Source organism: Hemicordylus capensis, chromosome 7 (genome assembly GCF_027244095.1).
Source record: "Hemicordylus capensis ecotype Gifberg chromosome 7, rHemCap1.1.pri, whole genome shotgun sequence".
In the NCBI taxonomy this organism is placed as follows: domain Eukaryota; kingdom Metazoa; phylum Chordata; class Lepidosauria; order Squamata; family Cordylidae; genus Hemicordylus; species Hemicordylus capensis.
The window spans coordinates 604,528-674,914 of record NC_069663.1 but is presented as its reverse complement, the minus strand read 5'-3'; the positions used below and the strand labels follow the sequence as shown (position 1 = coordinate 674,914).

Genomic DNA, 70,387 nt, shown 5'->3' with positions numbered 1-70,387 from the left:
CCATCAATGGTACCTTATCAGTTGTTTGATTGTTCAGAGAGCGCTTCAGCTGTGTACTTCACACCATGATTGCAAAGTAATGCATGAAGCAGTGCTTAACATGTTGTTGGGAGTGTGTGTGTGTGTGTGTGTGTGTGTGTGTGTGTGAGAGAGAGAGAGAGAGAGAGAGAGAGAGAGAGAGAGAGTCGGGGTGCAACTGTGGGGAGTCCAGCGAGATTTAATTATTGAACAGAGAGGTGATAAAGCAGGTCAAGCCTTTCTGGAAGTCCTGTTGGAGACGGGACCATAGCTTAGCACAGAGAACATAGCTGCCTTTTGAGGGGAAGGAGGTGTGAAGGATCCAGAGGTTTGAGAGAGAGCATCTGCTTTGTATGCAGACAGTCCCAAGTTCCATCCCTGGCAGCATCTCCAGGTAGGGCTGGGAGAGACTCTTGCCTGCAACCTCAAAGAGCCACCGCCAGTCAGTGTTGACAGAACTGAGCTAGATGGACCAAGGGTCTGACTCAGGATAAAGCAGCTTTCTATGTTCCATGGTCTGCCCCTAGGTGCATGGGGCATTCTGCCCCAAAGCATGCCTTTTATACTACTACTACTACTACTAGTAGTAGTAGTAGTAGTAGTAGTAATATGCTCCAGGACAGAGCTTTTACAATTAAAACAGTTTCTTGGCTCACATTAAATCCTTTACCCTGTGTAGGACACTCTCTTCTGCATCCCCTATGCCCCTTCCTCTCACAAAACCAAAAACCAGACGCGCACTCTTGCAATGTCCTTCTGCATGGCGCTTTCCAAACTAGCTGCTCATCAGCAGCAAAATGCCTCCGTTCAGGCAAGTTGCATTGGGAATGTAAACAGCAGGGGGAGCAGTCTCGCGGAAGCTAACCACCCGAAAAAAGCAGCAACCGTTTGACGCCATATAAAGGTGAAACTCGGAAAATTAGAATATCGTGTAAAAGTCCATTAATTTCAGTAATGCAAATTAAAAGGTGAAACTGATATATGAGACAGACGCATTACATGCAAAGCCTTAATTTGTTATAATTGTGATGATCATGGCGTACAGCTCATGAAAACCCCAAATCCACAATCCCAGAAAATTAGAATATTACATGGAACCAAGACGACAAGGATTGTAGAATAGAACAATATCGGACCTCCGAAAAGTATACAGTGTACTGTGCTTGATTGGCCAGCAAACTCGCCTGACCTGACCCCATAGAGAATCTATGGGGCATTGCCAAGAGAAGGATGAGATGGATAGATAGATAGATAGATAGATAGATAGATAGATAGATAGATAGATAGATAGAAAGAACAAGGTTGCATAATCAACCAGAAACAAATCTGGAACTTCACCATTAGTTCCCTGAGATCATAGTTCTGGCAGTGAACTATATAACTATATAAATTTAGTTATATTTGTAACTATATATAGTTATAGATATAAATATAACTATATAGTAATAGATATAAATATAACTTTATAAATATTCACCATATTCATATTATTATTTATTTGATTTCTATACCGCCCTTCCAAAATGGCTCAGGGCGGTTAGGGGATGTGATACATATTGGGGATATGAGTGTGAGTTCACTATATATTGTGAAATGTGTCAACCAACCAATCAATCAGCGAGGGGCCCATTGTAAAACCTCATCTCTGGGCCCACTCCAACCTTGTTATGCTCCTGCTTTTGCAGTGGCCACTTTGACGGAGCTGCTCCATTCCTTCCCATCCTGCCACCTGCGTTCTCACCAGAGTAGCTGCTTTCACTCCGTAGAAGGGAAAATATTATTATTATTATTATTATTATTATTATTATTATTATTATTATTATTATTATTATTTCTTGTTTACACAGTCATACAGGTGTTATTGACTGGTTTGTTTTATCCAGACATCGAGTCCTTCCCAAGGACCTGGGATGCCAGAATTTTATTGTCAATCGTTATAGATATCATCGCAGAATATAGGCTGTTCCCAGTAAAGCTGCTTTTTGTAATTGGCTGATGGTGATTTCTGTGGCCCCTATGGTGTTGAGGTGCTCTTCAAGGTCTTTTGGAACTGCACCCAGGGCGCCAATTACCTCTGGGATTATTTTGGTCTTTTTCTGCCACAGCCTTTCAATTTCAGTTTGTAGATCTTTCTATTTTATTATTTTATTTTTTCTATTTCTTTTTCTTCTATTCTGCTATCCCCTGGTATTGCTATGTCGATTATTTTCACTTGTTTTTCTTTCTTCTCGACTACAGTGATATCTGGTGTATTGTGTGGCAGATGTTTGTCTGTTTGTAGTCGGAAGTCCCATAATATTTTTACATCTTCATTTTCTTCAACTTTTTCAATTTGATGGTCCCACCAATCTTTGGCTACAGGTAGCTTGTATTTTTTGCAGATGTTCCAGTGTATCATCCCTGCTACCTTGTCATGCCTTTGTTTGTAGTCAGTCTGTGCGATCTTCTTACAACAGCTGATCAGGTGGTCCACTGTTTCATCTGCTTCTTTACAAAGGCGGCACTTGCTCTTTGTTGTGGATTTTTCGACTTTGGCTCTTATTGCATTTGTTCTTAGTGCCTGTTCTTGTGCAGCCAGTATTAAACCCTCTGTTTCTTTCTTCAAGTTGCCATTCTTAAGCCATTGCCAGGTCTTGGTGATGTCTGATTTTCCACTTATATTGTGTAAATATTGACCATGCAGGGGCTTATTTTTCCATTTTTCTGCTTGGTTCTTGACTTGTTCTTTCTTGTAGGCCTGTTTTGTTTCATTGGTGTTGAATAGTTGTGCGTTCTTGACCATTTGAAGTGCATCTTCTTCACTGTCCCTTATATATTCTTCAAGGTCTCTTTTCTCCTCCTCTACTGTTTGATGGACTTGCAGCATTCCTCTTCCACCTGAGCTGCGAGGGAGGTAGAGCCTATCTACATCACTGTGGGGGTGCAGAGCACGATTGATGGTCATGATTTTCCTGGTCTTATGATCTAGCGTCTCCAGCTCTGCCTGGGTCCAGTCTATTATTCCTGCAGTGTATCTCATAACAGGTATAGCCCAGGTGTTTATGGCTTGTATGATGTTCCCGCCATTGAGTTTGGACCTGAGGATTTTTCTGACTCTCCTGATGTATTCACTTCCCATTTTTCTTTTAACTTCAGTGTGTGCGATGTTATCAGGCTGGAGAATGCCCAAGTATTTGTAAGATTCTTTCTCTTCCAGGTTCTTGATCTTGCTTCTATTGGGCAGTTCTATTCCTTCTGTTTTTCTTATTTTCCCTCTGTTCATTATTAATGCAGCACACTTGTCTAGTCCAAACTCCATTGCTATATCGCTACTGAATATACGGACAGTGTTTAGCAGTGATTCGATTTCTGACTGGGACTTTCCATACAGCTTCAGATCGTCCATGTAAAGCAGATGGTTGATTTTACTGGATGTTTTAGATGTTTGGTATCTGAGGCTTGTTTTGTTTAGTATTTGTGAAAGTGGGGTCATGGCGATTACAAACAATAGAGGGGATAGTGAGTCCCCTTGGAAAATGCCTCTTCTAATGCTAACCTGTCCAAGTGCCTCGCCGTTGATTGTTAACTGTGTACTCCACATGCTCATTGCTTTTTAAATAAATATCTGAATGTTTTTGCTGACACCAGTTGTTTCTAAACATTTTAGTATCCATGTGTGAGGCAATGAATCGAAGGCTTTCTTGTAGTCAATCCATGCAACACTTAGATTGGTTTTTCTTCTCTTGCAGTTTTCTAAGATCATTTTGTCAATCAGCAGCTGGTCTTTTGTGCCTCTGGTGTCCGGGCAATTTCCTTTCTGTTCAACTGGAAGCTGTTTGTTAGTTAATAAGTGTTGCATCACTTCATCTGCTATTATTCCAGTTAATAATTTGAACATGGTTGGCAGGCAGGTTATCGGTCTATAATTACTTGGAACTGCACCTTTTGCTGGGTCTTTCATGATGAGATGAGTTTTCCCAGTTGTTAGCCATTGTTCAATATCACCTCCTTGCAAAATGTGATTGAACTGTTTTGATAGTTGTTTATGAAGGCTTGTTAGGTGTTTAAGCCAGAAGCCATGCAGTTCATCGTCGCCTGGCGCAGTCCAATTTTTAATTTTCTTTGCTCTTTCACTGATTAATTCTGGTGTTATTATTAGATCTTGCATTTGTTGGTTACATTTTTTGACTTCTTTCATCCAGCCTGCTTTTTTATTATAATCTATTGGATTGTCCCATAATTTCCGCCAGAATTGCACTGTTTCTTCTTTATTTGGCGTTTCTACGTTTCTTGCAGTTTCTCCTTCTATGCTTTGGTAGAAACGTCTCTGATTCGACTGGAATTGGAGATTCTGCCTGTGTTGTGTAATTCTGGCTTCATATCTGCTAATCTTCTTTGACACTGCTGTTATTTGCTGCTTTATTATTTCCAGGACTTCTCTCATTTTCCTTGAATCTAGGTGGTATTTTTGGATCAGATACTGTTTAGTGTTTTCATTCTTCAGCTTCTTGTCTGTCATATCTTTCAATTTACTAGCATCTGATCTAAGCCTGGAGATTGTATTTTCTAATCAAATCTTCCATTTAGGTGATGTACTGCTTTCTTTTTTGACAGGTCCACTGATCTTCTATCCGAGCTCTTGTGTTGTTATTGTTGCTGCACTGTACATGAGTTGGTTTGTTTCTTGCAAATTATTGGTTGTTATTTCTGCAAGTGCAGCATTGACATCTTTTAATGCCTGAGCAAGTTGTTTTTTGGCAACTGTTTTTTGAGCGGGAAGTAGAACCCTGGTGGTTGTTTGCTTCATGTGCTCAGTTATTTTTTGTTTTAGTTCTTGTTGCTTTCCTGTTAAACGGCATTTGGGTTTTTGAGGTGAAGGCAAAGGGGAGGTTGCCTGGTTTTAATTTTAAAACAGTTCAGCAACGGTGATATCCTCTATTTCCAACACCTCCTCCATCTGCGCCTGAGCAACTGCTTCCGTTGGTGGTAATTCTTCTTCCATATCTTGAGCCTGTGTTGCTCTTTGCAGTTCTTCCAGCTCAACTCCTGTGAATACTTTATTTCTTATTCTGAATCTTCTCTGGTCTGCTAGCCTTTGTTCTGTTATTTCTGTATCTGGATGCTTCTCTTTCCAAATTTGGTACATTCTTTTTAAATCACCTCTTCTAGTTGGACTAGACTTGTAATAGCAGATCATTATTTCCTTGTTGGCATTTTTTGTATATTTTTTTCGGTTAAGCGACGTTTCTTCCAGTAGCTTTGCTGTCTCCAGCCCTGGTTGCTCAACTGAAGATCCTGAGTCCTGTAGCCCACTTGCCACCAGATGTCCAGGGACTATAGCACCTGGCGCGGTCCTTGTTGACCCGGGCAATGACCAATCTGGTATAGATTTATTAAAGTTACGTCTCACCATATTGTTGATGGGAGAGGCACTCTTTGTCTGGATCCTCTGGTAGACCTGTCTTGTAATAATAATAATAATTATTATTTTTAATAATTAATAATAATAATGATATTATTATTATTATTATTATTATTATTATTAACATTTATATCCTGCTCTTCCTCCAAGGAGCCCAAAGCAGTTTACTACATACTTAAGTTTCTCTTCACAACAACCCTGTGAAGTAAGTTAGGCTGAGGGAGAAGCGACTGGCCCAGAGTCACCCAGCTCGTCTCCTGGCTGAATGGGGATTTGAACTCAAGTCTCCCCGGTCCTAGTCCAGCACTCTAACCACTACACCACGCTGGCTCTTCCGATAGCCTTTGAAGTACCCCTAGGGGTACTAGTACCCCCTGTTGGGAACCCCAATCTATCTCAATATTGTCTGTTCTGTCTGGCAGTAGCACTCCAGAGTTTCAGGCAAGAGTTTCCCCCAGCTCTCCCTGTAGATGCCAGGGATTGAACCGGGGACCTTCAGCATCTTTAAGCAGATACTATACCACTGAAATACAGCCCCATCCCTAACACAGTCCAAGGGACAATAAAATGCTCCTTTAGGGAATAATGTTTGAAAACTGCATGCAGAAGGTTCCACATTCCCTCCCTGGCAGCATCTCCAAGACAGGACAAGATTTTTTTTTTTATTTTTAGGACAAGATTTTTTTATTCAACCAACAAACTACCAAAGCATACGAAACCCTTGCCTGTAACCTTGGAAAAGCTGCTTCCAGTCTGTGTAGACAATACTGAGCTAGATGGACCAAGGGCATGACTCAATATAGAGCAGCTTCCGATGTTCCTAAGTTCCTATATTCACAGTGAAGTCCTAAGTGTTTTGAAACGGAGGGGGAAAATGTTTAAAACTGAACACCTGGACATTTTTGATGAAACTGTGAGTCTGGATTTGCTTAAAATGGCAAGAGGGTGGTGGACAGTAGGAAGGCAGGAAGGCAGTCTAAATAAATATCATATGATTTGTCTTACACATAGTCTTACACAATGCTTGCTTGTGGTAAAACTTGTTTTTGTTTTTTAAAAAGCATGTGGTTTCTGCATAGAATAAATGTGTGGTTTTTTCCCCTGGGGAAGAGCATGAGCAATACCCTGCTAACTAGGCAAAGAGGCACCTTTTAACGTGGTGATTCTCTTTATTTAGCAGGGGGAGAGTAAATGGCCCTCTCCATCCCCAGCACAGCATCCCTCCAGTGACTTTTGCTGGTGTCTATCTTATGTTTCTTTTTAGACTGTGAGCCCTTCGGGGACAGGGATCCATCTTATTTAGTTATTTATTATTCCTCTGTGTAAACCACCCTGAGCCATTTTTGGAAGGGTGGTATAAAAATCAAATGAATGAATGAATGAATGAATGGATGAAATCTTACCTGCAATCTGAAGAGGGAGAGGCGGCCCACAATACCGAAAATGATGCTAATGCACCAAACTGTCCACGTGGGAAGTTTCAGGGCAGAGAGCGTCCAAGTTAGGAGCGTTCTTAAATTCTTCTTAAATTTGGATTCCCACAAGTTGTTTGAGAAGGAGAGCTGGTCTTGCGGTACTAAGCATCATCATCATCATCATCATCATCATCATCATCATCATCATCATTTGTTCAACTAGCACTTGGCAGAGTCGTAATGAAGGCCTTGGGAAAGATATTTAGATGCCATGACGTGTCTATACCTACAGAGATTAGAATAGTTTGGACAATTGTTTTCCCCGTGACACTCTGTGGATGCAAAAGCTGGATTTTTAAGAAGCAAGATAGAAAAAGTATTGACACTTCTGAACTTTGGAGCTGGAGAAGACTTTTGAGGATACCATGGACAGCCAGGAAAATAAACAAATGGATCACAGAACAAACCAATCCAGAATTTTCACTCAAGGCACAAATGACCAGGCTCAAACTATCATACTTTGGACACATTATGCGAAAACCCAGCTCCCTTGAGAAGTCCATAATGCTGGGGAAAGCTGAAGGCAAGAGAAGAAAATGGCCAGCAGCAAGGTGGATGGACCTGATCACGACAGCAATGGATGCACCACTGAGAGACCTTAAAGGCCAAGTTGAAGACAGATCATCCTGGAGAGAATCTATCTATGTGGTCGCTAAAAGTCAACACTGACTTGACAGCAGGGGTGTAACTATAGGGGGGGCAGGGGGGGCACGTGCCCCAGGCGCCACTTGGCAGGGTGCGCCAAAAAGTGCCCCCACCTATCCCCTGTTTTCGCCAAAAAAAATTTTTTTGGTGATTTTTTATTTTTTGCTCAGCAGGGGGAAAAAAAGACCTCTCTTTACGCCCCACAAAGAGCAGTCCCCCTCCACCCCTCCCGGCGCCCCCCCATTGCTCGGCTACAGTGCTGGGCGCCGCAGCGCGGGCACCTAAAGGGCTGCTTCAGCGTCGGCAAGGACATCTTCATCTCTTCTTTCTTTGTCATATCATCACTCCGCTCACTGCCCGCCCCGCCCCCAGTCATGTGGTTTGGAAGACAAAAAGAAGCAAGCAAGCAAACAAAAGCGCCAGAAATAAAGTTAACTTTATTCAAATTGCTGGTCGTTCTGTTTCTGTTTCTGTTTGCTGTGTGCAGCTCTTGCCATCCCGGAGAAAAGAAAGTAAAAGAAGCAGATCTGTTTAGATGCTACCTCTTGTTAAGAAGGGTCAGTCATCCAGCGTCTGAATGGCAAGAAACCTTAATAGCCTTTGCTTCGGGAGCCGAGAGCCTGCAACCGATTTGCCGAGTCTGCTGAGCTGCTCTGCCAAGCGGCTCTGCTGAGCACAGACAACACGCTTCCCAGATCTCTCTCTCTCTTTCTCCCAGGCTCAGGGTGTCTGGGTCCAACTGCAGTGCACAAACACACAGTCATTAGGCACAGCAAAGAAAGAGAGAAAGGAAAAGGCTCATTAACAAAACCAACCAACCAACAAACAAGGGGGATGGAATGGATTTACTGCATGAACTGCTGAGGTAAATCTTTCTTGGGGTCTTTCTTTTGCTTGGCGGTGGATGCGGGGTGGGGTGGTGGAGAGACCAGAACAGCTCTGCTTATCTATGCAAATGTTCCCTAGCGATCTCTATCTTGTGTGTACTTTGCAAAAAAGTGTGTGCTTTGCAAAAGGGAGGGAGGCGGGGAGGTGTTGGAAATTCTCTGTGGTGAGAGAATCCCTTTTTCAAAATAGCAGAGTGCACAGAGGCACAAACACAGTGGATTTAGTTAGGCATGCATGTGTGCTAAGAGTAAAGTAACTTGGAGCCAATGGCTAGTTTCAAATCAATATAAAAGGTATTTATTAAGGAACTCCATTCTAGATAGGAAAGCGAGGATTTAGGATCTCTAATCTATCTGTCTAAATGGATGCAGATGGATTCACCATCTTCTCTGCACATATGGTACAGGGCAAGAGACTTGCCATGTTGCAAGGTCAACAGCCAGGTAGCAAGAGAGAAAGAGAGAAGGAGGAAGGAAGTTGAATCCCCTAAGATTAGCAATCTACATTTCAAAGGGAGCGCATCAGAGCAGCGGGAAGTGATGACCAAATGTCTTTGACCTTCTAGCCCTCTGACTTACTAGTCTGTCCTCCACTGTCTGAGGCAAAGAGACAGCGCAAAGTCCTTTAACTTTCCAACAGGAGGAGGGTCTGCCACAGAGTAACACGTCATTATGTAGCATCTCCTGTGCTGGGAGGATCCAATGACTTGTTGCTGTTTTAAACCAATAATGCACCATAACTCCTTCTGTCTCTTCGTTCTTGGATGAGAGGAGGAGTTTGAAGCTGCCATCAGAAGCTGGAAATGGTGAACAAACTTTATTTTAATAGCAGGACTTTCCTCCCCCACCCCCACACCCTTTGTATTTCCCTTCCTTTCTCCCCATGTCATTGGCTGGGATACTGTTCTCCCCCCACTTGTCTTTAGGCCACTTTTTTTTCTTGCCCCGTGTGTGTGTGTGTGTGTGTGTGTGTGTGTGTGACCTGCACAAGGGGAAGAGAAGGTCATTTTGAAACGGCATTTGGGAATTGCTTCTCTTCTCAAACATTTGGATCTCACTTAAAAAATAAATCCATATAAACATCAGTTTGCTGGCAGCTTTGCCTGTTGAAATCTCAGCGTTATATACTGAGTGTCTTGGAAATGTGATATGCAGTATGCCAGAGAGAGGAATACAGAGAAAAGTATTTAATTTTTTTTTTAAAGGAGGGGGATGAGTTGAAGGAGACAGAAATGAAGCTGCCTGCTTTCCAGTAAGTAATGGAGAAATCCCAGAAGCTGGGGCTAAATATACTTGGTGATCAATACAGAAATGGCTCATTGTGAATAATTTAACTGCTTGGTGTAGTGAAAGTTTTTAAGCTAAAGGCAAAAGGGAGCTGGGGACTGGAGAAGGGGGAAAAAATGAAATTCAATTAATCAACTAACTTTCTTAAGTAAGTTGACCGCCTTATTGAATATTGATGATATAATTATTTCTAGTGGGTTAGGGTAGTAATTAAAAGATTAATGAGGTTGACTTGTATTTTTGATCTGATATTATGGTAAAGTTATCTGAAAGATGGGTAGCAGATGTTTGGACAGGGGTGCAATTTCGGTGCTTGCCCTAGGCGCTATTTTCCCTAGCCCAAGGCAAGCCGTCCCCCCACCAGCCTTCGGCAGGCAGAGGAATCCCATCTCCTCCTCCTCGTGTGTGTGTGTGTGTGTGTGTGTTTTCGCCTCCACAGTTGCTTTCCCCAGCTGGGGGGCGGGGGCAGCGGCGGGGGGAGCGCAATTTCAGTGCTTGCCCCGGGCACCGTTTTCCCTAGTTACGCCTCTGCTTGACAGCACTTAATCAATCAATCAATCAATCAATCAGGGAGAGAGAGGGGGATATGTTTCCATCATCTCTCTAGGAGGAAACAAAGAAGGTTGACTCACCACAGGAAGTACCTGAGGAGTCAAAGCAGGGTTCCTAGAGTAGAGGCAAGCAGGGACAGGTGAGGAGACCCTGACTAGCTCCCTCTGATCCCAATGCCCCTAGTTGCCATTAGGTTAGTTGGTGCAAAAGGTCGATGCACTGGAACTCCATCTCCAACACGTATAGACAATAGTGAGCTAAGCAGACCAATGGTCCGGCTTGGTATAAGACAGCTTCCTATGTTCCTATGTACAACTCCCATGGAATCACAGGATCATAGAATGTCAGAGTTGGAAGGTACCTTAGAGTTCTTCAGTCCCCTAATCCGTGCAGGAAACTGCTACAGCAGCTCTGACAGATGCCTGTCCAGCCTCTGTTTGAAAACCTCCAGCAAAGAAAAGCCTACCACTGCATGAGGGAGACTGCTTCGCTGCCGAACAGCTCTTACAATTATTTATTGATTGATTTATTTATTTATTATTTGATTTGATTTGATTTGATTTGATTTTTATACCACCCTTCCAAAATGGCTCAGGGCGGTTTACAATTAAAACAGAAAACATTAAAAACAATTAAAACAGAGATACAAATATAATTACCAATTTAAAACAACTTAAAAAACAATTAAACTATCAAAACAATTAAAACCCTGAAAACCAGGTTAACATTAAAACAATTAAAAACTGATTAAAATCCCTGAAAGGCCAGGCCAAACAGATGGGTTTTAAGGGCTCTCTTGAAGGTCAGCAAAGAATCAAGATTACCAATTTCTGCTGGGAGTGCATTCCACAGTCCAGGAGCAGCTACAGAGAAGGCCCGCCTTTGAGTCGTCACCAAACGAACCGGTGACAACTGGAGATGGACCTCCCCAGATGACCTTAACGTGCGGTGGGGATCATGTAAAAGAAGGCGCTCTCTAAGATATCTTGGACCCAAGCCGTTCAGGGCTTTCAAGGTAATAACCAGCACTTTGTATTTTGCCCGGAAACATATTGGCAGCCAATGTAACTGTTTCAAAACAGGCATCATATGGTCTCTCCGGGTTGCCCCAGAGACCAATCTGGCAGCCGCATTCTGAACTAACTGAAGTTTCCGGACTACATACAAAGGCAGAATTAAGAAATTCTTACTAATGGCTAGCCTAAATCTGCTTCCTTGCCATTTCAACCCATGGATTCTAGTAGCCCAGCCCTCAGGAGCAACAGAGAACCAGTCTGTTCCTTCTTCTATAAGGCCATGGTGGCCAGGGATGTTGTAGTTCAGTATCATCTGGAGACCCAAATATGAGGACCCCTGACCTTAGAATGATGAGTTAGTGTTCTAGCATACAGTCGAGATGTGCAACGAAACCAGACCACACCCTTGTGCAGCAACTATAATGTGCCAAGGGAAGGCAAGTAGTTTGCATAAGAGAAAACACACTCAGAATTGATCATTTCTACAGTCCTTTTTAGTGCTTCACAATGGATATAACATTGCTCCTCTTCCGTTTCTGTTGTGAAATGTCATGATGCATCTCTTGAACTCCTCCCTCCTCCTTCCATGATCTTCTGGGTATTTGAAGACCATCCTTCCAGGCCTTCACAACTGCCCCCAGTAGAAACATAGGAAGTTGCCTTATACCAAGTCAGACCCTGGGTCCGCCTGGCTCAGAGCTTTCTGGCACAATATTGTCTATTCTGACTGGAAGCAGCTCTCCAAGGTCACAGGCAGCTTTTCTCTGTTGCCCCCGAGGACTGGATTAGAAATTGGATTAGAAATTCCATGGGTTGAAATTGCAAGGAAGGAGATTTAGGAGATGACAGGGATCAAACCTGGGACCTTCTGCGAGCAAAGCAGATGCAATTCCAGGTCCGTGATTTCCAGCTCTCTGCTCTAAACTGATCGGAGTGCGGGTGGGGGCCAGTTCTCTCCTGCGTCTGCTTCCCTCTTCACTGTTCTAGCTATGTTTCTCAGGAAGACGGTTCCCAGAAGAAGCAGTTTAAGCCAGGCTCTTCGTCTGCAGCGCAGGCATCCCTGGCACTGCTGGCCCGCCTAACCCCACTTTGAAGCCCGGCCTTTAGACAAAGTTTAGGGTGCGAGCGTGCCCTTTACCCTGGCACTGGGATCATGTGGGTGCTCGGGCTGCTTGTTGCCTGAGTGCACACAGAGATGGGTGCCTAGAGTGCCCGTCTCAGAGGAGAGGAGAGTTGGTCTTGTGGTAGCAAGCGTGTCTTCCCCCCTTAGCTGAGCAGGGTCTGCCCTGGTATCATTTGAATGGGAGATTAGAAGTGTGAGCACTGTAAGAGATTCCCCATCAGGGGATGGAGCCGCTCTGGGAAGAGCATCGAGGTTCCAGGTTCCCTCCCTGGCAGCATCTCCAAGATAGGACTGAGAGAGATTCCTGCCTGCAACCTTGGAGAAGCTGCTGCCAGTCTGTGTAGGCAATACTGAGCTAGATGGACCAATGGTCTGACTGGCAGCTTCGTATGTTCCTATCCCCCAATGCACCACGCTCGACACACTATGCATTGTGGGATATCCAAAGGTTGGGATGTGTCATCCCAGCCTCCAAAGATCCACACTGCTGGGAGCAGTGAGGATCATGTGAGCGCATGGTAGTATACCTGAAGAAAAGCAGAAGAATCATCTGGGGGGAAGATGAGTTGGACTCTGCCTACCCCACTGCCCGCCCTCCGCATCCCAGGACTATCATGTGAATAGCCTCAGGGTCTTACTCCTAGTCAGCTCTAATTCCAGCTTTAGCGCCATCTTTAAACTCTTCCTCCAGCTTTCAATAACTTTCTGCTGCAGGCGAGCCTCCTTTTATTCTCTTCCCCCCCTCCAATTTTCCAAAACTAACCGATTTAAAATTGACTGCATGTTATGCTTTAAAAGAAAATTATTACAAAAATGATGTATAGATGGTATCTGACACCCAAAAAATTGGCATTAATGTATAAAAATGTATCAAACAAATGTTGGAAGTGTGGACAGTCTGAAAGCACTTTTTTTCCTATGTGGTGGAGCTGTGGGAAGGCTAAAGCATATTGGGAGATGATATATAATGAGTTAAAGAAAATATTTAAAATGACATTTCCTAAGAGGCCAGAATCCTTCCTCCTGGGAATAATAGAAGGTGCAATTTCTACAACTAATTCAACGCTTTTTATGTACGTTTCGATGGCGGCTAGAATAATATATGCACAGAAATTGAAGAGTAATGAAGTGCCTTCAAAAGAAGATTGGCTGATAAAATTTTTGGAATATGCGGATATGGCAAAACTTACAACACTAATAAGAGACCAAAATTTGGAATACTTCAAAGAAGGTTGGAAACCATTCTTGTTGTATCTAAAGAACTATTTTCCTACTATGGACTTTACAGTAGGGTTTGAAATTCAGTAAAAAAACCCGCAGGTTGGGTAGATTAGCTGTGTTTGTAAGGATTTAAATTTATGTTTTGAACTATTATTATAGCAAGGGTAAACTTTATAGCTGATGATTCACGAAGAGATGTGTGCGGGAAGTCCACTTTTGTCTATTCGTAATCAATGACATTTTAATATTGTTAAAAATAATAAAAATTGAATTTGGGGAAAAAACCAAACCAACCAATCAAAATAAATGCGAGCTCCCCCCATTAAAAAAAAACAACCAAACCAATCCAATCCAACCCTCTCCTCCCTCCAAAAACCAAACAGCAGGACTCTTTCCCCAACCAGACCAAACTGTCAAATGGGAGCTGTGAATTCTTGATCCCTGCCAGCTTCTTCTTACAGAGCACAGGAAGGAAGCAAATACGCATTCAAAACAGAAATGTGAAGAGCACAAGAGGAGGTCAAGTCCTTGTTCCTGCTCAAATGGCATTTCATACTTGGCAGGACTTTTTAATCACTGGAATGGAATCACATTTCATATTTGGCTGTATTGGAGGCAGTCAGTGTTGGTTTGTAAGCTTGCCAGGCCTTGCCAAGGCTGTGCTTTCCGGGCACTCGATTGGAAGGTGCAGCTTGCTCCCAGGATCCTGTGCTCAGCAAACCTCATTGGCGGCAAATCTCAAGGGGGCTCCTCTGGAGTGATCCAAGCCAATTGTCTGAGTGAGTGCTTCCAAGCAAGAGGCATTTGCATGGACCTGTAGCAGTGTAGCAGCGTCTCCCTCAGCCAAGAGGTGAGCTTGGGAGTCTGTGGGCACAAACGCTCCAAGGGAGACTAGAAGAAAAGAGGAACTCAGAAAGGACTGGCTGTTAACAAAGTGGCAACTTTATTAATATACTTAAATAGGTTACAAGTCGTCACTTAACTTTCTAACTAAAGGAAACAAAACAGGACAGAATGGAGTAGGCAAAAAAACTTTCCATCTTGGCCAATCTGTTGGAAAGCCAAAAATTCCTACTCGGCCCCCAACAGGACGACCAGCAAAGCCCATTCTGTCCCTGGGAGGGAGGGGGAGGGAGGAAGGGAAGCAGGGAAGGGAGGAAGCCCAGGGTCACACAGAAGAAGGGAATGGCAGGGCAGACAAAATTGGGGGGAGTCCCAGCCAGCCCCCAACCCCACCCCACACCCGCTCCTTGCAGGCACGTTCACTTGGTCTCCTCTTCTGGGGCGGATCGACTCCTCCAGCCGCCCAGCAGCAGCACAAGCCTGCAAGAAGCACAAAGCAGCGTCAGTGGGGTTGCCCTGCTCCTCCTCCCTTTCCACTCCGGCAGCCCAGCAAGTGGGGATTGGGCAGGGGGCTGGGGGTTGAGGGGGATGGGGAAGCCAGAGAATTCTGCTTGACCTCGGGCTCCCCACTGTGCAGCCACAGCATGGAGCAGGAGGGAGAGGAGGATTCTCTGGCCTGCCACCGGGCAGCACCAGGGGGCGCTACTGGGGCTGCAGGGGGCCCCCAGAGTCTCCCAGGCTCCTCTGCTGCTGCACCGGTTTGGGAGGAAGGAGGAGGGAGTGGAGGGGGGAGTGAGGCGTGGCTGCGGGAGTGGAGGGGGGGAGGAGCACACCCTCGTCAGGGGAGGGGGCGGATGCCTGGATGGGGCTTCCCCTGCCAGGGGAAGCCAGGCCGCTGGGGAAGGGGAGAAAGGTGGAAGGAGGAGGGGGCGCTCCTTGGCCAGCTGGTGGGAATGGAGGGAGGCGGTGACCTTGCCCTCCTGCTGGGGCCGCACAGCCTCCCCGGCCACAAGGGAAGCCCAAGAATGGCTCCAAAGGGCCAATTGGGGGCAGGCTGGTCCTGTAGCCTCCTTCCACAGCCTGCCAGCAGAGGCAAGGGGAGGGGCTTCTGCACCCCAGAGGCGGGGCTTCCTTGGGCCAGGGGAGTGGAGCCTGCTTCCCCCTCACTCCTCAGACAGAACTGCACTTCCCTGCTGGATGTCTTCTTGTGGACAGATCTTGTGTCCACGCGGTTGGAGGAGGTCTTCTGGGAGGCCCCTGCGCTGCACGGTCTTTCCTGAACCTCCCTTCAGCTGCTGATCTTCAAGGGGAGAGCACGGGGCTGTTGTTCCTGGAAAGAGAGAAGGACATTGTTTCAGAGATGGGGGGTCTTCTCACACTCTCCCCCATGACACCACCAAGCACCAGGGACTCCTGGCAGAATATCCGTGTCCTCATTTCCCAGAGGGAAGAGATATCTTTCCTCTTTCCCTTGGGCTATTTGTACAACCAGCCACAAGGGCCGAAGTTGGCATTCCAACACGAGGGAGGGTTGCCCAGATTCCTGCCCACCCTTCCTGCAGCCCCAGCCCACTCCCTAACCATGGGGCCCCTTCAAGTGAAGCCCTGCCTTGGTCTGCTCACCAGTCGGTCAGGTGGAGAGATCACCGTACTCTGGCGGGTGTCTCTTCTTCTTACAGCCTTCCCACAAGCGCCGAACGGCAGCCCGCAGCCCGTGCCGGGAGTGGAGGGAAAAGGCCTTCTTCACGATCTTCTCTGTCTTGCAGGCAACTCTCCCGACCTCGGGGTCATGGTCGCCAAGCAAGCTCTCCAGCTCTGGAGGGATGAAGGAGAAGGTTCAGAAATGGCATGAAGAGATCACCCCACCTTCGCCAAGCCCCACCATTTCCACACCAAGAGGGCGCAAGTCCTGACTCTTTCTCCCCTGCACTCTGGGAAAGCCTACTGCTGAGCATCCCTGAGGATGCAAGCGGGACCTTCCATTTGAGGGGACAGGTGGCCCATTCCAGCTCTGTGGTCCCTAAATCTAGGCCTCTCCCCTCACAGAAACTTCCCCTTCTCACCCAGAAACCGGCACTTACCAGCATGGAAGGTCTCTATGTTCCCTTCAGTGAGGATGCTGCCCTTTTTGTGGACCAGGTGACCTAAAAATAAGGGTGGAAGGAAATGGGACCACAGTTCAGGACCCTGCGCATGGACAGCCCACTTCCCATCATTCAGGAGAGGAAGTCCTCCCCTCTCTGCTCCCTCTGGGACTGACAGATTGAGCCATTCCTCCAGGGACTCTTATGTCACCTTGGAAGGAAATTAAGCCGAGACCTCGCTAACGCTCACTGGGCCAGTCCTCCTGGGGAGGGAACAGCTCCTGCCCCTCCACACCCTTCTGGCAGTGCCTTCCAAGAGAATGAACCTTTGCCCACCAAGACGACCCACTAAGGGAGACCCAAAAGTCTTGTTTTGCTTACCGATCAGCAGGGCAGCCGTTCTCCTCACTGAAGGCTGCTCGCTGCGGAAGAAGCTCAGGATCTTGGTGGCCTCCATCTCCACGGCGTCCTCTGTGCCGAGCTGCCGAATCTGGGATCAAGAGCAAAGACAAATCCCGAGTGAGCAAAGCATCGCCCAAAGGTCTTTGAGCCATTTGAGCCGAGGGATGGACAGGGAGGGGCTGCCCTTACCAGACGCTTGGCGATCTTGTGGAGCAGCTCCTGCAGGCTGTAAGAGTCCCGCGCCAGCAGCTTGCCCTCCAGGTGCCATAGGAGGGCTTCCGCCAGGAGGCTCAGATTGTCCTTCGCAGCCTGCCAAAAGAAAGACCGGAATGGGAGTGAAAAATCCTCCCAAGGGATTCCAAGAAACCTCTTAGGGGGCTTCAAGGAGTAGGGCCTGGATAGGCCAAACCACAGCAGGACAGCTCGTGAATTCACGATCCTGTGAGGCTAACTCTGGGGTCTGCCACTGGGCGGCTGGACTTGGGGAAGCCTAAACACCTTCGTAGGGGTGGCAGGAAGAAGTGGGCTCTCACCTGTGCTACCTCCAGGTCCTCATCCTCCACATGCATCAGCACCGCGATAAGGGTCGTGATATTCTCCTCTGTACCCTCATGATGGTGGTGGCGGTGCTGCAGGAGATCCAGGTGGGTCCTCATGGCTGCCCTTCGGATCTTAGCCTCCTCCTACAAAGAAGAACAGGGCTTGTTATTAGGGAGGAATTCCTCACCTCCATCACCATGCAGAAGAGCTTGCATGGGTCTCTAGGGGGTGTCTGGTTTCCCTTCTCCAACCCGTTCGGAACCTGCAGCTTGGCCGGCCCTCATACAGCCGGGGCGGAGGGCTGGCGTGCAAGTACTCACGTGGTGGAAGAGAGGGCGGCACAGGGCAGCCAGGACAGCATTCACCGTGGCCTGGTGTTCTGATGGACAGTGCCTCAGCCGCTCCATGAAGGCCAGGACCCCCAAAGTGGCTTCCAGACTGGAGGTCCTGAGCCCTGCCAGGATCCCGGCACTAAAATCCTGGGGTTTCTTGGCCTAGGGAGGGAAAAGGTGGATCCTTGAAAACACATGCTAGTCCATCAGCTGCTAAACGGACCACAGAGCTGTCCGTGTTTGATGCTGCTTGGCCACCATCCACTGCCTTGGTGAGGAGATGACTCAAGCCATCCCAGAGGCACAAAGAGAGGGGAGAATGCGGCATTGGAGCACGTGGGGAATCAGGCTCCTACTGAGAGATGCATTCCTGTGCCTTCCCTTAAGGATTTCTCCTTCGTCCTGTGGCAAGGGTTCCACAGACTGAATCCACCCAACTGGAGAAATCTTCCCATCACACCTGGGGATGCCTAGGAGCACCAGCCTCAGGAAGGGCTCCCCAAAGAGAGGAGTCTCCATGCCTAGGGATGCTCCATGCCCAGGGATGTCACTCACCGCCTTCAGGGTGCCATAAATTTGGAGAAGTCCCCTTTCGCTCAGGTAGCGGATGTTCTGGCTGGGGTGGACTAGCCACGCTACCAGGAGCGTCCAGGTCTTCTCTAAGGCAGCAAAGTCTTGGTCTTTCAGGAGCAGCTAAAAGAGGGAAAGGAGGAAAACATCCATCAGCCTCTGGGGCCAGACCCTCCTCTCAGGGAAGCCCACCCTGAGGAAGACGCTGCTCACCTCCACAAAGAAGGCCACCTCTGCGAGGGAATGCTCTTCTGGATCTTTGTCCAGGCTGAAGAGGGAAGCCAGGTATGCCTTCAGCCTGGCCACTGTGGAGGACCGTGTCTGGAGGAGAGCCCTGCAAAACACCAAAAGACCCTGCTGAGTCCTGAGCGGAAGGTCCAGAAAGAGCAGACCTGACCCAAACCACACCAGCCCCCAGGCCTCCTGAGATATCTCCTATTCACTCCTACTTACCTCACCAAGAGGGCCACACCCTGGAGGCAGCTCTGCGTAGAGCACAGGGATTCCCAGCAGGTCTTCTCTGGGGTCACCTGTGCCACCCTCTCCAGCAGGGTCCGGACAATCTGCGCGGTCTCCCTGCAGAGAAGAGAAGGTTGCTGTCACCAAAGTGTGTGTCTCCTTGCGGGGTGGTGTAGTGTCAAGGGTGGATGGACTGTGTTGGACCATGGGAGGGAGACCACAGGGGTGAAGTGACTTTCCCCACAGCTGGTTTTTTAACACTGCAGACGCATTTTAAGGCTCTCTGCAGAGCCAAGAGGGCTGCAAATTCTGGGGTCTCCCCTGTGGAGCTGAGGGAAGGGACCACCGTGCCAGAGTCACCCCAAGAGGCCAGAAATGCTCCTCACCCATCAGAATGGGACATGGGAGAAATGACCCTAGCCTGTCCTCCCAGAGTGCTGGAAGGAGGACTTGCTGGCCCCGCTTTCCCCACCGCCATGACTTACTCAGGAGGCAGGTCTTGGCTGTCTCGGTTCCCGACTCCCTCGGTGGTGTTCTGCAGGCCGGTGAGGATCTTGTTGACCAGGCCCACCAGGAGTTCGGGGAACCTCTCCTCCACCTCACTGGGATACTCCACACACCGGACGACGTCCCCGATCTTCTTTGTTGCTCTCCCCTGAGGAGAAGAGGAGGGTCAGGCCTCAGCAGACAGTCGGAGGGACGTTTATGGGTCAGGAGAATCCCCAGGGCCAGGCCAGTGCCATGGGTGTCTGCACCCACATCTTGGCCTGGAGGGTGCTGCCTCTGGCTCAGGGTGCGTGAGGTCAACTGCAAGGGAAAGACATCCACAAGGGGAAAGGGCAAGTCCCCACCTCCCGTGTGAACAGTGACTGCCATCCAAGCCGCCATCCTGTGTAGTGCAAGAAAGGTGGGGCAGAGGGGTGGAGTCAAGTCACCCTTGGTTTCCACCCCTTACCTCTCCCAGATGGACCAAGGAGAACCAATCTGGGGCCAGCTGTCCTCTTCTTTCCTCTTCGCCGATGTTCCTGAGAGAGGAGAGGAGAGAGAAAAGCTGCTCCAAGAACTGTCCTGTTGGAGATTTCAGCCAGCTGAAGAAGAACACGGGCACCCAAAGAGATGCTAAGCAAGGATCTCGCCTCCCTTGGGAGCTGGCTGGCAGGGGAACTTCATCAGGCCAGAGATCTCCCAAGTCCAGCCTTTCTTTCCCCACTGAGAAGCCCTGGGAAGTGTTCAAAGGGGGCTTCGACACAGGAGCCCGCCCCTGCTCCTTCTCCCCAACACCCGCTCATGCCAACAGCATGGGGGTCTCAGAGCTCCCTCTGCTAATAGCCAGCAATAGACTTGCTGGTGTCCGTCTTGCACCTGCTGTCAATCGGCTTCCTTGGGTGAACTCCCCCTCCAGAGTCCTCAGGGAGCAAGTTGGAAGAAACATCCCTCTGTGGGGCTCAGACATGGGGGAGCTGCCCCTGTCCCCTGCAGCCTTCTGCTTACTGTGCTAAAAGCCCCCCATAGGAACATAGGGAACATAGGGAACTGCCATCTACTGAGTCAGACCATTGGTCTATCTAGCTCACTATTGTCTTCACAGACTGGCAGCGGCTTCTCCAAGGTTGCAGGCAGTAATCTCTCTCATCCCTATCTTGGAGATGCTGCCAGGGAGGGAACTTGAAACCGTCTGCTCTTCCCAGAGCGGCTTCATCCCCTAAGGGGAATCTCTTCCAGTGCTCACACATCAAGTCTTCCATTCATATACAACCAGGGCAGACCCTACTTAGCTATGGGGACAAGCCATGCTTGCTATCACAAGACCAGCTCTCCTCCCCCAGCTCCCTACTGGCTCCTAAGGCACTTCAGCTGAGAGGAGGGTACCTACCTGGCCGAACTGGGGGTCGGTGGAGAGTCCCACACCTCATCCTCGATGCTGCTGATCTCATGCATCGTGTCGTCCTCGTCCGTAGAGGAGCACTGGGGAGGAGAGAGAAGAGAAACGGGAGCGTTCCAGGGCTTGCGTTGACCTTGCGAGGCTTCTGAGAGGAACCAAGCCCAAGGGACAGTTGGGAAGACATCCGGCTCTAAAATAAGACGTGCCTCTTGCTAGAAAAGGCATTTGGCATCTCTGCCCAGAAGAAAAGCCTTTCACCATATTTTTGCCCCCTTTCCAATGCCTCAGCTGCATTTCCTCCCATCCCACCAATCACAATCCCTCCCATCCTGCAGCATCTAGAACTAGAACCATTCCATGTTCTGTCTCCTGCTTGGGAACAGGGTACTCACACACACACACACAACCTAGAGCCCGTTCACATGAAAAAATGGATGATGAAATGGGTCATTTCTGACCTCTGCGGAGGACGAGTCTTCCACTGTGTAGGTGTTCATCATCATCTTCTTGATGAGCCACTTCTTTGGCTTCTGGACTCTGAGACGAGAAAGGAGAGACATGGCATAAGAACATCAATGCATGCCAAGAGCCCTTGTGGATCAACCTATTTAGTTGGTTGTGAACCACTTGAGACCTGGTTACATGTGGCATCAAAGTGTGTTTATTCAGAGAGAGAGAGAGAGAGAAATCTGGAGATTCAGAGGTTCATTGGCTGTCATGGGTAATAGTCTTCAACTGGCTTCTCCTCCATGAACATGTCTAATCAACCAAGGCTCCCGGGGAAGGTGATCCGCCTCTATGATCCCTGGAGCGGCCCTTCAGCTGAGAAAGGTACCTGGGGGAACTGGTGGCACAGTCCCCTTCCGACCCCTCGTCCTCCACGCTGGCGGGTGGAGTCTCGGCCCCCAGGAAGGAAGAACTCTGTGAAGGAGAGAAGAGGGAGAAATGGCTGCTCTGGCCCTCGCATTGGCTTCCTAGGCTTCAGCAGGGAAAAGGCCAGCCTGGCACCTTCCAGCGGTCATCACCGGGTGAGCTGAACGCAGGAAGTGGGCCGGAAGGGGATCGTCCCGTTCTGGACACAATTCCTCCCACTTTCCTGATTTTCAATTTTCTTAAAAACCACTTTGGAGCCCAGGCGTGCTGGCTGGGGGCGGGCGGGAGAGATGGCGAAAGAGCTCCTCTCTCGTGCCCGCCTTCCTCGCAGTGAGGTCGGTCGGGCTGATTTCAGGCCTTCGCGCACTCATGCAAATGGCAGAGGGGAAAGGCATCAACTCCCCCCCACTCCAAGACATGTTGCGCTCCCCCACTCAGCTGGGGCCCCGATGGCTCTTGTGACTGGAAAAGACCACTTCCAGTCCACTTTATGCTTTCAGTCGGCTCCTTAGTGAGGACACTAAAGGCACGTGCAAAAGCATGCCAAAATTGGGTCTCCTTTCCTCTTTCTTTCCCAGTTCTTTCCCCTTTCCAATTAGTTCATTTCTCATTGGTTTGGTTGAGTTTGCTTATTGTTTTGTATTTTTATTCATTCTTCATTTATTTGTCACTGTTTTTCAATGGTTGCCATTAAAGCAACAGGATGCTCCACCTTTAACTGTGAGATCTGGACCGGACGTCAAGGCCATGGCCGCCATCTCCTTGCGGCCATCTTCTTTAATCCTATCACCCCCACTGTGTAACCATTGGGATGCAGTGTTGTTAAGGGCATGGCTGTCCCTTTACCATAGCTTTAAGCAAACGACTGTCAGAAGATGGCCGCCCACCCGGCAGCATCAAAAACTGGGGCCATTCCACATGCTCTCTACTCCTGGCCAACACGGGGGACCCACACGCCCAACCCACAGTCCTTCCAAGGATGTTGAGGCTTCCTGACCTCTCCAAGGGATGGCTCTTGGTCAGCAGCGGTGTTTTGCATCCTCCTCAACACGGTGCTTGGCCTCTGGACGCTAAGAAAAGAAAGAAAGAAGACACATGAGATCAGAACACGAGTGCTTAGAAAGAGCTCTGCTTGATGAGATGAATGAGGCATGCAGCCCAACACCCTGTTTCCAGGAGTGGACAGCCAGATGCCTGCAGGAAGCCCACGGGCTGGGCATGGAGACACCTTTCTCCATGGAAATAACCCTCCATGCTGCTCGGAGCTTCTCTCCACCCTTGGCTTCTTGCTAAACTAACCACCTCCCCCCAAAAAAACTTGCATGGGCTCCTAAGGAAGGTCCTCTACTTCCATGAGCGATGGAGCTGCCCCTCCAGGTGAGAAAAGAGTACCTCGGGGAACTGACAAAGCTCTCCACGTCCAGCTCCTGATCCCTAGTGTTGTCTTCTGGGATCTTGGCCTCTTGGATGTCAGGACTCTGCAAATGAGACAAAGGTTTCCAATGTGGGTACTCACTCTGATCTTCCTAGGGCCTATGATTCGTAGCGAGTTTTTCCCCTGACATTTTCTTGGAGTTCATTTTTATTTCTTTAAATTATTTTGATTTTTTTTTAAAGACAAAAAAATCTTATTAAAAAGCAACCATGTGTTCTAATTGTAACTGGTTGGGAGTGCCAGGGCACAGCCACCACATGCTTGTGGCCATTTGGTTTCATCCTATGTCCAACCATGAACCTCCATTGTGATATGATCTACTGTGGTCAGCAAACTGGCCACCATCCTTCAAAAGGGCCATCAGAATCAGCTGGCTGCACTCTGGAGCTCTAGTCCAAAGACAGCATGACAGGTAGGTCTGTGAAATCTCTTTCTTTCCCTCCCCAAAACAAGCCATTAACAGAAACATCACTGCATGGGAGCTCCAGAATGGAATGCTAACTGCTTGTTTTCATTTCTTGTCATTTTTTCTGCATTCCTTTCATGGGGAATGGAAACCAAGAGGAACGGGACCCACTGGCATCAATAGTTTGGCCCAGAGAGTCATCTTGATCCCACCCCTTCATGTCCTCTTCTCTCCTCTCCCCAAGAAACAGGGTTAGCTCAGCCTTTCCAAAGGGAGAGACAAGGTGGGCCCCTGAGTCCGGAGTGAGGGCCATCCCTCCTGCTGTGGGCTGCTTTTACCTGAGGGGACCATGATTGTCTCTACAGAAATGCCTCTTCAGTCAAGAGACCTGGAGGATCTCTGCCAGGAAGACCCTCTCCTCTCCTGACCCGTCTCAGGGTCTTGGGAGCCGTTTGATGCCTCCAATCCAAAGCACACCAACCCAGAAAGGTGGCCATTGGAAGGAGAGGCAGAGGGTTGCAGAATCCTTCCCTAGCCACGACGTTCCCACTGTAATCCTCTGGCCAACATGCAGCAGCTGGATTTCCTCCCCTTTCAGGATCTGACCCCGCTCTGTCTCCTGACGGTGGAGATGCAATCTCCCCTCACCCCTCAACCAGCCCATCCACAAAAGCGACTGGAATCGTTTCCTTACCTCACAAGACCATTCGGTGTCCACGGTCTGGAGAAACCATCCATCCTCCTCAACCGTAAAGACACTGCAGGAAGAAATACAATGGCCTGAGTACCTCAGAAGAGCCTTGCTGGATCAGACCAAAGATGCATCTGGCCCAGCACTCTGCTTCCAATAGGGGACAGCCATCCGGCAGGCCTCCAGGAAGCTATCCTCTGTGCCCTTCAAGCTAGCGGACATCACCACCACATCTTGGAAGAGTGAATGCTTCTACGCAGGGGCGTAACTACCATGAGGCCGGGGGAGGCCGTCGCCTCGGGGCCCCACTGCCTTGAGGGGCCCCCCAGAGACACCTCCCATGACTCCCCATTGCCCCCTGCCCAGCCCCAAGACCCTTCAGCCACTTGCCCTGTTTGCCCTCCCTCCTTCTGGTCCTCCTGGTCGGGGCTTCCAGGGAGGCCTCCGTGTAGGCCTCCGTGAAGCCTGAATTCGAGTAGGCTGGCCAGCCCCAGGAAGAAGGCTGGCAGTCAGAGTGGCCACTCCAGTTCTCTGCAGCAGACCCTCTTCTTCCCAGGCCAGACAGCTCAGCCGTGGCCAGGTAGAATGTGGATTCCTTTTGGTGGTCACACCCCGCCCCCCGCCCCCTATAGACAGGTAGGGATCTGCTTGCCATAGGGCTTGGATGGGGGGTGGGGAGACCGAGAAGTCTCTGAATATTTAATTGAAGACTGATTGGAAAATTGGCTGGCTTAAAAAAAAACCTCTAAAAAGTCCTAGAAGTGGCTTGTTTCATGGCAGGAAATTACAAAAACTTCTGGAACAAATTTATTTATGTATTCATTCATTCATTCATCAATACACTTCTGTTCAAGTTGTTTTGCAACCCAGGTCTGAGTGAGAACTGAGACATGAGTGAGAACTGTGACGCATGTGTTGTGCTTTTATATTTTTTCCCCTTAGGGTCAATCTGGCCAACATGTGAATGCAGCACCTCCTTTCCAGAGGAGATGTGTGTTAAAGGGCTTTCAAAGCCTCTTGTGAAAAACCTCCTGGAATCAAACTGGACTGAATTGGTTCAGAATTCTGAGAAAACAAACATAGGCTCACCCTGCATGGTTGAAAGTCTCCTTTGCTAATCTGCAGCAAGGGGCCCATCTTAATAATTAGTGTTTCTAGTGTGTTCTAGGCATTAAAAGTAGCACAAATATATAGTATTCAATGTATATCACTATATATTGTGAAGTGTGTGTGTATTCAGTGAAATGTATTTCTTGGCAGCATACATATTTTGAAATATCAGACTTAAATCCTTGGAAGCCTGGGGTGTGTGGAAGCCCTGGACTTTGGGGGGGGGGCATTTTGAAATCTCTTCTCAGGGCCCACTCCAACCTTGCTACGCCCCTGAGTGCATTTGGCTCCGTTCTTAGAGCTCTACTTCGAAAACGGAGCACAATGCAGAGAGCTTCATGATTGAAAAGGGAGCTGCATCTGCTGTCCACAGAGCCACCACCGGGTATTACTTGCTGGCAGACTGGAAGTCGCTTAGATGAACTTCAAGCTCAAATCCTTGGTTTTGTAAATACACCACATGAAAAAGGAATTTTTGACTTGGAAATAGTTGTGCCTGAAAGGTATCCATTTGAGCCTCCAAAGATGCACTTCCTGACTCCATTTAAAGAAGGTTTTACTCCCATATAATTCTTCCCTTCTCATTTGCTCAATTTTGTACATCTGTTTTTTGTATGTTTTGAATGAGGACAGAAATGTGAGAATAAAAGCCCCCTGCTTACGGGGCAAAGAGGCACCTTTTTCTCTTTGTAAACTGCCCTGAGGCATTTTTGGAAGGGCGGAATAGAAATCGAATTATTATTATTATTATTAAAAAATTTCTCGGCGGGGGGGCCCATTTAAGAATCTTGTCTCAGGGCCCACTCCAACCTAGTTACGCCCCTGCTTCTACACAATGTATGAAGACGTCGTTTTTGACTGTCTGCCCTGCAACTCTTGTCAGTCAGCGGCACTGGATCCATCCCAGATCCAGGCTGGCAGGGGGACAGAAAACCTTCCCTACACAAAAGTTCAAGAAGAAACTCTACCTCCTCGGGGAACTGATGGCATGTGCGTCTTCCAAGATCTCGTTCCCAGTGTTGACGGTCTGAATCCTGGAGCTGTCCGAGAATGACTTCTGTAGATGAGAATGGAGAGAGGAATGGGTGCTCTGGGGCCCACTTGACCTTTCCAGGGCATCTGGGGTCCAAACATCAACCCTCCTTCAAGAGGTCCTTCTTAACAGAGGAGCTTAAAGCAGGAGGTGGCTCCTTAGCACCTCAAAACCGTGTCTACCAACGTGTAACTGGGCTCAGAGAGGAACCAAACCCAAGAATCTACTGAACCTCAGAAACCAGCTTTCTGCCCATTCCTGGGCAGTCGGGAGAGATCATGGCTATTACACAACATTTGGAGTGGCAGGATCCCGAAGTAGAGTCAGGCCTCCTGCTACATGGGACACTGTGGTTTCTTGAATGGTGCCTTTAATTAAGGAAAGCCTAGCTAAGTTCTTCTCTTTGCTGGGCAGAGCTATTGGCCACTTGATGCTGCAGACCTGTGTTTTGAGGCCCTTTTCAATGACACCAGAAAGGGGGCCATGTGGAGCCAAGAAGTGGCAGGGGGGAAAGAGTGCACCATCTACCCCAAAGAAGACTTTCCCACTCTAGTTCCCCTCCAGACTGCTCCCTTCCTGGATGTGTTTTCTGCTTGGTAGTCCAGAACAAAATCAAAGTCTAGAACCCTGGGGGAGGGAGTGATTTGGGGCAGGAGAGCGGAATGAAGGAGCCAGGTTGGAAGATAGGTAGACACACCCCTCTTCCCTCTCAGCACTTCCCATCCCAAAAGTTCCCATGATGCTTCCTCCATAGCGAGGGTCTCCAACCTTTGCCTGAGTCACTTGTAGTTGAGCCCGGATTGTCACTCATCCCACCCACCCAATTCACTGCTACTACCACTGCAAATATCAAGGCATATGGCTTTTCCAGACAAGTTCTCAAAGCATCCCTTCAACTTGCTAAGACTGGATCTCTACCACACGCCCTCTATTCTAGCTCGAAATGGGGTCTCTCCCACCCCCTCCCAGCCCTGCCATGTACAGACTGGGTTTTCATCCCTTACCAGTGACCATTTGCTCGTTTTGGCTACGGAGCACTCTTCATATATCTCCTATGGCTGGAAGTCACTGAGATGGGAAAAGGACAAAAGACACAAGTGAGTGAGTATTTCAAAGGAACCCAGAGTAGTCAGTTTCCAGTAGTGGGCAGGGGTGAAGGCAAGAACCCTCCAAGCTCCTTGCAACATAAAGGTTACTTTATTTTATTTTATTTTATTTTATTTTATTTTATTTTTTTATTTATATACCCTCCCCGCTCTCCACAACATAAAGGGCTTTCTTTCTTTCTTTCTTTCTTTCTTTCTTTCTTTCTTTCTTTCTTTCTTTCCTGATTCATTCATTCATTCATTGGATTTATATATATTTATATACTGCCTAATTTAAAAACCTCTAAAACAGCTCAGCTCCCTTGGTTGGGGTTTGGAGAGCGGCTCCTGGTCAGAGTAGAGCAATGGTCTGACTCAGCATCACCTGTTCCGAGGGGCTGCCACGACCCCCTCCTCTGCCCCCCAGAGGGGCTTCCATCACTCCCCATCTCAACTGCTCCCTTTGCCCTGCAACCACTCAAGGAGGCACCAGCGGATCCAGCCCTGAAGGAGCAGCCAGCCACACCCTGGCTCCAGCCTCACGCTCTGGGTGGCTGCAGGGCTCACCTGGAATCCAGGCATTGAGAAATGGTGGGCCAGGCCCACCAGCCCATGGAGCCCCACAGCCCTTCAGTCCTCAGAGAGCAGACTAGGGGACCGATCCCCCCACCCCACCCATCCTCCTTTGGAACCCTAGGGAGCAAAATGTGCACGAGAACCCTCCCTGGCCTCCTGTGCCTGAACCCCTGGATCCTCTCCCAGAAGCCAGGTAGCTCAGACGGATTGGCTCCTCTCCTTTGGAACTCCCTTTGCCTGCCCCTGCTCTCATTCCTTTCTGTCTTCCCCACATTCCAATAGTAAGAACTTAGACTGGGTGCCTCTTGCAAACTGGGACCTCTTGGGGGTTGGGCTTATGAATGTTGGGGGTCATGACTTCTATGGCAGAGTATTCAGGAGCTAATTCACTCCCATTACAGCAGAAGTCAACAGGGTCTCCGGGGCAACAGCTTGTCCATGATAAGCAGGGAGATTCACACAAGGTTAAACTAATCTGCTTTATTCTGAAGAAGATGCTGAGAGGAAAAGACCTCTATCTGACTTCTGGCTATGTGTTGGTCAGAGAGAGACCTGTCATGGTCATCAGGGTTACTGGTGCCAAAGGCCGATGGCATCTGGAGCTGGATCTCCAACAATGAAACCCTGGCAGGGGCCATGTTTCTTGAGAGGATCCTAAGTGGTCCTGAAATCCAAGGTGCCATAAATCAAGAATGGGCCCAGATAACCCAGGAGGAGCAGGAGGACGTACCTGAGAGGAGCCACAGGAGTTGCCTCATCAAGGCTGCCCACGCCGCGGAGTGAGGGGCATCCTTCTCCCATGTCCTGTCAAGGAGAGAGGAGAGCAGGAGTGAGGATGGGCTGGGCCAGCTCACACCCACCGGGGTCATTCCTAAGCAGCCAGTGGGGACTCCCACCCTAGATTTCTCATCAAACCGCTTTGAGAACTTTGGTGGTCTTTCCCCCACATTGGACCTCTTTGGGGCAGGGTGGTGAACCCTTCCTCTAAACCCCCTGCCGGAGGCCATGTTCAGCGCTCCCACATGGCCCCAAATGAACCAAATTTGGCGTGAGCCGCAGGGGAGACAGGTTGCTCTCCCCCTGCTAAATATCAGAGTATGACCACTTTGAAGGGGTCTCTTGGCTCAGTTAGCTGAACTCCCTGGGCCCCGTGGTTGGCATGGGGCACCACCAGCCAGCAGGGTTGCCAACTCTCTCATTAATCCTGCTCCTGTGACTTCAGCAGAAGGCTGGCATGCAGATATCAAGCTGGTGATGCATTTCCCATCTCTTTGGGCTAAGCTGGTCAAGCTTTTGCTCAGAGCAGAGGAGCCAGGCCATATCAAGAGGGGGCAATTCCCATCTTCCATAGAACCTGCGACTCCCCCTGGGCAGAAATGGCCCTTTCAGTCCTCCCTCCATCCCCCTCCTCAACATTTCATTTCTTTTACCGAAGAATGACCAGTGTTGTTTTCTTCACTCCCTCATATGGCCATCCTGCCCCCCTGAAGGGGGAAGCTGCAAGGATCTCGGAGAGACCAGGAACCCCTTCCCTTCCTCTGTGCAGGTGGCTCCACTCTGCAGTTCCTCTCTGGATGAGATCCTGGAGGAGGGAGGGGGCTGACGGGGCTCTGACCCATCGATGGGGGGCTGCTACTCCATGAAGACCCCGTGAAGATGGTGTGGGCCAGTCCCTTCCTGCACTACAAGGTCAGCCCAGAGGGGCCAGGACAGTCTCACTTCCTAAATGTCTCCACCTTGACCCAAATCCAACCCCTGGGGGTCTCCCCACCCCCACCCCCTTCATCGAAAGGGGGCAATTCCCATCCTCCACATAAGTGCCACTTGGCAGATCTTGCCATTTCTATCTTTCCTCCATCCTCCTCCACAACATTTCATTTCTTTTATATCCTACTTTTAGTTTAAAAATATCAAAGAGGCTTACAAACAATAAAACTTGTATTATTTCATTCTAAGCTACTGAGGAAGAAGCCTTTCAAAACAAGGTCATCATCACCATCAATCCAAAGAGGGAGGGAGGGAGGGATCTAGGGAGGGAGAGTGCCTCTCCGCAGGGGTGTTGCTGGAGACTTAAAATGTTCCCGAGCCTGATCCCTTTTATTTATTTATTTATTTATTTATTTATTTATTTATTTATTTCATTTATATACCGCCCTTCCGAAATGGCTCAGGGCGGTTTACAATTAAAACAGGAAACATTAAAAACAATTAAAACAGAGATGCAAATATAAATACCAATTTAAAACTACTTAAAAAACAATTAAACTATCAAAACAATTAAAACACTGAAAACCAGGTATTAAAACAATTAAAACTGATTAAAAACCCTGAAAGGCCAGGCTCTCTTGAAGGACAGTAAAGAATCAAGATTACGAATTTCCGCTGGGAGTGCATTCCACAGTCCAGGAGCAGCTACAGAGAAGGCCCGCCTTTGAGTCGTCACCAAACGAACCGGTGGTAACCGGAGACGGACTTCCGCAGATGACCTTAACGTGCGGTGGGGATCATGTAAAAGAAGGCGCTCTCTAAGATATCTTGAACCCAAGCCGTTCAGGGCTTTAAAGGTAATAACCAGCACTTTGTATTTTGCCCGGAAAAAAATTGGCAGCCAGTGTAACTGTTTTAAAACAGGCTTTTGAGCATCCAATCCAGGCATTTCCAGCTCCCAAGAATGACGAATATTTTTTTTAAAGCCACCTAATGGCGATGCAGGGAAGCAACTTGCCTAGAGAGCAAGAGGCTGTTGGTTCGAATGCCTGCTGGTGTGTTTCCCAAACAATGGGAAACTCCTATATCGTGCAGCAGCAATCAAGGAAGGTGCTGAAAGGCCTCATCTCAGACTGCACAGGAGATGGCAATGGTCAACCCCTCCTGTATTCTAGCAAAGATAACCAAAGGGCTCTGTGGGCACCAGGAGTCGACACTGACCAACAGCACAATCTTTCCTCTCCTTTAATATGGCCATCCTGCCCCACTGAAGTGGGAAGCTGCAGGGATCTCGGAGAGGCCAGGAGGTCCTTCCCTTCCTCTGTGCAGGTGGCTCCACTCTGCACTTCCTCTCTGGATGAGGTCCTGGAGGAGGGAGGGGGCTGACGGGGCTCTGACCCATCGAAGGGGGGCTGCTGCTCCATAAAGACCCTGTGAAGATGGGCTGGGCCAGTCCCTTCCTGCCCACCAGGGTCAGCCCAAAGGGGCCAGGACAGTCTCACTTCCTAAATGTCTCCACCTTGACCCAAATCCAACCCCTGGGGGTCTCCCCCCACCCCCTTCAACAAGAGGGGGCAATTCCCATCCTCTACAGAACCGGCAACTCCCACTTGCCAGAATTCGCCATTTTTATCCTCCTTCTTCCCCCCCACCCACATTCCATTAAATTGATATCTTCCTTTTAATTTAAAAATAATGAAGTGGCTAACAAACAATAGAACTCATATAATCCCATGCAAAGCTACAGAGGAAGAAGCCTTCCAAAAAATGAAGGTCATCCCCATCTATCCAAAGAGGAAGAGAGAGGGGGAGCCTCGCTGCAGGGTTGTTGCTGGATGCTGAAAGTGCTCCCGAGTTTGTGCTCTTTTCACCATCCATTCCAGTCATGCTCAAATACCAAGAATGACCAGTGTTATTTTCTTCAAGTCCCTCATATGGCCATCCTGCCCATCTGAAGGGGGAAGCTGCAGGGAGCACGGAGAGGCCAGGAACTCTTTCTCCTGTTCTGTACGGGTGGCTCCACTTTGTGCTTTCTCGCTGGAAAAGGTCCTGGAGGAGGGAGGGGGCTGGCGGAGCTCTGAGCCATCCATGGGGGGGCTGGTGCTCCATGAAGACCTTGTGAAGGTGTGCTGGGCCAGTTCATTCATGCCCACATGGGTCAGCTCAAAGGGGCCAGGACAGTGTTGCTTCCTAAATGTCTCCACCTGGACCCAAATCAAACCCCTCTGGGTCTCCCCCCCCCATAAACTGAACCTATTTGGGGCAGGGCGGTGGACACTCACTCTGGACTCCTTGCCCGAGGCCATTTTCTGCACTCCCTCACGGCCAAAATTGGACGGAAATTGTTTGTGAGCAGCAGGAGATGCCAGAAAGTCTTCCTTTCAACGGTCGAGTCCAGAGAGTTTGAAGGCAACAGTGGAACCTCCAGCCCCATCAGGATCTGTTGCGACCGGTAAACACACCCAGCTGGGGACTTCCCCCTCCAGCAACCGCCATGTTTGAATGTACACAAGGATGTTGGAACTCCCAGGCCCAGTGGTGGGCAGGAGGAACCAGTAGGCTGGGTTGCCAACTATTTGCCTGGTCCTGCTCCTGTGACTTCAGCAGACGCCTGACATGCAGATCTTAAGCTGGTGAAGCAGTTTCCCATTTCTTTAGGCTAGGAATGCCTTCACCTGCTCAATCTGCTCAAGCTTTTGCTCAAAGCAGAGGAGCCAGGCTACATCAAGAGGGGGCAATTCTTATTCTCCACATAAATGCCACTTGGCAGATCCTGCCATTTCTATCTTCCCTCCACCCCCCACCCCACCTCAACATTTCATTTCTTTTAGCCAAGAAAGACCAGTGTTGTTTTCTTCCCTCCCTAATATGGCCATCCTGCCCCTCTGAAGGGGGGAACTGCAGAGAGCTAAGAGAGGCCAGGAACCCCTTCCCTTCCACTGTGCAGGTGGCTCCACTCTGCACGTTTCTCGCTGGATGAGGTCCTGGAGGAGGGAGGATGCTGATGGAGCTCTGAGCCATCCATGGAGGGCTGCTGCTCCATGAGGACCCCGTGAAGCTGCACTGGGCCACTCCCTTCCTGCCCTACAAGGTCAGCCCAGAGGGGCCAGGACAGTGTCGCTTCCTAAATGTCTCCACCTGGACCCAAATCCAACCCCTGGGGGTCTCCCCCGCCCAAAAAACATTGAAACTATTTGGGGCAGGGCGGTGGACACTCACTCTGTACTCCTTGCCTGAGGCCATGTTCTGCGCTCCCTTCACGATCCAAATTGGACGGAAATTTGCTATTAGCAGCAGGAGAGGCCAGAAAGTCTTCCTGCCAACGGTCGAGTCCAGAGAGACTGAAGGCAGCAGCGGAACCTCCAGCACCATCAGGATCCGTCGCGACCGGTAAACACTCCCGGCTTGGACCCCCCCCCCAGCAACCGCCATGTTTGAATGTACACAAGGATGGCGGAACTCCCATGCCCAATGCTGGGCACGAGGCACCAGCAGGCAGGGTTGCCAACTCTCTCCCTGCTCCTGCTCTTATGCTTTTAGAGGAAACCTGGCATATTCAAATTAAACCGATGAAGATTTCCCCATCTCTTCATTTTCATTGCAGCAAAAGCTTCATCTGCTTAATTTTGGACTGCCAAGCTCTTTTTCAAGGCACAGGAGCCAGGCTAGCAAAAAGGTTGGCAACCCTGCAGGATAAAGACTGAAGTCCATCCCTGATCACACATGGAAGGGGACAACAGTGATGTGAATTCGGTTCGTCCCTGGGTCCGCCTTTTAGCCAATCAAACAGACACAGTGGGAATCTCTTTTGAGGCGTTTATTGCAGATTAGCAGTGGGCTTTGGCTCTGCACTGAATACAAATTGGTTATAGGTGCATCTTACATTTATACAAACAATCTGAATGATGCTGACACCCTAGACATAGTATACGTGGCAATAAAATGGTGGGCTAAGTATCTAGTACGCATGCGAATGATTCATTGTTCATCTGGTGATTACTCCTTATTTGGTTACATCCTGTTTTCTTAATTGTCAGCAAAGAACAGTGAGAATCCTGTGAGAACCAAGTTTCCTCAGATACAATTTAGTGGAGAGAGATAACGACGTTGATCATGAGAGGCCGTGATGACCCTGATCTGGGCTGGGGTTACTTTAAGTCAGACTGAGGTTTTCTAAGTAAAATGGAGTTACTTTGGTTTTCTAAAAGACATCAATTCCCCCCTGAAACACTGGATCATCCTGAACCTTCAGGATATATGGGCTTGTAAAGGTACAGTTGTATGTATGGGTCTTACATTATGGCAAGGTTGAAAGGTTCTCATAAACATTTGGATTCAAGCTAGAATGCATTATAAGCAGCAACATGTGATTATCAATAAAAGGGAAATACATACTATAATTAGAATTATCTTCTTTGCCCATAAATCAATAGGCTCTCCATATTAGTTAAATGAAAGTCCTAACTGTTTGGAAATATTAATAATAGCTCTTTCTAACACATCAACTTTTAATCTTGGAAATATAGTTCTGTGTTTTGTGTAGCTAAAGGATTTGGGACATATAGGTGCTGAATGGGCTGTACATATGGCAATAAAACTAGATACATTGCATATAATATCCTAGAGCTACAAACATAATTAGTATAATTCTGATTTGATATAGATAAAAAGTTTTACACATAGAAGCAAGGTGTACATATAAAGATCATACAACTTATAGCAAGCAACATTGTTTTAACCCATCTTTATCCCAAATAAGGTATCAATAACAGTCTTGCATTGTGGAACCAGGTGCTTCTAGTGATTAATGGATTATCAGCTTGTGGAAAGCGATAGCAATGACAAGTCACGTACAATCACATTGCTTAAATACAAGTGTCTATAAAATTAGCAGGTCAAGCTTGGGCTAGCTTAATGTCTTAGAGCACAAACTTGGGGATAGGTGCAGACTTGCAGGTAAATGCTCTGGGAAATGACCGGAGAGCAAGCATGTGAGGTCCATGTCCTTACAGCACAGGAGATAGCAAGGTTTTCAACATAATGATAGCACATAGTCACTACAAGAAAGTAATATAAGAAAGTGGTGTAAATCATCAACTCCCACCACTCTTAGTGTCCTCTAGAGTCTGTCATGGCCAAAAAGGAAGCCATGGAGAGCTTTAGAATTAAAATTAAAAAAACCCTAAGAGTCCTTGGTAAAAAAAATATTTTAGTCCTTCAGTTGAGAACCAAATGCTCTTGTACAACGTTGCAGGATTTTGGCTATCCTGGATGTTCTCTGATCCGTGTTGTTTTGGCTTGTTTGGCTAGTGTCCATAGACAAGCTCGAATGTTCATGTGTTTGGGAGCCTTGATCCCCCCCCCCCGTGGGCAATCTGAAATAGTCTCTTTGGCAGAATTTGAAATAGTGTCTTTGGCAAGGTATCTTACCCAGGTAGGATGGTTCCAGGGCTTTACAGCTTGGGGAGATGCTGTTGCATGTATGACTCCAGAGAAAAGTGACAGTCTTCAGGCATTTGTTGTCTATCCCTCTCCTATAGCACTTAGGAGCAGGAAGATGAACTTTGCATTAGGCCCTCTTCTTCGAACACAGGACAGGGTAGCAGATGGACGTTCTGTCACCATTGGGTTGGATTGGAAATGCAGATAGGGACTGCCCCCGGGTAGCTGCTGCTGCTGATGGTTAGCTTTCCTGGGTCAGTGTTGATGTCCTCTGGAGACTCCCTTGGGATCACATTCTGGCGATGGATCCAGGTATTCCTTCAATCTGGAGAGGACCAATCCTTCTTGGAAAGACAATTCAAGGCACTGCTGGTTGCAAACCTGTTTACTTGAGAGAAAGACAGGCAAGTGAGTTGCCAATTCCCTCCCCCCCCCCATGTAAGGACAGCATCCTGAGACGCTGTCTGGGTGCCAACCATCAGCCAACCATCTGGGTGCCATCCATCAGCACAAAAGGAAAAGTCAAGTTTTCAAGGCAAATAATACAAAGGATGGATAAAACCTGAGGCTATTTTCAATTTGGTCTTTGGGCATTTTTTCTTTTGTTCCTATGTTCATGGAGCCGCTCTGGGAAGAGCATCTGAAGGTTCCAAGTTCCCTCCTTGGCTTCCCCAAGATAGGGCTGAGAGAGATTCCTGTCTGCAGCCCTGGAGAAGCCACTGCCAGCCTGTAAAGACAATACTGAGCTAGATAGATCAGTGGTCTGACTCAGTATATGGCAGATTCCTAGGTTCCTAGGTTCAAATGATCTGGCTGCTCACAGTTACAGTGGCAATTTTCTGCACAATGAAACACCGTCCCCATGATGGCCAGCACTTCTGTGATCAGCAGCATGTATGACCCCCTGAATATAAATATTTGTAGTAGTTGTAGTAGCAGCAGCAGCAGTATAGTATATAAATGTGCTTAAATAAATAAATAAATAGGTATGTAATATTTCTATTAAACATATGAAAATAACAAAATATGAAATATGAGATAGATAGATAGATAGATAGATAGATAGATAGATAGAATTAGTTTGTGAGGAGATACAGTGATGAGGAAGCCACTTAATTGTGCAGCAGAGAAATGACTTGATTATCAAGCCAGAGGTTGGCGGTTCAAATCCCCGCAGGTATGTTTTCCCAATATAGGAAGATGCTGAAAGGCATCATCTCATGCTTCAGAGGAGGCAATGGTCAACCCTTCCTGTATTCTACCCAAGACAACCACAGGGCTCTGTGGTCACCGGGAGTCAAAACCGACTTCATGGCACACTTTGCCTTTACAGTGATGAGGACAAGTTTCCAGAGGATAGACAGCAGGGGTGTGAGAACTAGCTGGGTTCAAGCCGGTTTGGCTTGACAGGTCCAGGGTCAAACTTGGCTGGTCTTGTGTGTTCAAATGGGCACAAAATGGCCAGGATGGTTCCACTCAAATCCAGTTCAAATTTGAACCAAGCCTGCATAACTCCTTTTGTGTACATCCCTAGTAGAAAGTTTGAAAACAAGTAAGCTAAACCAAAATAATCTCAAAAACATGTCATGATGTGCAGCGGCCCTCTCCACCCCCAACACAGGACCTCCAGTGACTGTTGCTGGTGTCTATCTTAGGTTTCTTTTTAGATTGTGAGCCCTCTAGGGACAGGGATCCATCTTATTTATTTGTTATTTCTCTGTGTAAAGCTGGACTTGGAAGAAGCAAGATAGAAAAAGTATTGACGCTGCTGGAGAAGACTTTGCTGCTGGAGAAGACTTTTGAAGATACCATGGACAGCCAGGAAAACAAACAAATGGATTATAGAACAAATCAATCCAAAATTTTCACTCAAGGCAGAAATGACCAGGCTTCAACTATCATACTTGGGACCCAGCTCCCTTGAGAAGTCTATAATGCTGGGAAAAGTTGAAGGACAGAGAAAACGAGGAGGACCAGCAGCAAAGTGGATGGACTCAATTACGGCTGCAATGAACGCACCACTGAATGACATTAAAGGCCAGGTTGAAGACAGATCATCTTGGAGAGAATCCATCTATGTGGTCGCTAAGAGTTGACACCAACTTGACGGTACTTAGTCAATCAATCAAGAGAAAAATGACATTGAGGACAGATTATGGGGAGGTAAGGCATAGACAGGAGATGATTCAGCACTTGAATCAGATTCCCTCCTCCTAGTTCTTACGTGACTGTGTGAGAGTGAGAGCTGCATGTAGAGAGACTGCTCTGCCACTGCCATGTCTAGCTTGGCTCCAGTCAGACCATTGGTCCAGCTAGCCCAGAACTCCCTGCTCTGACAGGCAGCAGCTCTCCAAGATCCCAGGGGATGGGGCCGTAGCTCAGTGCTAGAGTATATGCAGAAGGTCCCAAGTTCTGGCCCTGGCAGCATCTCCAGAGAGAGCTGAGAAAGACTCCTGCCTGCAACCTTGAAATGTTTTAGCTGGATTTCACTGAGCAGAATGATTAACTGCACTTCACTGAGCAGATGTGAATGGGTAGAAGGCCAAAGTCTGTCATTCTCCTGGGACAATTAATTACCTGGGATTATCAGCAGGTAGCCATGCCCATGACATTTCTGGCTGATTCCGGCAGTTAAAGGCATGGGGAAAGGGAAGAACAAAGACTCATAAAGTCCCCATTCCTCCTGGTCACCTTGACCCTCTAGATTCTTTTTAACAAATACATGTCTGTGGATTTCAGCCTTTCGCCTTCCACCAAAGTCTAGGAAATGTTTTTTAAAAGAACACATTACATCATGAACACATTACAACTAAATCCAGTCCAGCTACATCCATGCAGTTTCCAGGCCTCCCGACTTTGTGATGTTTACCTCCTGGCAACTTTGAGCCGTGTTACTTCCTTAATTCGTTCTCTTGTGGCCGTTTCGAGGAACTGTGGGCGTCACTGGCCATCTAATTGCACTAACATTTCTCCCGGGGGAGGAACAGCGGAACAGGTGCTGGAGGCGAATGGTTTGGTCGAAACCAGACTCAGCTGGAAATCTTGGCATTTCCCTGGGCCTCTTTTGGCCTTGGGGGACTATTGATGGCTCTGCTGATATGCAAACGTCCGTCTACAGTTCCAGAAGTGAAACACGGCAGGGGGAGAGAGGAAAGTAGATCTGGTGGAGAACATGAAGAGATGTGCGTACTCCCATCAGTGGCGTAGACCCTGTTGCTGGCTGTACCGGTGACTGAGTACTCCCATTGAAATGAAGAGAACAAGTCAACTTGTCCCATTCATTTCCATAAGACTGCTTAGAGTCAGCCGCAGAGGGAGGCCAGCGGTGACCCAGGTGCTGCCCCCACCGTGGCCCCCTCCAGCCAAACCCCCTGCGTCTGATGTCAGATGCAGGCGTGTAGTTTTGCTCCCCAACAGGCCCACGTGGCCCTGTTTAGGAGCTCAGTTGGCCAGCGCTGCGTTCACCTTCAAAAGTCAGGGGGAGCTGCTCTGGCCGCACTGCAAAGGTAGTGCTGGCCAATTTCGCTCCCAAACGGGGCCACAGGGCCCCATTTGGGAGCAAAATCACACACACACCCGTATCAGACAACTTAATCTGGATTTAAGCCAGTCAGTGACTGGAGTAGCCCATCTCATAGCTGCTGCACTTAATTGTGTGTGTGTATACACATATATACACAAAAACACAAATTTAAGTGGTACAGAGACTATTGCAGTCACTGGTTCACATCCACACTAAGTTACTCATAAGCAGCCTGATTGAAATTCATGGGACAAGTGCAATTTTCTGAAGCCTGTCGCTTAGGCTGAGGAGGAGGGATACGCTGAGCTTCAGCACATGGCCAGCTAATCAGCAGCGGAGGGGGAGGGTCTTCACGCTGCTCCCTCCCCTTCTGCAGCAGACACAGCACTGAGGACACATCAGCTTCAAGCCGGCAATCCTGAGAAGGGGAACAAAGAGCACAGCTGCAGTGTGGGGGCAGGAGGGTTCTGAGCCCCCCCTCGATATTATTTATTTATTTATTTACATAGACAGGTGTTATTGACTGGTTTGTTTTATCCAGACATCGAGTCCTTCCCAAGGACCTGCGATGGCTGAATTTTATTGTCAATGTTGTTGCTGTAGTTATAGCTATCGGCGCAGAATATAGGCTGTTCCCAGTAAAGTTGCTTTTTGTAATTGGCTGATGGTGATTTCTGTGGCCCCTATGGTGTTGAGGTGCTCTTCAAAGTCTTTTAGAACTGCACCCAGGGCGCCAATGACTACTGGGATTATTTAGGTCTTTTTCTGCCACAGCCTTTCAATTTCAGTTTGTAGATCTTTGTATTTTATTATTTTTTCTATTTCTTTTTCTTCTATTCTGCTATCCCCTGGTATGGCTATGTCGATTATTTTGACTTGTTTTTCTTTCTTCTCGACTACAGTTATATCTGTTGTATTGTGTGGCAGATGTTTGTCTGTTTGTAGTCAGAAGTCCCATAATATTTTTGCATCTTCATTTTCTTCAACTTTTTCAATTTGATGGTCCCACCAATGTTTGGCTACAGGTAGCTTGTATTTTTTGCAGATGTTCCAGTGTATCATCCCTGCTACCTTGTCATGCCTTTGTTTGTAGTCAGTCTGTGCAATCTTTTTACAAAAACAACAACAACAACAACTATTATTATTATTATTATTATTATTATTATTATTATTATTTGCATTTATATCCCGCTCTTCCTCCAAGGAGTCCAAAGCAGTGTACTACATACACAAGTTTCTCTTCACAACATCCCTGTGAAGTAGGTTAGGCTGAAGGAGAAGCGACTGGCCCAGAGTCACCCAGCTAGTATCATGGCTGAATGGGGATTTGAACTCGAGTCTCCCTGGTCCTAGTCCAGCACTCTAACCACTACACCACGCTGGCTCTTCTGATAGCCTTTGAAGTACCCCTAGGGGTACTTGAACCCCTGTTGGGAACCCCAATCTATCTCAATATTGTCTGTTCTGTCTGGCAGTGGCACTCCAGAGTTTCAGGCAAGAGTTTCCCCCAGCTCTCCCTGTAGATGCCAGGGACTGAACCTGGGACCTTCAGCATCTTTAATCAGATACTCTACCACTGAAATACAGCCCCATCCCTAACACAGTCCAAGGGACAATAAAATGCTCCTTTAGGGAATAATGTTTGAAAACTGCATGCAGAAGGTTCCACATTCCCTCCCTGGCAGCATCTCCAAGACAGGACAAGATTATTATCATTATTTTTTTAGGACAAGATTTTAGGGCTGAGAGAAACCCTTGCCTGAAACCTTGGAAAAGCTGCTGCCAGTCTGTGTAGACAATACTGAGCTAGATGGACCAAGGGCCTGACTCAATATAGAGCAGCTTCCGATGTTCCTAAGTTCCTATATTCACAGTCAAGTCCTAAGTGTTTTGAAATGGAGGGAGAAAATGTTTAAAACTGAAAACCTGGACATTTTTGATGAAACTGTGAGTCTGGATTTGCTTAAAATGGCAAGAGGGTGGTGGACAGTAGGAAGGCAGGAAGGCAGTCTAAATAAATATCATATGATTTGTCTTACACATAGTCTTACACAATGCTTGCTTGTGGTAAAACTTGTTTTTGTTTTTAAAAAAGCATGTGGTTTCTGCATAGAATAATCATGTCTGAGCTTTTCTCCCCCCCCAGAACGAGAACATTGAGGCGCTCCAGAGGATGATCAGGGCTTTGCTGGAGGAGGCCCCCTCTGTCTGGAACTTAATCAGCATCTTGAAGGTAAGAGCAATGAAAGCCCCATTCAAACAGTTGGTAGTACATGTGTGCAGGTGTCTGAACATTGGTATGTGATTCTGTGTGCATGACTGTAGTTGCTTCGTTTTAAAAGTGAACCTGGGCACGGGCCCCTCACAGGCCTGGTCCAGCTAGGAAGTGTCATGCAGTGCCTGAAAACAGGACTGCCTAATGGTTACATGGTTTCCATTCACCCCTGAGCTCGTTCATGGTTCTTCTCTGCAACTTTGCCAGCTCTAACATAATCTGGCTGAGCTGGGCTGACCAGAACTGCACCCCATATGTCAAAGGTCTCTGCCCCAAAGCGTTGGGGCAGCTGTCTCGACCCAATGCCTCAGCCAGAAGGAGGACGGTGCACCACCTGGAAGCCTATTGGGCTACCTGTCTTGCTGCCCTCCTTCTGTTCTGCACTCCTTCACTGCCCCATTGGCCCCTTCTCCTGCCAATGTCTGCTTAAGGGTCGCTTTCTCACTTTCTCCCTGCTCTCTTCTAGGCTGCGAAGAGTCTGCCGTTGCTGCAGGCGGCTGTTTAAGACCTCCCCAACCAGTGACTCCGCCAAGGGCAAGCCCCCCAGAGGGAGGTTCTTTAAACGGAAACACCGCGTTGAGCCTACTCCAGCACCACCTCCAACTCCCACAGGGGGCTCCCCGGCAGTATCCAGAGTCACCATCGATGAGGAGGTGCCCCAGGTTGGGACTGGGGCTGACTCTTTGGGGAAGGTGAGAGAGCTAGTGCTTGGGAACCTGGCAGACTTGTGGGTCCGAATGAAAAGGCCTTTGGTGAGCAGTCGCTTCCCTTTGGGAGATGCTAATCTCTCATTATTCATATAGGCTGGCTGACTTGGGCTGTAACCGAGAACTGGTAGCCCGCCTTAATTCCAAGAAAAGGAATCCCCGTTTTTAAATTCCAAATGGGAATCAAACTCCTTAAACCCACCCACCCCCGACTCTTCTTCCCTTCCAGATCTGACAACTGGAGTGGAGAAAATGGAAAGAGCTGAGGTAGGGATCCATTCAGAAAAGGGCCTTCCTCCCTAGAGCCCAGGACATTTCTCTGAGAGGCATTTGCCCCATACGGGATCTGGAAGCACCCACTCTCTGCTCTGATCCCTTTCCCACGTCTGCATTCTCCCTGAGAGGCAGAAGCCGAATATTCCATGGAGGGGGTGGGGTCCCCAGAAAGGACCTGAGAGCAGCCCACCAAGTAAGGGTGCCCGCTAAATTTCCAGGAAGGCACGGAGAGTCCTTCCATCACTAACAGCTCAATGCTTCTAATATTCAGGTCATCCTCTGCTGGGCTGAATTCTTGACGTCCGTTATTGACGGTATTAAGGATGCCAAGTCCTGTGAAAGTGAGATGCTGTCGTATGAAAAAGACAAGGCTGTGGACGCCGTACTGGAGAGTGAGATGTGGCAGAGAATGGAAGAGGATGACCAAGCGCAGGCTCAGTCAAAACCTGACTGCCAAAAGTGTGTGTTTGAGGCTGGTGCTATTCCAATGAAGTCCATGGGTACTGACCAACTCTCTTCTGCTCTTTGATCTCTGCCAGGAAATTATGGAGGACTGTCTGTGGCAGGACTCCCAAGTGGGCACGTCTCAAACTCTCAACCCCTCTCACAGGGGTAAAAATGGTTCTTGCAGGCAAAGATCTTGCAGCAAAACTGTGAGTTCTGGAAGCCATGCTTGCCTTCTGCTTGGGGAACCCCAAGGCAAAAAGTAACACATTAGACCCTCCTCCATTTGTTCAATATGTAGAAGTCCCTCCTTACCTAAATCAATTAACATCAGAATATTACGTCTCTTCTCTTCTCTTCTCTTCTCTTCTCTTCTCTTCTCTTCTCTTCTCTTCTCTTCTCTTCTCTTCAGATGGCCTTGTCTTCGAGGACTTCCATGAAAAGGAGGAGTTTGTCTGATCGCCCATTTGCTTCCTTTTCTTTTTAATGCTCCTAAAGCTAGGAGAATAGCTGCCTGGAAGTATTATATGTTTTTAAGAATACATATCATACCATATCATATCATATTACATGATTGATTTTAACAATGACTTTGAAATGGTTCTGTATTGTATTTTGTATTTCCTTCACCCCTCCCCCCTTTTTGATCTGTTACGATTTAATTTTTTCTTTGTTTTATCTTAATAAGTACAGTTTATTGTTCTTATTCTTATTTGCATTCTTATTCTTACTATTAGTGAAACTGCTATATATCTTGAATTTCTGCCCAGACATTTATGAAGTGACATAACAGCTGGGGGAAGCACCGTGCCTTGCAGAGGTGCACCAGGCAGAAATTCATCTGGGGCATCTCTAGGAAGTGGATTGGGGAAGCTGCAATTCTGGAATGTCTGCCTAGACACATCCCTCCCCAGCCCAATGTCCAGCTGAGAGATCAAGGCAAAGTGTGGCTGCATGGAGCCTCTTTTGGAAAGCCACCATACGCTCCCAGACTGTATAAAGTCTTGACAGCTTCTATGGTGCGGAATTTAACATGGCCACCTTGGCTTGGAATTTCCGTGCTTTTTAGAGTAGAACTGGAAATGGAAAGCATCTCAACTCTCATCTGAAAGAAGAGGTTTTTGGATGACTGGAGAACATTGAAGCCATATTGAGTTGCTGTATCTAAACCTTTTCTGATCAGATCAGCTTAAAGTTAAAAGACGAGGCCACCTGAAAAGATGACACTACTTCCAAATGACAGTCAGGAGAGCGCTGAGGACTAATGTAGAGAACGAAGAAGGACCTCGTTTGGGGCCTTCTTATGTGGACCAGCTCAGTCTTTCTCCTATTCCAGCTGGACGACCACAAACATGATTAATCTCCCCAAAGGGAAGAACTTTCACAGCTCTTCCTTTTTAATGAAACTCTGACCTTCAGCATCATTGATCTCAACTAGAAATTAAAATGTCTTACTCCCTGAAGCGTATCACACCATCCATAGATGGCAGAAGTAAGATTAAAGTAGCAATCCTAAACATAGCTGCTTGGAAGTAAATCCCTTTGAAATCAATAGGGCTTACGTTGAATAAGCATACTTCAGTTCAGGGCTGTAAGATCCGAAACATTCCAATTCACAGACTAGCCCAGTGGAGCAGAACTTCTCAATGATTCTATTGACAGGCTTTTGATCTTGCTTGATTTTGGGCTGTGTTGCGTGGAATCCGATGGAATCATTTGGAAGTCTTGTATATTATTGCATAAGTCTATATACACTGACGTAATGAGGAGGTTTGGAGAGAAGAGGTTGCAGAGGAGCTCTGTACTGACAGCAGTGCTGGATGATAGTCTTGACATAGCATCTTTTATTGTACACACCATTTTCTTTGTGGGATTAATCTGCACATAACTGGGTGAGTCATGATAGCTGCTGTTTCACCAGTGGGCAGGCAGGATCACAGTGTGACTTGCTCAAGACCACCTATGAGTTTGTGGCTGAGCACAGATGTCAGCCGGGGTCCAGATCAAGACTGCTGTCCCACCCCACCCCACCCCCATTACATTTATACCCCACTCTTCCTCCCTGAGGGTAGAGTTCTCCATGTTATCCTTGCAACAGCCTTCTGAGGTAGGCTAGGCGGAGAATAGTGACTGGCCCACGGCCACCCAGTGTGTTTCATGGCTGAAAGAGAATCTGAACCCAGGAGAGGTGGCTCAGTCATGCATTATGAGAGGCTGTCTCCACAGGAGCACCAATGGCCATAGGGATGGATTTGGGGCTTGATCCTGCTCTCAGTTTACAATCCTGCTGGAGGCTCAGCACTTGATTAGACAAGAGGACATCTGGAATTTGGTGATGCGAGCACCAAGCCCTCTTTCTTTCATGCCGAGACATTGAACAGCTGGCACCAGACCTTTATGACCAATTCAGGTTTTCTGTTAGGCGACTCCAGAACAGCATTCCTTCCGTGACTGGCACTAGCTTCTCCCTTGTGCTTCTTTTTAGATTGCGAGCTCTTTGGGGGGACAGGGGGCCACTTTCTTCTCCTTTTTGTATGTAAACCACTTTGAGAACAGTTGCGTTGAAACATGAGATATAAATAAGATAAGTAGTTGTTTGCTTCGGTATTCCATTTCTCAACATCCTTCCTTCACAGAGGGGGAAAGTGCCAGTTGGACTTCCAAGGAGACCCTGACCTGGATGAAGCTGGCTCACTTTTGAACAATATCGTGGCTTGAGTTGCCCTCCGAACAACTTGAGTTGCCCCCCGTAACGTCACGGGCTTGCGACGATCTCTAAACTGCACAGGCGTGCAGTTCATTTGCTTCAAGCCACCATCCCTCCCCCCTCGCTGCCACCCCTCAGCCACCATTAGAGTCTTTGGTTTGGTTTTTTAATGGAACTTTGGTGGGGTGGGCCCCCCAAAGGAAGTTTTGGGGAGCCTCGCATGGGGGTGGGGGCTCATGGCTGGGCGGTCCGGATGCCCAAATTACCTTGGTGTATCCCTAGGAGGATCTGCTCTGCTGCTAACACCAGACATGGATCTCCTGACCAATGACCCGTTTAACTACTGCCACCAAGTAGACTTGTGTGTTCTAGACTGAATCTACCACAATGGCCTTCCAACCTTCCGTTGCAAAAGCAAACTTCTTTCAAGGTAGTAAAGCCTATAGGCGTGGGGTGGAGTCCACAGAAGCTAGAATTTTCCTTTCGCTATTACAAGAAATCTGACTTTGTGATTAGTTCACTTCAAGGTTGTTTCACACGTTCAGTACAAAACAACAACAACAACAACAGTAACTAACAGAGCAAAAGGAACAGACAAAATGTGATCAAAAACGCATCCAAGATAGATACGTAGATCTCTGTCTTAACATGTGGTTATGAAATGTCTTGGTTTGATGTCCGGTCACAACATAGCTATGCATCTTATTGATCTTATTAGCAAAGCGCCAAAAGGAAGCTACCCACACCAGTTACGGAGTAGAGTGCAGAGTTGAGTTGTTGCCATTATGTGAAGAACACACATGGAGATTGTTGTACAATCTAAACGAAAACGATGTATTGGTGAAGTACATTTAGAGAGGAAAAACCTAGTCCTATCTATCAGCTACATAATGAATAGGAAGGGAGGGAGAGATGTTTCCATCTACTCTCTCAGAGGAAAGGAAGAGGACTGACTCTTGACTGGGAATAGCTGAGGAGTCGAGGCAGGGGCCATAGAGGAGAGGCAAGCAGGGACAGGTAAGGAGACCCTCACTAACTACCTCTACGCCCAATACCCCAAGTGGTCATTAGGAGAGCTGGTGCAAAAGGTCGATGCACTGGAACTCCATCTCCAACTCTAAGAGTAGTAGCTTCTTTACAGTAAGTGCAATTTCTGACCTAATTCCAAAGGAGCATGGAAGTCTCTTGTGCAGAGTTCTCTCTCTCTCTCTCTCTCTCTCTCTCTCTCTCTCTCTCTCTCTCTCTCTCTCCATCATAGTTTACCCTGTAGCAGAGGCCTGTACAGAGCAAGCCAGGCTGCACATGGGATATCTCAAGCTCTTTGATGTGGCTTGTCATACACAGAAATCACGCTTGATGTGGAAGAGGGGAGTGGACTTCAATGTTCTATTCAAAGAGCTGCATCTGAGCTGGCACAATACAAGTGCCTGTTGCTATTCTCTTAGAATGAGCCAGCCCTATTGGTATCCCAGGTATATTTTGGTGTACTTAAGCTTTGCCCATATATGGCAAAGCTTTTCTGCAAGCAAATCAGAGTGTGAAAAGTCAGACCAGATATTGGTGGTCACCAGGGAGCTGCTGCTGAAAACAGCCTCCAAGGATCTGATCTCCATCTTGTTGCTAACACTTAGAAGCATTGTGTACATGTGACAATTGAACTGGGATTCTCCATGTCTCCTTCGAATGGGCTTGTGGAGATTGACAGTGTGGTTGCTGCATTGTAATTTCACCGAGTACACATGCGCAAACCCAGTGAAGGTCATTCACTTCAAGGAGGCTGTTGTTGGGCTTTGTGATTATTTAGCAAAGCACCAAGGAAGCTACCAGGCATTGGAGAAGATCCTTTATCTTTTGCTTCTGGTGGAGAAGGAATGCCCCTTCTGGTTGTGGTACAGATTCTTCGGGTTCACGGTCTGGCTCTTGCATCGTGAGACATCTTGCCTCTTTCACCTGGATCTCTGGCACAAGTTCTGGCACATCATCCCTAGTTGGCCCTTGTCTCTCATCAAAAGACACCACATTGCAGATCCTGACCTCTCCATTTGTAGGATCAAGGGTTCTCTATCCCTTTTGGCCATGCGGATATCTAACCAAGACTCCCAGTTCACAGTTGCGATTGAGTTGGGTTCTCCTGGCCTTTGGGACGTATGCATAAGCTCTCTATCCAAACATTTTGACATGCTTTAGAGAGGGTTTGTGCCCAAGCCATCGTTCAGATGGTGTCTTGTCTATTGCTTTGGCTGGCAATCCGAGTGGCAAGGACTTAGGAACACATGGGAAGCTGCCATCTTCTGAGTCAGACCATAGGTCCATCTAGCTCAGTATTGTCTGCACAGACTGGCAGCGGCCTCTCCAAGGTTGGGAGAAGGTTGGGGTCCACCGTGGTTGCATATGAATGGGAGGCTAGCACTGTAAGAGATTCCCCTTAGGGGATGGAACCGCTCTGGGAAGAACAGAAGGTTCCAAGTCCCCTCCCTGGCTTCTCCAAGATAGGACTGAGAGAGATTCCTGCCTGCAACCTTGGAGAAGTCCCTGCCAGTCTGTGTAGACAATACTGAGCTAGATGGACCAATGGTCTGACTCAGGAGATGGCAGCTTCCTATGGTTCTATGACATCAGAATGTATTAGCTCCAAAGGACACTGTGACTCTGTCTGTGCAGAAAAGCTGGCTCTCACCCCTTGATTCAGTAAGCAACACTGACCCCTTGTGGCAGCTTCTCTGCATGACTCCACTTTAAAGTCCTTCCTAATGCCATTTCCCCCAAGCTCATTTATCACATGGATTTGCCTATGTGCTAGTCTTTTCGGCCATATGGTCGAACAGTTCTTGTCTTTGCATGAGGCTGCAAGCCTGGCCTGTTCAGTTACACAGTCCAGTTGAAAAAGCACATCTTTATGCATATAGGCTATATATATTATGCATCAGGAAATCATCCTTCTTAGCTGATGTAGCAAACGTTGTCCTGCAAAGTCACTTTGCAACTTTGATTGACTCCATCTCCCACAGAGGTCAAGTTACTCTCCATATCAGGGACTAAGAGGGCATCTTGGATCAAAATCTTTTCCATTTCCCCATCCAATTGCTTACTAGACAGTTCAGCAGTTCCTCTCCTGGATGAAGAACTATTTTTCCCATCAGCAAACCAAACAGCAACTTTGTCATTTTTGTCTAAATCTATCAACAGTTGAGGGGAATTCAGGATGTTTGGGGTAGCGCCTGACTCAATAACAAAACGATTCCTCTCATTCCTGGTTGCTACAATGAAAGACTCTCTCTCACTCTCTCTCTCTCTCTCTCTCTCTCTCTCTCTGTTTCCCGTTCTTTCAATCCAACCTGCTGTTTGCTTCTCTGTCTGTGAGAAACGGGTATCCTCCTTTCTATTGTGTAGACAGACTGTCAGTCATCTCTGGAGCTATGCTGACCAGAAACAGACTTCCCCAAATCTTCAAAGGTCATCAGGCAATGGCTGTGCTGTTAACCATAATATCAGTTGTCAGCTCTACAGCCCTATGAAAGCAATGTAGCTGCAGCTTATAGCAGCGAGCAATGTTGGTATCCAAGCAGTTGTGGAAAGCTAAACAACACTTGAGATTGACCCTCATGGTTGCCCACTCGCCCTTTTTAGGACAGGGAACTCCCTCTACTTGTCAACCTGATGAGCTGGTGAGGACTCAGCCGTTAAGAGTTCAGAAAACTTTTGCTCTCCACCGGAAAGAGACATCCCACTTCTCAGAGAAGTTGAAGGTCACCCCTTCAAACCTGCACATACACTTCACTCAAGCCATTTCCTGACTTCTCTTCCTTGGGTGTGCACCCAAACGGACCAACTCCAGCATCCATGAACTCATTCTTCTACCTGAATATTGGACCCTCCAGGTATGACTGATGCATTGCCTCCAAGCAGGTTTTGAAGTATGACTCCAGAGGCAGCATGGAGAAGACAAGCGGCTGCCTCTCTGTGGTTGACTGCTGCACTATTACGTCAGTAGCCTCCTCCCTCCTTCACTTCCACTGGGTCTCCTCCTCTCCAAGCATGGGAAGGAGAGCCCTGCTGTTCCCCAAACAAGAGGGTCCAGAGGGAAGCCAGGCAGCTGTTCAGAGCTTCCTTCCACTTGGGGCATCAGCTCTTGGCTTTGAGACTCAGAGGGAGGGAGGGAGAATCCTGCTGCTGCCTCTTCCGCCACCCTCCGCTGAATAATGCCAAAGTCAGCGATGAAGAGGCAGAGTGGAGAAGGCTAAGCAGCCACCGACCTGCTCCACGCTGCCTCCTGGCAGGCAAGTGACAGCATCGCCACACTCTGGAAAGAGCAGAGAGCAGTGGCCAGAGGGCAGAGCCAGCAAAGTGATGTGTGTCCCCTCAGGTGAGAATCAGTGTCAGGATTGCGCTGAAGGAATGAGTCCCCGTGTCGTGCTGAAACAAGAGCACATCCCAGCAACCAAGGTGGCTCAAGGGATGAATGGCAGTGGGCGGAGGTGGAGGGGTCTGCTCTGAGGGGCCTGTGGTGGTTTTGCTTTCAACATGGTGGGGAAGAGAGTCCTCTGATTTCTCAGATCAACAGACATATGAGCAGGAAGGGTGAGGTTTGGAAGAACTTCTACTACTACTACTACTACTACTACTACTACTACTACTATTGATATACTGCTTTTCGACACAAGTTTCCAAAGCAGTTTAAGTGGAGTAAGAATCAAGGAATAAAGATGGCTCCCTGCCCCCAAAGGCTCACAATCTACCGAGAAACCTAAGTTTGACACCAGCAACCGCCACTGGAGGGTTACTGGGCAGGGGGTGGGTAGGGCCAACTGCTCCCCCGTGCGGCCTCTGTTCAATAAAGAGAATCAGCCCTTTGAAAAGGTGCCTCTTTGCCCGCTTGGCAGGGGATGCCTCCAAGTCCTGAAGCAACCACTAGAGGCAAGAGGACCAATGGCCATTGCTGAGGCTCATGACACATCCTCTTTTATGACACCTCCGGGGCTCAGCTGCTCTTTGTGGGTGAGTTAGGCGAGGAGGGAGGAGGCGAGGTGGAGAGGAGTTGGAGAGATAGCGAGGAAAGAGTGTATTAGAGAGTCCGTTTCTGTTTCTGTTTCTGTTGATCCATCTATTTATTCATCTATTTGTTTATTTATCCATTTATTTATTGATCTATTTATCCATTTATTTATCCATTCAGTGTTACAGTTAGTGTTAGTGTTTGTTATTTTGTTGCTTGTTGTTTGTTGTTTGTTTGGGGTGGTTTGGGGAGGGATCTAGGGGGGGAGGGAGGGACAGTCAGCTTTTAGTAAGAGGAGGGATAGTTATTCAGGGGGGAATAGTTAGACAGGGAGGGAAATGGGGGAGAAGATGAGGAAAGGCTTCTTTGCACGGTTAGTAGGATTGCATAACAGCTTTGCCTTGCTCCCTCTGTTCCCGGACAGGTCTGACTAGAGACCCATTCTCACCTTCTCTCTGCTCTCTTCTAGGTTGCGAAGAGTCTGCAGATGCTGCAGAAAGTTCTTTAAGACCTCCCCCAGCAGTGACTCCGAAAAGGGCAAGCCCCCCAGAGGGAGGTTCTGGCCACGAAGCAAGTGGGTTGAGCCGACTCCAGTGCCACCTCCAACTCCCTCAGGGGGCACCCCGGCAGTCTCGGGAGTCACCATCGGTGAGGAGGTGCCCCAGGCTCCTGGCGAATGGTTGGGACTGGGGCTGACTCTTTGGGGAGTGTGGGACAGCTGGTGCTTGGGAGCCCGGGAGCCAGCCTGAATGCCAACAAAGGGAATTCACCTTGCTTAATTCCTCATGGGAATTCAAGTCCTGAATCCCCCCTCCCTTCCCATTCTTCTTCCCTTCCAGGTTTGACAACTATCCAGGAGGAAGTGGACAGAGCTGAGGTAGGGAACCATTGAGGAGAGCGCCTTCCTCCACAGAGCTCAGGACATTCCTGTGAGAGGCATTTCTTCCATCCGGGATCTGGGAGCACCCACTCTCTGCTCGGATCCTTTTCCCAGTTCTGCACTCTCCCTGAGAAGCAACAGCTGCAGAATATTCCATGGAGCGGGTGGTGTCCCCAGAAAGGACTTGAGAGCAGCCCACCAAGTAAGGGTGCCCGCTCCATTTCCAGGAAGGCACGGAGAGTCCTTCCATCACTAACAGTTCAGTGCTTCTAATTTTCAGGTCATCTTCAGCTGGACCCAGTTCCTGTCCGCAGTAATAGAAGACGTCAAAGACATCAGGTCGCAGGGTGGTCAGCTTCTGACCTATGATAAGGATGAGGCTGTGGAAGCCGTACTGCTGAGTGAGATGTGGCATAGAATGGAAGGGAATGCCCAAGCGAGGGCTCAGTCCAAAGTGTGTGTTTGGGGATGGAGCTATAGCAAGGAAGTCCGTGGGTAGTGACCACCTCTCTTCTGCTCTTTGATCTCTGCCAGGAAATTATGGAGGATGTCAAAAAGCATCCGGACCCTGGGTTCCTGCTGCGGTTAAGCCTGGACGCCGTCACGGAACTCACGTATGCTTATAGCCCACGGGGATTAAATAGGAGGGGGCTGTGTCAGGAAAGGGCAGTGGCAAACCAGGCCAGATCTGTAACTGGATCTCCCCTTTCCCAAAAGATGGCCATTAATGTGAAGGTTTTTCTTTTAGAAAGAAATCTTCTTAAGTACTACGGCCTTTTGCGAACCAGGGCCTCCCCAGACGGGGACTGGTCATTTTTGGAAAAAAGAAGGGAAACCATCACAGACCTGTCGTCGTTTTTGACGCTTGCTGGGTTGCCATGTTCCTCTTCCCTAGAGGAGCTTCCATTGGCTGGATCACCAGCCCTCCTCACACTACGAAATCTCATCTGTCTCCCTCCAGCAAAATGAAGCCGCCTATGCCCTTCAATCTCAAGGCAGCAGTCCTCAATGTGGCGGTGTCCGGGCTGAACCAAGTGGACCCAGGGACCCAGGTAAATTCTTCTTGGGCTTTTTTCTCTTGCGAAGAAAACGTGATAGCACTGTCAGTACCAGTGATTTTTCAATGTTGTATTCTCAAGACCGGTTGTGTCTCCTACTCATGACTGATCTTCTCTTTCCCCCCTCGAAGGAGAACATGGCATCCTTTAAGAAGATGCTCAGGGGGCTGCTGGAGGAGGCCCCCTCTGTCTACAGCACCATTGGCATCTTGAAGGTAAGCGCAATGAAAGCCCTATTGGGACGTTAGGTAGTAGATGCGTGCAGGTGTCTGAACGCTGGTACGTGCGTGACTGTAGTTGCATTTCTTTTCAAAGTGAACCTGGGCACGGGCCCCTCACAGGCCTGGTACAGAGAGGGAGTGTCAAGCAGTGCCTCTATTCAACAGCATGTATGAATTGCAGTCCCTGTGCCCAGATCTGCCCCTGTGCACTCTCCACTCGTGGTCCGAGTGTGCAACATAAGGTGTGAATGGGGCTTCTGTCTTCATCCTCTCCCACATCCGAACGTGGTCTGACAGAAAGAGGCAGCAGACCCCATCCACTTGGTGTATTCAAGATACATCTAGGTCACTTCCTTATTAGAAGACAACTGGCTGAGAAGACAGAGAAAACCATCACTCTCATAAGCAACTTTCAGAAATATTGATCAACTTTAGAATTGACTTCTAGAATTCTGAATGACAATTCAGAAATATGTCAACTTTATTGCGGGGGGGGGATGTTTATATGGAATTTGATCCTCCTTAGACTCCTTTGGGACACAACCAAGGGATGTTCCTGTAGTGGAACAAATTCCGTCCGGGCTTAGCTCTCAGTAGCATGGCAAGGGATGATTTAGGCCAGTGCGATGACTCTGAGCTGCTGTTTCAACCCACAGGAGCTCCACAGGTATATTGAATCAGAGGAGCCCCGGCTGCAGGCTCTGGGCCGAGAAGCCTACGTCTACGTCCTGCAGCATGTGGCCAGACTGCCCAATGTGGAAGTAAGTACCCTGCTGTGGACATGGCTTGGCTCTGCTTCAGCATCCTCTGGGACCCCCTGTCAGCTTCCAGGTTCAGAAGAAGACCTCCCATTGGTCCCTGGTCACACGGGGGCAGCCTGGCAGCACACTTGCTGGAGAGGGGCTGTTTCCACTGCGGTTCACTGAGGAAGAGGAGGAACAGGACAGAGCTGTCACCCGCCCCCACCCCATGTCTCTTCTGGCTGCCCAGTGCCCAGAAGAGCCACACTCCATCTTTGGGAATCCTCAACTTTGTTCCCAACGGGATCATCTTCAATTCTTCACTGCTTTGGATATGGTGTCACACTGACATGAAAAAAACATGTCCGTCTTTATTTCTACAGCTGACCACACACAAGGCTCTCTTGCGCATTGAAGATGACTTGACTCATCATTTGATTCAAAGCACCATCAAAGGTAATGCCAATTTCCAGGGAAGTGGGGAGGGCAGAACTGTCTCCTTGGAATCCCAGAATGGGCCTGGGCGACAAAGGTCATCATTCGTCCAAGGAGCCCCAGTTTTGCTCTGACCTCTCTGTGGCAGGCCTCCCGAGTGGGCATGTTTCAAACTCCCAACCCCTCTCACATGGGCAAACACGGTTCTTCTAGGGAAAGTCCTTGCAGCTAAAGTGCGAGGTCTGGAAGCCATGCTTGTCTTCCGCTTTGGCAATCCCAGTGCAAAAAGTGACCCATTAGAACCTCCTCATTTATTCAACATGGACCTGTCCCTCCTTCACTCTTCTCTTAGCCAATTGAAAGAAGAAAACCCAATCTTTTCTCTTCTCTTCCCTTCAGATGATCTTGTCCTGGAGGACTTCAATGAGGAGGAGGAGTCTGCTAATTGTATGAGTATCAGAATGGAGCGGGTGGGAGTGGTTGAATAGCCATTTGAGCCGGAGACTCAATCTTTTGTCTTTTTGTTTGGTTTTCTAGGCTGAGAGAGAACAACTACTCCAACAATAATAGAACTTGGTTACCCAGTGGCAGTAGATTCAGGACAGACTGCTTTGCACAATGCATCTTTATGTTGCGGGATTCCCTTCGAGATGTCGGGAGTGCCACCGGCTTCGCTTAAGAATTATGCCAATTAATAGAAGATAGGTCTGTCGATAGACAGGTGAGCTCTGGGGAGCCCGGTGAAGGATTGCAGGTATCCCTCTGAGGGAATGGATGCTGAGGAAAAACAGAAGAAAGAACAGGGAAAGGCGGAGAGGACTTGCCCCAGCTTGTGGCCCATTTTATCCTCCGATGCCAATCTCTGGAAAAAAGATACTTTCCCCCTGCTTAGTTGCCTATGTGCCGTGAGCGTCTGGAGTTGCTTCTTGTGAATGGGTTGGTTGGTGGGTTGGGTATTTTTCGATCTCCCCTTTATGATACTAGTTGGAAAGAAAGTCACTTCTGCTGTATTAGATTGACTGGCCTGGATCATGTGACGTTCTTTCTTTCTTTCTTTCATGACAGGCTAGAACTACTGATGGATGGGCTAACAGTCCAAATTCCAAAACAGCCATCCCAGTTCCTAGAGGAAAGCTCGCTCTCTCTCTCTCTCTCTCTCTCTCTCTCTCTCTCTCTCTCTCTCTCTCTCTCTCATTTTATTGAATGTAAGTACAAATAGCTGGCTCTTTCTTTCAGGTTTGAGGTCATTCAGTAATAAGTCTTCCCCAATGCAAACTCTTTTGAGGGTTACAATTTTATGTTTTGTTTCCCCCCAGTGTTATAGTAGTGTTGCTTGTCAAAGTGAAAGTGGCTCTCATATGGAAACCCTGACACCTTCCGTGCACACGTAAGAACAGGATCACTGGTTCGTGTTCCCATATGGAAGTGTACACAAACATTGAATGCAGCTCTAAACCAGCCAGGATCCACCAAGCCAAGTGTCGTCATATACGTTGGCCCACCCGGCCTCAATGAACCTCCTGTCTTGGCTGCTGTCTTTGACTCAGCAGATCCCCATTTCTGTCATCCTGATTCCATCCCTTCGGTCTTGTGTTCCAGACAGCAATCGTGTGTAGGATCTGTAAAGCTTTTGCTCAAATTCCAAGCACAGTGGAATTTGAGTGGAATAATCTCACCTTACAGACACCCTTCAGGTTACTCCTGAAATGGGAAACATGTTCTTTGGCTCTAATTTCGTTTTCTGACATTAGAAACCAGATAGATCCAATTTGGAAGTATTTATTTTTTATAATTTATTCTATTTCTATACCGCCCTTCCAAAAATGGCTCAGGGAGGTTTAAACAGAGAAATAATAAATCAATAAGATGGATCCCTGTCCCCAAAGGGCTCGCAATCTAAGAAGAAACATAAGACAGACACCAGCAACTGTCACTGGAGATACTGTGCTGGGGGTGGATAGGGCCAGTTACTCTCCCCCGCTAAATAAAGAGAATCACCAAGTTAAAGGTACCTCTTTGCCAAGTTAGCAGGAGAAGCTATATTACTTCTAATGTGAAAAAGGTACATGATACAGAAACCCAATATTGATGCAAAGCAAAGAATTCATGGGATGACAAAATCGTTTTTATTATGAACATTTTGCCTTTCCATTATCAAAATGATGTGGTCGCTAAGAGTTGACACCGACTTGACAGCACTCCATCCATCAATCACATGCGTGCCACAAAGAAGCAGTTCTTTTCTGCCCGCATTGCTTCTGCAAGCTCACGTTCAGCAGAGTTGTCTCGGGTTGTGAAAGGGTTAGTACATGACCCTCCTCCCTTGAATGAGTATTTGGATCCATCAGTTACCCACTTTGACATTTTAAAGAGATGTTTGCAGATAAAAACTCTCTTCATCCAATGGAACAGACTCTACAGGTAGTGCAGAGCCTACTGTGGAGGTGTCCGGCAGCTCCTCTTGCACAGTTAAATTGGATCATTTTCCATTTGTGAGCACGGAGGATGTGGACAAGCTGCTTGGGAGACTTCACTTGACAACCTGTTTTCTTGATCCTTGCCCAACATGGCTTATACCATCTAGCAAGGAGGTGATCGGATTAGGTCTTGGAAGCATCATTAATGCTTCTCTGAGGAAGGGCAGGATGCCTCCTTGCCTCAGGAAGGCCATGATTACACCACTGTTGAAGAAACCTGCATTGGATCCCATTCTAGGCCTGTCTCCAACCTCCCATGGTAGGGCAAGGGGATTGAGAGGGTAGTGCCATCTCAGCTCCAGGAGTCTTGGAAGAAGGAGATGATCTGGGCCCATTTCAAAATGGCTTCCGGGTGGGCTGTGGGGTTGAGAAGGACTTGGTTGGCCTGTTGGGTGATCTCCAATTGGGAATTGACAGGGGGAGTGTGAGCCTGTGGATCCTTGTGGATGTCTCAGCCGATCCTTTTGATATCAGTGGATCATGGCACCTCCTGGAGCGCCTGAAGGGGTAGGGAGAGGGGTAGGGAGTGAGAGGCACCACTTTGCAGTGACTCCACTCCTACTTCTCATATAGGTCCCAGATGCTGTTGCTTGGAGATTGTTGCTCTTCCAAAGGAGAGCTATTGTATGGGGTTGCACAGGGCTCCATTCTATCTCCAATGCTTTTTAATATCTACATGGAACGGTGCGGGGAAATCGTCCGGGATTTGGAGCAGAGTGTTATCCATATACTGACACACAAACCTCTTTCTCCATCTCAACTTCATTAGGTAATGGCCTAACTTCCCGAAAGACTTACCTGGAGTCCGTGATGAGCCGGATGAGGGAGAACAAACTGAGGCTCAATCCAAGGAAGACAAAGGTACGCATGTTGGGAAGTTGGGACATAGGAAGTGGCTTAGATCTGCCTGTTTTGGATGGAGTTACACTCTCCCAGAAAGAGCCCGTATGTAGTCTGGGAGTACTTCTGGACCCAAGCCTCTTCCTGGTCTCTCAGGTTGAGGCAGTGGCCAGGAGGGCTTTCTATCAGCTTAGGCTGATACGCCAGCTACGTCCATTCCTGGAGATAGACCAGCTGGAAACAGTGGTGCATATGCTAGTGACATTCTGCACTAGTGCCATGCACTGTACTTTGGGCAGTTTTTGTCTGTAGTATGCTGAATGTATGTAGAATACAGCAGCCAGGCTGGTCTCTGGGGCTTGGGCCCAAGATATTAAAGGAAATGCTACCTTCTTCATGAACCCTGCTGCTGCCTATTCAGATCATCTGGGGAGGTTTGGTTGCAGTTGCCACTGGTTCAGCTGGTGCTGACCCAAAACCGAGCCTTTTCTAGGGTTCCCCAGGACTTTGGAATGTGCATCCTAACTAAATCAAGTGTTTCTATATTTCTTTCTATTCTCAGCATTTTTCACCAACTACGAATGAAAAGATTCCTCAGCCAATGCACACACTACACTGTGCTGCCAATAGAGTGTGGCTCGTGAAGCTCGTCACTCCCACCCTGATATCTCTACTGCCTAAAGTCCACAAAAAAGTCTCGGTCATCAGCTCTGATTCCAAAAAAGCTGACTTGGGTATCTACAAACCTTAAGTCTGCACAGTGACTTCCAGGCCAAGACAGGGATCATTACCATCCCAACATAGACTCGAGAGACCGCTCCACTCCCAACAAGGGAGACCCCAGAGAAGTCACACCAAGATCACCCTCCGATCCTGAAGGTGACATCGACAAAGCACATATGGAGCATGATACCATCAACACTAGCTGATCTTCTCAAGACCGGCCACCTCCGGACTGAAAAGAGTCTCCTGCACGATACCAATGATCTAGAAGAGACCCTACGTGATACCAACGCTCTCCGGGCCACAGGGAATCCCCTCACCATCTGTACTCTCCAAAACACTATCCCATAGGATTTGGCATATTGCTACTGAGAACCTCGACACTGAGACTACTCTCCATCTGATCATGCCTGATCGTTCCACTAACTTCTTCGATGACAGATCTGGCATTGGTGATAGAGGACGCTATCTTCACCCTTGCTCTTGGGCTCCACATCGAAACCAATATCCAGGGAGATTGGACCATCCAGACGCTCGGTCCCAATCACATTCTCCTCAGCACTGCCGGTCTTGGTCTCAGTCAAGAGATCAAAGAACTCAACCACCTAAGCAGCCGGACCTTGACCCTCTACCACCAAATTCCTGAACTGAAGAATCCGCCTCAGAGGAAGATGCTGAAACAGCTCTGGACATCGCATGGGGTTCCACACCTTCAGATCCAATTGGAGATCCCAGGCCTCTGTCTCCCTCGGAGTACCTGAAGCTCTTTCAGCACCTGGAGCCAAGAAAGGGAGGGCTAAACTGAATAGCATGCCCTACCATTTTTGAAAAATGCTGGAACCCAACTTGCCCTCATACATACAAAAAAGGATATTCCCAAAGAGGTGTTAATTCTCTTGGAAGGGTCAATCATGTGGAGCTTTGACTGCAAGAGGATGGATGGCAGAAGAATCTTGTTCAGAGCTGTGTAGTTATTGGGACCATTTTCAGCATTTTTTAAGTGCCAAAATGTCTTCAGAATCCGCTCACAGAATTCAGCTTCTTGAGTCTCAGCTTTCTGTCCCTCTTTGAAACAAAAAGCCAATGTCTAGGCACTGTGATTTTAGAAAGGTACGCAAATGGTTCTTAAGAGGATGTTGATACTGTTGAAGGACCCCTGGACCTTGAATGCTGAAGGACCCTGCTAACGGGGCAAAGAGGCACCTTTTTAACATGGTGATTCTCTTCATTTAGCAGGGGGAGAGTAACTGGCCCTATCCACCCCCAGCACAGCACCTCCAGTGACTCTTAGGTTTCTTTTTAGATTGTCAGCCCTTTGGGGACAGGGATCCATCTCATTTATATATGATTTCTCTATGTAAACCTCTTTGGAAACATTTGTTGAAAGTGGTATAGAAATATTTGTTGTTGTTGTTGTTGATTTCCAGTGTCCAGAGGCCACAACTTCATGGCTGTGTACCCTTCCCTTTCCATTCCTATAGTCAACAGAAGCACAATAGTGTTGTTCAAAGTGAGAGAAATAATGGGAAGTGGTTTAATTTGCACCAGTTATCCCATCGCAGAACTCAACCTTGCCTGTGGCAGAATTTAGGCTGTCGGTGCACACACAGAATTGAGGCTGACAGCACACACAGTGCTGTCTGCATGCAGTTCTTCCAAATAACAGCATCATAAGAAGTTGTGCTCCAGTTCATGGCAAGGCTTTTTTAAAAACTGCATTGCGTTAACCCTCCTCCCCTTTATGTTACATAGGTCCCTGTTTTCCAAATCCACACTCTGTTGGACCGAGTTCATACAACTCAGGGTACGTGTACCGTGTGAAGCCCTCCAGTACATCGAAGTCAACCATGGAAGATACCTGTGAAGGCATGAGACTGCAAGACCTCACTACCCAATGTACAGCCCAATGGGATCTGGCCCATAGATGAAAGGGAAGACGTCATTCAACTCTACTGACCTGTCTATAAGACACAACAACCTCGAACAGAGATGTCCAACTCAGGGTCCGTGGGCTGGATCTATCCTGTGGCGCTCCACTGTCCAGCAGCCGAGCAGGTCCAGCTGATTCCTGCCGTGAGTGCCGCCACATTCCCTGTCTTCCCTCTCGCCAGCACCGCTGCAGCGACCGCTGAGCAGGGGCCAGGAAGTCCATCACCAGCATGGCCAAGAAGCGCCCCTTATCCAGCCCTTCTTTCCCCCATCAGGAAGTCATGGCCAGAAGAGGTTTTCCCTTTTGAGATGCTTTCTTCATTTTGCCCAACAGAGCCAAGAAAGGATGTATTAATTGCGGGATTTTGTTTTCAGTATCATACAAAAATTGGTGTCTTTCACATTTTGACACCAAGCAAGGACAATAAACGATTTTCATGTTTTATTTTTCTTTCATGTGTACTGTTTATTGTAAACCTCCCAGAGACATACGTTTCGGGTGGTACATAAATACGTTCAATAAAATCAATCAATCGATACTGGAACTCTGATCCTGGAATCTTATTTTCTCTCTCTCGGAGTAGTTCTTCAAACTGGCCATCATGCAAGCACATCGCTTGGAGCTTGTGCAGGCAAGGCATCAGCCCGGGCACTGCTGCCTCCGCTCCTTCCATAAAGAGCAACTTTCAACACATTTAACGGGTGGGGAGCGGGCCGTGCCCTTCCTTCCAGCCGCCCTGATTGATCGGGAAAGGAAGGATTGAGACTCATCAGCACAGGAAGTGCGGAAGAGTCAGATCAGGGGTCATAGAGTAGAGGCAGGTAGAATAGTGGAGGGAGACCCCCACTCATGGCCTCTACTCCCAATGCCCCTAGCGGTCCGCAGATACAGGATCCATGGATAACTGGGTTTGAATTCAACCTGAGGACAACTTCAGCCATGCCCTTTTAATTCCACAATGCTCCCATGATATCTGTAAAGAAGATCCAAAGCAGGCCCAGGGAATGAATGAAGGGGTTTCCTTTCATATCACCATCTCTGGGAGGGCTATAAAGGGTTGTGTTTTACAGGCAAGCCCTGTTCTCCATGGATCCTCCTCCTTCATGGCCAGGAGGCATGTTGTTGCTGGCCCTAAGAGACTCAAAAATCTCCTGAGCATCCTGGAAAGGGTGCCAGACAAGGAGATATCAGGGAGGGTCTTAACTCTCTGTAAAACAGACCAGGGGGCAATACATGTTGGATGGTTTCAATCTCCCTCTAACCACAAGGGCAGATTCTATCTTCCCTAGGTATACTCTTTATTCTCTAAGCCTGCACAGCCGACGGGAGCAGGTCATACCTTGCTCTAAAGGAAGCTCTCAGATAGCACGGGTTCTCTAGACCGAATGGAGAATTGCACAGAAAAAGCAAGAGTGTGTTGCTGTGTTGAAGAATTTGTGGCTTTGGAGATTACAAACTTGGTCCGGGGGTGACCAGCTCCTGCCACATTCATCCTGAACTCTATCTTCAGCGAGGTGCGGTGAAGCATTGGCTGCTAGGTGCCATCCACCAGAGTGAGAAGCACAGAGACTTGCATAGACCAGCATGCCTACCAGGGGGAGGAGAAAGGTGTGTGGGTCTGCTGGCCCTCCCCTCCGCTCTGCTCTTTGGCAGCACAGGCTTGCACATGGGCTTCTTGCATGTAACTGCGGATGGCACTTGCACAAAACCATTCATGGTCTTCTCTTTCATCTCCCTGACGCACCTCAAGGCTGTCAGGCAGATCAAGGAGAGGGACAGTACACACTTCTTTGCTTGTAACAACAGTTTCTAACTGAAGTTGAGGATTCCAGTATAAAAGGATCTCTTCCTTGGGATTCTCGCTACTGAGTTCTGCATGGTGTCAAGACATGCTGCTCTCTGCTGGATTGACACCTCTTCCTGATCCGTCTGTTGTTTCTCATGTGGTAACAAATGTGGTCACATCTTCAAGAGAAGTGTAGTTTTGTTTTCCACAGCAGAGCTGATAATAGCAACTTCCTTACAGTACGTTCAATTTCAAAAGGAGCACGGAAGTCTCCTGAGTAGAGACAAATGAAGAGCTTTATCTCTCCCTCCCTCCCTCCCTCCCTCTCGTAATGTCAAATACATCTCATGGACAGCATCAAAACTTCCATATGGCCTAGAAAGCTGGGCTTTGGAATATGTTGAAGACAATCTAACTAGCAGAAAAAACCCACAGTAGGATGTTGGTGCACTTGTTCCCAGGGTCGGTGCCAGACTCTTTTGCGCCCTAGGCAAACACATTGACACTCGACACTCCGCAACCCCCTGAGGTCTGGGGTCTGCACTCTGCTGCCTAGTTGGCCTAACGGTAGCACCAGCCCTGCTTGTTCCTCACAAGGGGGACACAGAACTGTAAGGCACTTGCATCTTGACCTGGAACTTGCTGAAGGTGCCTCCGATTAGAACACTCTTTGAAAGTGAAGATCCTTTTGACATGTAATCCTGAACCTGAGACAAGGAAACCCTCCAACAGAGGCCAGGCTGCTTGCTTCTCGCCAGTGATGATGAGAACTTGCTGCATCTCTCTGTGTGAACAAGCCAAAGGTATGAGCAGGGACTGACTGATGTTGAATACATGTTGTGGAGGAGGTGCCGACTGCTTTGGCTGCTAGCCCAACCAGAGTGGTCGCGCTTGGAGATCGGTCTCACCATGCCCCCAATCCCCCTTAGCAATGCGAGTCTCCAGTTGTGATGGTTTAGTTCCCGAAGGAACCAGCAGCCTCACCACCCACAGACCGGTGAGCATGGTGGCAGCCTGGTGTGGGATCACTTCAAGTTGTGCCTTAGTGACCATAGACATGCTGTCTGCACCTACTGGGTAGCAGGTACTGGGTAGTACTGGGTAGTAGGTACTGTCTGCACCTACATGGGTCAGCAGGGGAAAGGACCCCAAGCGTCTTGGGACGATGGTGGTGGTGCTGCACCTGCGACCCCTTTCACCTGGGGGTCCATTCTCCTGCTGGAAGCAATGGGTCTGGCGTGCCCTCGGCTAGCAGCAGCAGCTGCTGCTGCTCCCAAGCCTCCAGGATTCGAAGGGCACTTGCAATAGGGGGCTCCCACCACACAGGCCCTGCTAGGGCCCATAGCTAGCCTCAATGTACAGCCTGGGACACACCCTGGCTACGGGACCCTGCTGCTCCCATGGCGCTCTTGTGGAGAATCGCCACAAGATAGCCGGCCATTTCCACCGGGGTGAAAAGGCTCAGTGCATGCTGAAGGAGAGGCAGCTTGAGCTGGACCTACCTGAACACCTGATCCCTCAGGAGATTCCTACCCAGTGGAACTCTGACCTTCTTCTGCGGGATGGTTTGGTTGGGGGGTTTTCTGCTCCATGCTGTGCCTCAGGAGAGGCACGGAGGTTTGATTCTGTAATGTCCTTTTCTCTGCACTGAGTGTAATGCTTTTCTCTTGTCAGTATAACAACCTGGTTTTGCTGGATCTCAGATTGACAAAAGCAGTACTCGGCTTCCTTCCTTCCTTCCTTCCTTCCTTCCTGCCTGCCTGCCTGCCTGCCTGCCTACCTTCCTAGAGCTCTGGTTTGGTAGACTGTGTGTGAGATGGTGTTGTGGAGAGAAAGGGACAGTGGCAGCTCAGCTCTATGTGTCTAATATTTCTTGGTGATTGCCGTGATGAGCTCTCTATCTAGGGTTCCCTTTGAGGACGATCAGGAAGCTACAGCGGGTCCAGAATGAAGCAGCTCGCCTTCCCATGGGTGCCAGAAAATATGATGGGTAACACTTCTCCTGCAGTCATTGCACTGGTTGCCTATTGGCTTCCGAGTTCAATTTAAGGTCCTGGTTCTGACCTTGAAAGCCTTGCAGGGCTTGGCGCCTGTCTACCTACAGACCCGCCTCTCCCTTTCCAGTTACATCCCTTCCGGTTAGATCGTCTCAGATGGCCCTTTCGTCGGTCCCTGATTTCCGAGTGGTTCGGGGCTCTAGGACCTGGGAAAGGGCCTTTTCGGTTGCTGCCCCACTTCTTTGGAACACTCTTCCCCTTCAGATCCGTCTAGCCTCTTCCTTACTGATCTTCAAATCTCTATTGAAGACTTTTCTTTTTCACCAGACTTTTGCCCTGTACTTTAAATATTTGTTTTTTGTTAGTTACTTGAGTTTTTAATTTAGAACGTGATTTTTAATGTTGCCTTGTTTGCATGTTTTTGTGCACTGCCCGGAGTCTTCAGAGTGGGCGGTAGATTAAATGTTTCAAAAAAATAAAAAAATAACTGGCTTCTGGGGGCACCAGAGCGGGTTGAGCATGATGGGTACTACCCACCACCCAACCCACAGAGCAATTGGGAAATCAGGTGGTTTTTAATGATTTCTTTTTAATTGTGTCAGGGTCATTTCAGTCCATTGCCCTACTGAGCCAGATAAAATTACATCTGGTGAGAGCTAGTCTCTCAGTTGGTTTTCTGGGAGGACTAGTCTTCCCATTGGTCAGCCTTTTCCTTCCCAATGTCAGCAAGGTGCCAGCTCTGCCAATTAATCTAATAGCAGCAGTCCTGCACGTGGCCATGTCCAGAGTCAACCAGCTGGACCCAGGGACGCAGGGATATACTTATTGAGCTTTTTTCCTCCTGTGCCACAAACTCCTGCTGCTTCCACTCCCGGGCTACTTGTCTCATTTGAGACCACTTCCGAATCTTTTCTATGTAAGGATGCCCCAGTTTTGCTTTGTCATAATATGTTCTATGACGAAGGGAGAATTCAGTGTCAACTGAAAATCTCCTGGTTGGCCCCAACTGGAACCCGAAGCAAAGCCCTGTAGTGGTAACCAGTTCAGAAGATGGCGTTCCATAATTCCATCATTGGTTTCATTCAGAAAGACTGGCATGATGCTTTCTTCTCAAGTCAAGTCCCATGGTTGTCTTTTTCTAGAGTTACATGGCAAACTAAAGAGTTTGGATAGTATCCTGTAGGAAATGTAACTAAACTGGTTCAAGGTGTTTGAACTACTTACCAAAACACTTTGGAAAGTGAATCTTTGAGCCCACACTGAACGGGAGAGTTCCAAAAGAATGACCAAGTTTGAAATGGTGTGACTCCCTGCACAGGTGGTTTCTTACTTTTCTGAGATTTACGGTAATGTATAAGCTCTTCTTCCAGGTTAATTGTGAGCACCCTTTCCCACTTCCATATGTCCTGGTGGTTTCTTGGCCCAACTGGAATCAAACACAATACCATGATAAGCATGAGTGCTTTTTCAATGTTGCATTCTCAAGACCGGTTGTCACTCATACACTCATGTCTGATCTTTTCTCCCCCCCCTAGAACGAGAACATTGAGGCGCTCCAGAGGATGATCAGGGCTTTGCTGGAGGAGGCCCCCTCTGTCTGGAACTTAATCAGCATCTTGAAGGTAAGAGCAATGAAAGCCCCATTCAGACAGTTGGTAGTACATGTGTGCAGGTGTCTGAACATTGGTACGCGATTCTGTGTGCATGACTGTAGTTGCTTCGTTTTAAAAGTGAACCTGGGCACGGGCCCCTCACAGGCCTGGTCCAGCTAGGAAGTGTCATGTAGTGCCTGAAAACAGGACTGCCTAATGGTTACATGGTTTCCATTCACCCCTGAGCTCGTTCATGGTTCTTCTCTGCAACTTTGCCAGCTCTAACATAATCTGGCTGAGCTGGGCTGACCAGAACTGCACCCCATATGTCAAAGGTCTCTGCCCCAAAGCGTTGGGGCAGCTGTCTCGACCCAATTCCTCAGCCAGAAGGAGGACGGTGCACCACCTGGAAGCCTATTGGGCTACCTGTCTTGCTGCCCTCCTTCTGTTCTGCACTCCTTCCTTGCCCCATTGGCCCCCTCTCCTGCCAATGTTTGCTTAAGGGTCGCATTCTCACCTTCTCCCTGCTAGGTTGTGAAGCGTCTGCCTTTGCTGTAGGCAGATCTTTAAATCCTCCACCACCAGTGACTCTAGCAAGGGTAAGCCACCCAGAGGGAGGTTCTGGTGACTAACCAATCGTATTGAGCCCACTCCAGCGCCACCTCCAACTCCCTCAGGGGGCACCCCAGCCGTCTCCGGACTCACCATCGGTGATGAGGTGCCCCAGGCTCCTGGGGAATGGTTGGGACTGGGGCTGACTCTTTGGGGAAGGTGAGCCAGCTGGTGCTTGGGAGCCCGGAAGCCAGCCTGAATTCCAACAAAGGGAATTCCCGTTGGTTAATTCCTCATGGGAAATCAAGTCCTGAATCCTCCCTCCCTTCCCATTCTTCTTTCCTTCCAGGTCTGACAACTGTCCTGGAGGAAGTGGTAGGGAACCATTGAGTAGAGGGCCTTCCTCCACAGAGCTCAAGACATCTGTGTGAGAGGCATTTCTTCCATCCGGGATCTGGGAGCACCCACTCTCTGCTCGGATCCTTTTCCCAGTTCTGCAGTCTCCCAGAGAAGCAGCAGTTGCAGAATATTCCATGGAGCGGGTGGTGACCCCAGAAAGGACTTGAATGCAGCCCACCAAGTAAGGGTGCCCGCTCCATTTCCAGGATGGCACAAAGAGTCCTTCCATCACTAACAGTTCAGTGCTTCTAATTTTCAGGTCATCTTCAGCTGGATCCAGTTTTTGTCCGCCATAATTGAGGATGTTAAAGACGTCAGGTCGCTGGGTGGTCAACTCCTGTCCTATGATGAGGCCGAGGCCGTGGAAGCCGTACTGGTGAGTGTGATGCAGCAGAGAATGAAAGGGAATGCCCTAGTGTGGGCTCAGTCCAAAGTGTGTGTTTGGGGGTGGAGCTATCCCAAGGATGTTGGGGCAGCTGTCTCGACCCAATTCCTCAGCCAGAAGGAGGACGGTGCACCACCTGGAAGCCTATTCGGCAACCTGTATTGCTGCCCTCCTTCTGTTCTGCACTCCTTCACTGCCCCATTGGCCCCCTCTCCTGCCAAAGTCTGCTTAAGGGTCGCTTTCTCACTTTCTCCCTGCTCTCTTCTAGGCTGCGAAGAGTCTGCCGTTGCTGCAGGCGGCTGTTTAAGACCTCCCCAACCAGTGACTCCGCCAAGGGCAAGCCCCCCAGAGGGAGGTTCTTTAAACGGAAACACCGCGTTGAGCCTACTCCAGCACCACCTCCAACTCCCACAGGGGGCTCCCCGGCAGTATCCAGAGTCACCATCGATGAGGAGGTGCCCCAGGTTGGGACTGGGGCTGACTCTTTGGGGAAGGTGAGAGAGCTAGTGCTTGGGAACCTGGCAGACTTGTGGGTCCGAATGAAAAGGCCTTTGGTGAGCAGTCGCATCCCTTTGGGAGATGCTAATCTCTCATTATTCATATAGGCTGGCTGACTTGGGCTGTAACCTAGAACTGGTAGCCCGCCTTAATTCCAAGAAAGGGAATCCCCGTTTTTAAATTCCAAATGGGAATCAAACTCCTTAAACCCACCCACCCCTGACTCTTCTTCCCTTCCAGATCTGACAACTGGAGTGGAGAAAATGGAAAGAGCTGAGGTAGGGATCCATTCAGAAAAGGGCCTTCCTCCCTAGAGCCCAGGACATTTCTCTGAGAGGCATTTGCCCCATACGGGATCTGGAAGCACCCACTCTCTGCTCTGATCCCTTTCCCACGTCTGCATTCTCCCTGAGAGGCAGAAGCCGAATATTCCATGGAGGGGGTGGGGTCCCCAGAAAGGACCTGAGAGCAGCCCACCAAGTAAGGGTGCCCGCTAAATTTCCAGGAAGGCACGGAGAGTCCTTCCATCACTAACAGTTCAGTGCTTCTAATATTCAGGTCATCCTCTGCTGGGCTGAATTCTTGACGTCCGTTATTGACGGTATTAAGGATGCCAAGTCCTGTGAAAGTGAGATGCTGTCGTATGAAAAAGACAAGGCTGTGGACGCCGTACTGGAGAGTGAGATGTGGCAGAGAATGGAAGAGGATGACCAAGCGCAGGCTCAGTCAAAACCTGACTGCCAAAAGTGTGTGTTTGAGGCTGGTGCTATTCCAATGAAGTCCATGGGTACTGACCAACTCTCTTCTGCTCTTTGATCTCTGCCAGGAAATTATGGAGGACTGTCTGTGGCAGGACTCCCAAGTGGGCATGTCACAAACTCTCAACCCCTCTCACAGGGGTAAAAATGGTTCTTGCAGGCAAAGACCTTGCAGCAAAACTGTGAGGTCTGGAAGCCATGCCTGCCTTCTGCTTTGGGAACCCCAAGGCAAAAAGTGACCCATTAGACCCTCCTCCATTTGTTCAATATGTATAAGTCCCTCCTTACCTAAATCAATTAACATCAGAATATTACGTCTTTTCTCTTCTCTTCTCTTCTCTTCTCTTCTCTTCTCTTCTCTTCTCTTCTCTTCTCTTCTCCTCTCTTCTCTTCTCTTCAGATGGCCTTGTCTTCGAGGGCTTCCATGAAAAGGAGGAGTTTGTCTGATCGCCCATTTGCTTCCTTTTCTTTTTAATGCTCCTAAAGCTAGGAGAATAGCTGCCTGGAAGTATTATATGTTTTTAAGAATACATATCATACCATATCATATCATATTACATGATTGATTTTAACAATGACTTTGAAATGGTTCTGTATTGTATTTTGTATTTCCTTCACCCCTCCCCCCTTTTTGATCTGTTATGATTTAATTTTTTCTTTGTTTTATCTTAATAAGTACAGTTTATTGTTCTTATTCTTATTTGCATTCTTATTCTTACTATTAGTGAGACTGCTATATATCTTGAATTTCTGCCCAGACATTTACGAAGCGACATAACAGCTGGGGGAAGCACTGTGCCTTGTAGAGGTGCACCAGGCAGAAATTCATCTGGGGCATCTCTAGGAAGTTGATTGGGGAAGCTGCAATTCTGGAATGTCTGCCTTAGGAGCCCATGCAAGTTTTTTGGGGGGGAGGTGGTTAGTTTAGCAAGAAGCCAAGGGTGGAGAGAAGCTCCGAGCAGCATGGAGGGTTGTTTCCATGGAGAAAACCATACCATCATTTCTGAGTTCCTCTTTTCTTCTCGTCTCCCTTGGAGCGTTTGTGCCCACAGACTCCCAAGCTCACCTCTTGGCTGAGGGAGACGCTGCTACACTGCTACAGGTCCATGCAAATGCCTCTTGCTTTCAAGCACTCACTCAGACAATTGGCTTGGATCACTCCAGAGGAGCCCACTTGAGGTTTTCCGCCAATGAGGTTTGCTGAGCACAGGATCCTGGGAGCAAGCTGCACCTTCCAATCGAGTGCCCGGAAAGCACAGCCTTGGCAAGGCCTGGCAAGCTTACAAACCAAGGCCAAAATTCAATTCAAATGAAACCAAGGCAGACCCTGCTTAGCTAAGGGGACATGTCACGCTTGCTACCACAAGACCAGCTCTCCTCTCCTCTGAGACGGGCGCTCTAGGCACCCGTCTCTGTGTGCACGCAGGCAACAAGCAGCCCAAGCACCCATCTGATCCCAGTGCCGGGGTAAAGGGCACGCTCGCACCCTAAACTTTGTCTAAAGGCTGGGCTTCAAAGTGGGGTTAGGCGGGCCAGCAGTGCCAGGGATGCCTGCGCTGCAGACGAGCAGCCTGGCTTAAACTGCTTCTTCTGGGAACCGTCTTCCTGAGAAACATAGCTAGAACAGTGAAGAGGGGAGCAGACCGCAGGAGAGAAGCGACCCCCACCCCCACCCCGGTCAGTCAAGAGCAGAGAGCAGGAAATCACGGAGCTGGAATTGCTCCAGCAGCGGAGAGGCAGAAACCACTCGGTGGTCGCAGTGAAGGAGCTCGGCCTGTTACAGGGGAAAGGAGGAAGTTTGGGGGGAAACATATCGGCAGCCAGTGTAGCTCCTTCCATACAGGAGTGATGTGGTCTCTCCGAGATGACCCAGAGACCAACCTGGCTGCCCCATTCGGCAGAGTAATGATCCCAAATCCCATGATCCCGTGTCATTCAACTCCTACAAGAAATCCCATCGTTCTGGCACAAAATGATACAACTGAGCATGCTCAGAGGCCTCATTCCTGGCTCTGGGGTTGGTCAGGGGGCAGGCAGGTCCACTGGTCCCTTCCCCATTCACAAAGGCAGGGGGTTCTCCAAGGCACCATTGCTGTGGAGACGGATGGGGCTCTCCTTTGCCGCAGCGGTGAGTTCCAGAGGTTCCTGGTAGAGTGGCGAGCTGCAAAAGATGGATCCCCTGGACGAGAACATGGCACCACCGTGTGTGTGTGTGTGTGTGTGTGTGTGTGTGTGTGTGTGTCTGATTGCCCTGAAAAGTGCCTGACCCAGTTTTGGCTTCTCTCCTCCCAGGGGCCGGAAGGTGATCATGGCGCCAAGCCAGTGGGCTTGTGAAGATCCTAGCAGGACGTGAGACCTGCCGGCCATCTGCTGCGCTTGGCTTAGTGGCCACAATGACTGGGAATGAAGCCCTGCTCTGACCTGAAGGAAGGAGGTTCCTTGCCTGGACCCCAATTGACACACACACACCTCCTCTGCCAAGCCTTCTGCTCCTCAGCAGCTCTATTACCCACATTTAGTGGGCGCCTCCCTCATGCCCTGTAACACCTGTGTGGAGAAGTCTCCCTTTGAAGACCCGGGGGGCCAAATGTTCAGAATATTCCTCCTGCCCCTTGGAGGAAAGGCACGGTCCTTTTTGTCCCCTTCCATGTGTGCTCAGGGATGGACTTCACACTGGATCCTGCAGGGTTGCCAACCTTTTTGCTAGCCTGGCTCCTGTGCCTTGAAAAAGAGCTTGACAGTCCAAAATTAAGCAGATGAAGCTTTTGCTGCAATGGAAATGAAGAGATGGGGAAATCTTCATCAGTTTAATTTCGATATGCCAGGTTTCCTGTAAAAGCATAAGAGCAGGAGCAGGTCGAGAGTTGGCAACCCTGCCTGCTGGTGCCTCGTGCCCACCACTGGGCCTGGGAGTTCCGCCATCCTTGTTTAGATCCAAATATGGCAGTTGCTGGAGGGGGGGTCCCCGTCCGGGAGTGTTTACCGGTCGCCATGGCGCTGTGGTTCCGACGGATCCTGATGGGGCTGGAGGTTCCGCTGCTGCCTTCAAACTCTCTGGACTCGACTGTTGGCAGGAGGATTTTCTGGCCTCTCCTG

At 48.5% G+C, this 70,387-nt stretch overlaps 2 protein-coding genes across 7 annotated transcripts; one reads left to right on the top strand and one right to left on the bottom strand.

The window, feature by feature from the left end:
- Nucleotides 1–14,545: 14,545 nt before the first annotated feature.
- Nucleotides 14,546–18,726, bottom strand: LOC128332712 (uncharacterized). The gene is made up of 9 exons (XM_053267337.1): nt 18,610–18,726; nt 18,382–18,519; nt 17,815–17,988; nt 17,488–17,637; nt 17,144–17,263; nt 16,934–17,042; nt 16,550–16,612; nt 16,092–16,283; nt 14,546–15,798 (listed from the first exon to the last, which is right to left on the bottom strand). The coding sequence occupies exons 3-8, from the start codon at nt 17,899–17,901 to the stop codon at nt 16,099–16,101; spliced, it is 714 nt and encodes a 237-aa protein (XP_053123312.1). The 5' UTR covers nt 17,902–17,988; nt 18,382–18,519; nt 18,610–18,726; the 3' UTR covers nt 14,546–15,798; nt 16,092–16,098.
- Nucleotides 18,727–24,347: 5,621 nt separating this feature from the next.
- Nucleotides 24,348–55,395, top strand: LOC128332711 (uncharacterized). 6 transcript variants are annotated; one of them, XM_053267335.1, is made up of 11 exons: nt 24,348–24,722; nt 40,765–40,851; nt 41,360–41,585; nt 50,490–50,668; nt 50,860–50,897; nt 51,435–51,514; nt 51,862–51,952; nt 52,090–52,173; nt 52,836–52,940; nt 53,303–53,375; nt 53,754–55,392. In XM_053267335.1, exons 3-11 carry the CDS (start codon nt 41,539–41,541, stop codon nt 53,840–53,842), a joined length of 786 nt encoding a protein of 261 aa, XP_053123310.1. In that variant the 5' UTR covers nt 24,348–24,722; nt 40,765–40,851; nt 41,360–41,538; the 3' UTR covers nt 53,843–55,392. The 6 variants fall into 6 exon arrangements, 5 of the variants coding, with proteins under 5 accessions (XP_053123310.1, XP_053123311.1, XP_053123309.1 ...); XM_053267336.1 differs by lacking the exon at nt 24,348–24,722 and adding an exon at nt 36,827–37,258 and having other exon boundaries at nt 40,771–40,851; XM_053267334.1 differs by lacking the exon at nt 24,348–24,722 and adding an exon at nt 36,827–37,258.
- The last annotated feature ends 14,992 nt before the right edge of the window (nt 55,396–70,387 follow it).

Coding starts and splice junctions, on each gene's coding strand:
- LOC128332712 (XM_053267337.1), bottom strand. CDS start 17,901: ATGGAGCGGCTGAGGCACTGTCCATCAGAACACCAGGCCACGGTGAAT. Junction 17,638..17,814: donor GCCGCCCTCTCTTCCACCAC/GTGAGTACTTGC, acceptor TCTTCTTTGTAG/GAGGAGGCTAAGATCCGAAG. Junction 16,613..16,933: donor AACGGCTGCCCTGCTGATCG/GTAAGCAAAACA, acceptor CCTTATTTTTAG/GTCACCTGGTCCACAAAAAG.
- LOC128332711 (XM_053267332.1), top strand. Junction 42,336..50,489: donor TCAAAACCTGACTGCCAAAA/GTGTGTGTTTGA, acceptor GCTCTCTTCTAG/GTTGCGAAGAGTCTGCAGAT. Junction 50,669..50,859: donor AGTCTCGGGAGTCACCATCG/GTGAGGAGGTGC, acceptor CTTCCCTTCCAG/GTTTGACAACTATCCAGGAG.